The sequence below is a fragment of the Psittacula echo genome (genome assembly GCF_963264785.1).
Source record: "Psittacula echo genome assembly, chromosome: Z".
NCBI lineage: Eukaryota > Metazoa > Chordata > Aves > Psittaciformes > Psittacidae > Psittacula > Psittacula echo.
Genome location: NC_137742.1, coordinates 86,544,001 through 86,605,705, shown reverse-complemented (window position 1 = coordinate 86,605,705; position 61,705 = coordinate 86,544,001). Strand labels below are relative to the sequence as shown.

At 38.6% G+C, this 61,705-nt stretch overlaps 3 protein-coding genes across 6 annotated transcripts; 1 reads left to right on the top strand and 2 right to left on the bottom strand.

Annotated features, from left to right (window-relative positions):
- Positions 1 to 10,114: 10,114 nt before the first annotated feature.
- Positions 10,115 to 30,429, bottom strand: PRMT7 (protein arginine methyltransferase 7). Of its 3 annotated transcripts, none has more exons than XM_080638612.1 (18): positions 29,391 to 29,706; positions 28,520 to 28,556; positions 27,673 to 27,822; positions 26,698 to 26,806; positions 26,258 to 26,370; positions 24,813 to 25,054; positions 24,492 to 24,669; positions 21,954 to 22,081; positions 20,949 to 21,090; positions 20,373 to 20,456; positions 19,105 to 19,152; positions 17,910 to 17,999; positions 17,053 to 17,214; positions 14,924 to 14,998; positions 13,975 to 14,135; positions 12,762 to 12,858; positions 12,115 to 12,212; positions 10,115 to 10,923 (listed from the first exon to the last, which is right to left on the bottom strand). In XM_080638612.1, the coding sequence occupies exons 1-18, from the start codon at positions 29,483 to 29,485 to the stop codon at positions 10,893 to 10,895; spliced, it is 2,040 nt and encodes a 679-aa protein (XP_080494738.1). In that variant the 5' UTR covers positions 29,486 to 29,706; the 3' UTR covers positions 10,115 to 10,892. The 3 variants fall into 3 exon arrangements, with proteins under 3 accessions (XP_080494738.1, XP_080494737.1, XP_080494736.1); XM_080638611.1 differs by lacking the exon at positions 10,115 to 10,923 and adding an exon at positions 30,362 to 30,429 and having other exon boundaries at positions 11,732 to 12,212; positions 29,391 to 29,564; XM_080638610.1 differs by lacking the exon at positions 10,115 to 10,923 and adding an exon at positions 30,117 to 30,199 and having other exon boundaries at positions 11,732 to 12,212; positions 29,391 to 29,564.
- SLC7A6OS (solute carrier family 7 member 6 opposite strand) lies at positions 30,387 to 37,416 on the top strand. Of its 2 annotated transcripts, none has more exons than XM_080638614.1 (5): positions 30,387 to 30,639; positions 31,694 to 32,071; positions 33,891 to 34,088; positions 34,970 to 35,093; positions 35,563 to 37,416. In XM_080638614.1, the coding sequence occupies exons 1-5, from the start codon at positions 30,403 to 30,405 to the stop codon at positions 35,682 to 35,684; spliced, it is 1,059 nt and encodes a 352-aa protein (XP_080494740.1). In that variant the 5' UTR covers positions 30,387 to 30,402; the 3' UTR covers positions 35,685 to 37,416. The 2 variants fall into 2 exon arrangements, with proteins under 2 accessions (XP_080494740.1, XP_080494739.1); XM_080638613.1 differs by having other exon boundaries at positions 33,888 to 34,088.
- Positions 37,417 to 38,193: 777 nt separating this feature from the next.
- On the bottom strand, positions 38,194 to 60,133 carry SLC7A6 (solute carrier family 7 member 6; the record flags this gene model as incomplete). The annotated part of the gene is made up of 9 exons (XM_080638029.1): positions 38,194 to 38,538; positions 39,936 to 40,119; positions 40,854 to 41,003; positions 41,902 to 41,998; positions 42,756 to 42,859; positions 52,721 to 52,844; positions 54,536 to 54,680; positions 56,483 to 56,608; positions 59,602 to 60,133. 9 exons carry the CDS (start codon positions 60,131 to 60,133, stop codon positions 38,459 to 38,461), a joined length of 1,542 nt encoding a protein of 513 aa, XP_080494155.1. The 3' UTR covers positions 38,194 to 38,458.
- Positions 60,134 to 61,705: the final 1,572 nt, after the last annotated feature.

Here is a 61,705-nt window from a genome sequence, read left to right as displayed (position 1 = left end):
GACAAACATTCTGTACTACTGCAAATCACACTTGCTGCTGAGGTTGTGCTCAGCCCTACAGAAGCTGCAGCGCCTGTGCTGGTACCATTGCTTCTCACACTGACAGACACTTCTCCAACCTGTAAGCCCAGTTCACTCACCTTCACCATTTGGTTATGTCCTCTCACTCTCCTCCTGTCTGACCCACAGATGCATCACTGCAGAAGACCTGTAAATGCCCTGTCTTTTATACAGCACCCAGCATTACAACATCAAGGAAATTGTTCCCAGGCACCAGAACCATCTAAACAGTAAACTACTCAGAAAAGGAGATTCACTGTAGTAGAAAAATGCTATAGCCTTTCTGTGTGCTTTAAAGCATAATTGAATATAATCATATAAAATACAGGGACATTTTCCCCATGTTTCCCCACTACCTTACAGCTGGCTTTCCTGTCTGTAAATTGCGTAATTCCTAGAAAACAGTCTCTGCTTACTCTGCTCCTCTGGAAACATCCACCAACACGTGCTTGCACAGTTTCTATCACTGTCAAGCCCCCTCTTTCCCTCTTGTAAGTAAACCTTTGATGTCTCCAAGGCCAAATCAGCAGAAGAACTCCAAACGGCCCCGTGTGCCACAGTCCCCAGATGGTAAGCCACGTGTGCCAGAATATCTTTTATCTGTATAAACACTGCAACAAAATCCTAATGCGTCACAGTAGTTCTGTTATATTACATCTGTTCTTTTACAAAGCTCTGCTAAAGCTCCTCAACTCATGGCAGCATGTGTCCAAAGCAACCAGAAGGCTTAAAAGTCCCATTGCTATTCGCAAATGTTTTGACTCTTAAATCCCAGCAACAAGATGCGTCAGTCTGATGAGCTCAACAGAGACCTTAATGTGTTCCTGAATGCTGTCCTGTCATTAGTGTACTGAATATTGATATCTCTGACCGCTTTTCACCCTGCTAAAATGGATTTTGCCTCACAGATACATAAACACTGTATTAGCTAGTAACTGATATAAATCCTTCTGCCTTAACGATACAAAGTGGAGGATGATGGCAAAGACATTGCAGGGAAACAGAGCTGCCTGCAGAAAGGACTGCAGCATGCCTGTAAAGAGGGCACACGCGTCCTACACATTTATTTAACCTGTGAGCTGTAACTTCACAAATATCTGGCAGAACAACTCGCACGAGTTCAGGATGCACCTATGGTAAGAACTGCTCTATTCCACAATGGTGTTTCTGTAATTTAAGATTCTGTATGATACAGTAAAAACAACTGAAGGGATTTCCAATGCTGCTGCAGCATTGCATGCAACAGCACCTGCATGGGCAGGCTCTGAACACTTCGGTATTGGAGAAAAGCAAATGGGGAGTTCAGAACCTGAAATCACCCAATGGCAGTGTACTCTGAATGCATCCACAACAATGAATGGAAAGAGATGCGCATGACAAGGGGAAGATGACATCTTTCCACACCAAATGTAATTAGGTCTCTGTTCTCATTAAACAGGTTCATGAACTTAAAAATGAGATCATTAGTTTGAACACCCTGGCCCAGCTACAATTTGAGTAGCATCCTCACTACCTTTTCATATCTAACTAGGTATAATTATTACCATCTTTGTGTTTGGCTGCCACAAGTTCTTAAATACCTTCCAAATGCCAATCCAGAGCTTTGAATACCCAGCAAAATGCAGATGGATCTTCCTCTACAATTAAAACCTTCATGTGAAGTCAACTGCCACACCATCACCAGCTTCAGCAAAGCCAACACTGAATGTTTTATACTGCTTCATAAGGACCTTCAGGATATCAAGGAACAAATGGCAGCTGCAATGTCTGTAAGACATCAACTGAAAAAATATCCTGGGCCTAGCCTGGTGCCAAGCACTATGCTAAGTATACTTCTAATGAAAGGTGTATCACACAAGACAAACTATTTCTCAGTATGCAGCCTGGTCCATTATCTCAGCTCCAAAGTAAGACTGTTAGGAAACAGGTATTTAAACACTATTTTCTGTTACTCCTTGGTTACACATAATTTCTCTTTTCCACATTTGCTGAGAAAGCTATTCATAACCACAGCAAACTCAGACTTGAAATAAAACATGTCTTTTATCCCACAATATGCACATATGGAGGACTTCACACTGTAGCTACTTCATTAACAGACTGGTGTTCCTGGAACTCTGTGGCATTTTTGAACTAACGTGCTTACCCTGGTGAGACTCCTCTTGCCCACAGCTGACCTTGAGTGTCCTTCCACCTCACTGCAAAACACTATCCCTCACCACTCTGAAGCTACCTACGTGTTCCAATGTTAGCGCAAATTAGAAGCTGTAAATGTGGCACTTATTATACCCTGACAGAAAGAATCACTGAGTCTGGTTAAGTGCTGGGCAATGGTTCCAAACTTAGTGTAAAAGGTCCTTGTCCAGGCCTGCCTTCCCAGGGACTGACAATTAGAAGGTTTCTGACCACAAGACCAGACAAGTTCAAAACCAGCTTCCAACTGACCACAATGGAATGTAACACAAATTCCTCTCTGAAAATCCACTGCTTTTAGAACAGAGTTTGATGTATTTTTACAGAGAGATTATATGTGTGAGCCCTACTACAGGAAGAGACCATACAGAGCAACCCAAAAGGTCCCACTCAGTCCTGTGCTTGGTTTGAGGATGGAGAAAAAGTACAGAATTTTTTCTGCTTCTGGTTAATTATTATTTACAAGCACAAGTGACTACCTGTTTGGGACCTTCGGTTTCTTCTTTAAAAAAAAATAGGTATTTCTATTAACTTTTTAAACATGGACAGGGCTGGCACTTACTAGCAGAAACTAGCTACGAATAGCTCCCTGTCACGGTTCTGGGTAAGAAAACTGTACTTAAAGCGTGGGGGGCAAAGAGAAATGAAAAATAAATAAATGGAAGGAGGAGCTACCCAATCTGCAGACATACTATAAAGACACAAGAACATCAAAAAAGGACTAAAAAAGAAGTAAACTGTAATTTAAAAAAAGGTAGGAACATTAAGAAAGATTAAATGGCCCTTACGTAAACATTCCACAGTATGTACACTGCAGACTAGTTTTGTTGGTAACAAGCATAACTACACCTTGCCTTTAGTTTTAGAGATGCTTTTTTATTAAATCTTATTTCAAATGTAATTATTTGATTAGCTGTTGCCCAGCCAACCCAGGGAATGCAAATACAGACTGTCTCAGAGTCCCAGGTTTACGGGGAGGTGAACAATGGAGCAGTGTATCTAGCTCCCAGCTAGAGTCAGACACACAAGTGGAATATTCTGCTCATAAGCAAAGGGCTACGGGTGGCAGCATCCAAGAAAGCAGCAGGAAGCTGGGAGTGAATAGAAGGCATTGCATCGATCTGAACAGATAGATGATCTCCTGTGAGAAAATACCTTTATTTTTTCAGGCAGACTATACAGCCTGGCTGACTGGCACTGTGACTAATTACAGCATTCCACACAGGGACAAGCTCAGCCAACAAGGGAGACTTCAAAGAAAAAGGATGCACTAAACAGCAACTGAAAGGTCTACATCACATCCTTACCACAGAACTCTTGCTCATACCTAATGACTGCCACTGTGAAGCAAGGAACATGCTGCAATTACATGTGTATGTAAGTGTATCTGCAACAGATACCAGAGGAGTTCAACTCTCACAAAGCAACCCTGACACTAACACTGTTTAGGAAGAAGTGCTTAGATGATCCGAGGTGGAACAGAAATGCTACTTATACCTCCACCCTGCTGATGCATTCACATCACCTATAAACATCAAATAAACCCCACAGCCTGCCAGCACAGGCACTGCACAGGGATACAGTAAGAAACTGATCTTGAAGTGCTTATGGCCCATGACAAGCACAAAAGAAAACACAGAAATTATATGTTTTGCCAGTATATACCCATGAAACCTGAGCAGAGCACCCTGCTACAACAAAGTCCTGTGATTCTACGAAATATGAAGACATAGTCTTTCCTAGATTTTTCTCTGCCTTATTTTCTTTTTGGAGACTTTTTTTAAATATATATTGGATTGCACACGCCAAGATAATACAAGAAAAGGTGAAAATGTAACATCTGACATGGAAGTTGACCTTATGGCTCATTTATTCTGCTATGCAACACAGAGGGAACTCCTAGCTTTTGTTGAGCACTACTCAGTATTATGAAAAAACATAAAGGGTGGGATGGAGGGGGAAAGATCCAAACTCTTGAAATCTAAAGGAAAAAAATAATTTAATGAATGAAGGAGATGCAACTTCCCTAACAGTTTCATACAAAACAGAAACACATACTAAGCCATCAGAATGCAGTATATCAGCACAGCTTTCAACACAAGACCAATATGTATTAACATTCTGCCTCCATCAAGACCTTTCTCCTTTGGCTTGCTATGCCTAGAGACTCAGAATTAGTGCTCTCTGACACAAAGGCTGCACAAGAGAACTTTGTTGTAATCTTACCACACTTCCCCCATGCCTCATCAGTGCCTTCAGATAAAGTTTTGGGTTTATGCTTCAGTTCCAGAAGCATAAATGTCAGATGATACATTTTTGTAGGCAAAACCACCTTTTGCTAAAGAGAAGTTCAGGTCCCTGTGTAATCCTGGTACACTTCTGACTTACTTTTCAGTTAGCATCTGCAATCTCTGCTCTTAGGACAGACTGCCTGGTCAACAGGGCGCTAGGGAGGTTGGAGGAACAAAAGAGATGGCCACCGATTTAAAGCAATGCCAAGGCTTAATGAGGAGCGATGCCAACAGGGTTGCTTTATAGACCATCATTTAAATTCTCCTACTAGAATGAAACTATTAGATTTGGAGTCCAAAGACCATTTTAATCAGCCAGGCGAGAACACGTAGTAATGGAGACAGATGTATATATAGGCAGCTGGAGCTAATCTGTGTCACTTAACACAGAAGTATGTTAAAGCTGCTACAATAATTTTGTTTCTGGAGTGGAGGGAAAAAGTGTTTTAAAACAAACCAGGGCTGACCAGACTTTAGGATAAAGAGCCCTCCCCCCGAGTTTTCATGCTTGCATATACAGATTACAGAAGAATTAACACTAAATTTAACCCAAAACTGGGCTCTGCAACTTTCAACCCACTGCCCTCTCCCTTCTTCCCCTTAAGGGAAACAAAACTATGATATAAACACTAGCCGTAACACAGAAAGGTATCTAAAAGGGAAGCAGAATCCACAAAAAATCCTTTCATACTGTTTGCCTTGTCAGTCAGCATGGCTTGAAAACTGGCTCTTTAGACTTATTATTCATAAAGCCATATCTAAAAGAACCCTCTATGTTTAAAGCATTTTATACATAACAGCAACTAGAGTTCAGTGATATCAAACCAAACAAATTAAGCCTTTTGGTTTATCCCTCTAAAGAAAAAGGCCAGGCACATCCAAAACATTTTTTCCTCTTAATCAGTTTTCCACTAAAAGGCCCCAAGGACAGAGGCTCCACTCACAGGAACCAGGCTACGAGCAGCATTATGCAGAACTCTGATACCACATCACCTGAGGTGATGAGACCCTAAATGCTATTGCTCTTTCACAACATAAGGGCACGAACAGTCAATACTACAGCCCCTGCCTTGGATCTCAGCTTAATCACCACTTGGTACAATGTCCCATCACTCCAGGACACGCACATGGCAAAATAGCAAGCAAAATTATCTGATAATTTTTATTTAATTATTAATTTTATTTAATTATCTGAAAAAGAATATTCTTTTCATAAAAAGTCTATTACCTATGTGTGTGCTAGGTTTCCTCAGTTTGAAAGTCACACAGATACACTCAACACGAGAACTTCTGTTCATTAAGTCCAGAAGTTCTAAAACAAAATAGGCCTCTACGCCAAAGTTTCCTCCCTTATGTAAAACAGTGAGCTAGAAACACCTACTGACACAATTTTACATTAGAAACAACCAGGCTCGCTAGGAGGTGAAGACCCGCAGCCACGGCCCCGTAGGAAAGGCCACCGCAGTGAGTCAGGTGAGGGCCCACCCGGCTCCCCTCACAACAGCGGCCGCGCCATGACTGAAACCGCTGGAGCGCTTGACGCCCACAGCTGCCCGCCAAGAACAGCCCGGCTCCCCGCAGCAGCACCATGCCTCCCCGGCCCGGCTTACAGCGGCATTCCTTCGACAGAAGCACCAGCCGGGACTCCGTTACCGCCTCCTTCTCCGCTGCAGGGCCGCTGAGGACGAGAACATGCCTGCCCACCCTCCTGAGGCGGCAGAAGGACAAAACGGCCCCTCGCCGGGCGAGGAGGGGGCTCGGCCAATCAGGAGCGGACCCTGGTGCTCCCAGGAGAGGGGAGGCCTCGGCGGCCCTAGCTGTGGTGGGGTGGTGGCAGCCTTGGTGGCAGAGGTGGCCGAGCCATCACAGGGACCGAGAGCCCCAGGGCAAGGCAGTGCTGCGACAGTCGATGCACCGCGGGCCAGCGGCCTTCTAGCTGCGCTCCCTCACCTTGTGCAGCGGGGAAGAGCCCAGGAGAGTCAGTTGATTACTGATTAATTCAGGCCCTTTCCACCTCAAGTGAGGGACACGATCACCAGCCCTTCGTTACAAACGCGTTTGCAGTTGTCCCTGAGGTATGCATGAGATGATGTACGTAGACGTACAGTACAGCCACTTCAACCATTCCTAGAAACACTGCAGTCGAGAAGGAGGATGACATTTTCAAGTGCTGCAACATAGACTGACTCTCCCTCTCACCCATTTTGTTGCTGCAGCTTCATTTATTTGCTGACTCTCAGGGTTGTGAACAACTGGTTTCTTGGATACTCTAGCATAAAGCAGGCACTTTATGGATGTACAGATACAGCCAGATCCATCAGCATTGAGAAGCAGGAGTCCTTGAGAAGCAGTAAGCTGCAGCACCTGTGCTTTCTTCCAAAGCATGAGTGCAATACTCACTGAGTAATGTGCAAAGCAAGGAAGAGCAGAGGCTGAGGAAAATACCAGGAGAGACCAAACCCACAACAAACAGTATCTCACACAGCTGCACTTCAGAATCACCCTGAGGAAGCAGCAGATGTTATGTGGCCAGTCTCCTGTCTGTAACTCAGGAGCTAAGATACCCTGGGACTGTGCCCACGCCACTGCCAAGAGGACCAGCAGACCTGCAACTGCAGGTCTTTCCCTTTCACTTAGAAGAAGATAATCAGTGTCCACAAAAAAGGAATCTTCAGGGCTCTCAAATCCTAAACAGAATCCTCATGGGGGGGGGAAAAATGTGGGTCATCTTCACAACAGCCTTTCAAAACAAAACCAAAGCCCTATAGCCTTCTAACTATATTATTAAAAAACTATATATATCTATAAAAATACATATATATATATTATTTATTTTTAGATATGTTAAAAACCCCATGGTTTTAATTACTGAGGTATCCAAGGATTTGCTGTCTCTGAGCCTTTATCTGCTGTATCTTAGTCAAACCTCATAGGGCTGCATGTGAAATCACACTGCACTAAGAGAACAAATGATTAAAGCAGAGCAAGGGAGCCAGGGGATTAGTTTATTCTGCATGGCCTTGAACAAGTCATTTTTAGCTCTCAGGCCCTAATCTTATAGTGAGCCTGGGGCAGATGAAACACTTTAATAGCCACACAGCACACTTAGTTTTTTCTCATCTGAAAAATGGGGATAACAAGACACACCTCTGAGAAGCTTCTTAATCATTAATCTGCAGTAAATACTTGGAAATATGAAGTTTTAAAATTATTAAGTACCAAGCCAAATTAACATTTTGCAATGCCATCGGACTCAATAAGACTGACAACACAAGCACCCATTGTATTCAGCTAACAATCGTCACTGGAAAAATCTTAACACTAAGAAGCTGTAATAGTCTCTTCCCCTCTTAACAACCAGCTGTAACTACACACAGAATACAAAAGATGAGTGACTAAATGAATTAGTTTTGAACTGCATCCTCTATCTTGTTAAATGCAGGAAGCCAACACAATGCAGTTTTCAAAGGGGCTAATGAAGGAGAAAAGCAAGCTCCAGGATCTGTTTTTGAATTGCCCAGCCTTCAGACAAAAGCTATGAGTTCTACAAATAACAGCCAGCTGTCACGACTTAGACCCTTTAAAATGCAAGACTTGTCCTTCATTAGGACCATGACAATGTCACTGTCCCAAGAGTATTATTCATTTTGTGAATCAGCATGAGAGACTTTGTTGCCTGCCTGCCTACTTTTTATGATCAGTGCAAGTCCCTATTAGCCTTACTAGAGTTGTCACTTTTTGTACTAGTTTTCCACTTCAGTGCACACATGTACAGTGTACCTCATAACATCACAAGCATTTTATTTGCACGAGACAGCTGCATTGCAATCACTGCATTTTTCCTTATTAGAAGTAAACACGATTTGAAAACATGCTAGAAATGTAGACGTGGATTCTCAGCACCCTCTCGTGGATTTCAGCTGTGATAACTACCAAATATTAGTAAAACTTCCATTACAATTCAGAGCTACAGAAAAGTTATTTTTGCAGCGAAACTACAATAGGGAATTAAATGTGAATAGCAAAACATGGTGGTTTATGATTATTTTAATACCTGAATAAAACCTGCATCTTTAGTGCAAGCATCTCTTGTGCCACATAAAAAAATCTGCCAGTGGCACACTGGCTCTCAGGCAATATATGAACTGTAACACTGTTGGTTCAGTGGTGACATTCAGGGGATCCTGTTTCTATTAAAACACGTGCTATGCCTGCAGGCCCAGTCAGGATCAAAGCTGTTGCCATTAAGAAAAAAAACCCAACAACTGCCTATGATGGTTACACGGGGTAGGTTCCTTCCAAGAGAAAATAGGACTCTGGCTCTGCTTATTAAGATCCCAGTAGCCAGAAGCTCTTCCAAGTCAGCACATCATTGCAATGCTTCTGTCAGGTCTGGAAATAAACAGAAGGCTGAATACTGCTACTGGGCATATGTGCTTTTCTGATTAAGTGGCTTTCCTCCCCCATGTGTGTGCTGGCAGTAAAATGCCCTGTGGAAGAGGACAGAGATAGAAGTACTTGTTCTGGTTTGGTTTTGCATACATGTATCCAGAATGGCTGCTATCTCCCTATAAGCAGCTGTTTTCCACACAATTTACGGATCACACTAGGGTTTTAAGTCTGTGAAGAATTTACAGTAGCTAAGTAACACTTGATACATAAATACTCTTAATCATACGTGAACTAATCTTTCCCCAAGTCACCCAGATTTGTATCAACACAGCTATGTTTTGTATGTACCAGAATTTAATGAATGGTGTGACCTTTGTGAAAACATTCAACCCATACATATGGGTAAAGGTTTCTTCCAACATAACAGCTTCCAGCATGTTTTAACCAAATCCTCAAAGCAGTTTCAGTGCCTGTTAAAATGCCTAAGTATAACCAGCAAGGATTAGTAATGTTGATCACACAGTGAATTAAAACACACACACAAGGTTTCTTTAGCGCATCTATCAGATTTTGTTCCTGTGAGGAGCCCACAGGTGCTAAAATACCCTCAGTTTTACAGCTTTTCAGCCTTTTTTTTTTTTGAACAGCAATACAACTTCCACTCTAGGTATGTTGAAATTTAAGATGTTTTTCCTCACATGCAGATAGTATGATCCATATTAATTGCCACAGTTCAGTTCTGGAAGCATAGTTCTGCAGCTGTGCTAGCTACTACATTTAGCTTATGCCCTTCATTTTCACTACACCCCCCTCTGAGAATCTCAGTAGTCTCAAGTCTCACAATACCAAGATTGTTTAGAAAGCATACCTTTCCATTACCATGCCTAGTTTCTACTGCAGTACCCACACATCTTCAACATACTTAACACTGATAACAAAATAAGAATTCTCATCAATTTGGGATTCTTCTCCTCGGCATTTTAGCAAATTAACTGTTTTATTTTTAACTAGGAAGCACAATTCAGGCCCATACATACACAGCAATCTTTAAGAAAGTTAACAGTAGACATTAAAATACTGTAAATTCAGTTGTGGTTTTGTTCTTTATTTTTCAAACACCATAATTCTAATATATTGATGTCTATTAGTTCTGTGTTACCTTTGGAACACTGTATGCTTCTGTTAGGTCCAGAATAATTTGTGCAGTCATATGCAAAGCACCTTCAGAAGCTATTCCTGAAAAACAGCTTCTGAATACTGCAGAACAAGAACAGCAGCTCATGCTTTCTGTGTCAGACCATGCGCAACCACAAGAGGCAGCACCTGTGGTTTTTCTGCTGTTACCTCTTCCAGAAGAGAACTTATATAGTCCAAGCCTTACAACATTCACACTTGCACAACTGTCTGCCTTTTTTTTAATTATTAATAATTTATAAATTAAATTAAAAAAGCCTTTTCCCTTTAAAAGGCTTGGCCATATTATTGTTCCCTTTACAAATGCACAGCTTATGTTCCCAACATATAATAAACAGATCTGTGCCACCATACATTCTGTGGACTAGGTGCAGGGTAGCAAAATTAGAAACAATTGTTTAATGAACAGTAACCTACATATTCCAGCAAAGTCTGTAAGAAACAAGAGTCTGATGTTAAGCATCTTAAAAGTACAGTTTTGAAAAGTGAAATCCACAGGTCTCAATAGGAGCTGAAGGGTTCCTGTTCCAGTGAAAAACTTTAGTCATGTATTTCATTGCTTCCTTACATCTATTAAGCGTGAAGACCTTCATCAGAAAAATAGTTTTGAGATATTTAGGAATATTTCAGATGGCTTCCAGGTCTGTAAATGTGATCACACGCTTAGGAAGAGAAAAAGGAAAAATTCCTACTCACCAGAATTATGTATCATGGTGACCAGGAAAGCAAAGCAGAGTAAGCTCCCACTCCCTCATGGCTTCTTTATGGCATTCCTCTCACTTTGCTGAAGTTGCTGCTCATAGGAAACAGGAGTAGCTTTGGTAAGCAGAGCTATGCCTGTGGCTGGCTGACATAATTTAGGACAGCCAATACAATGATTTTCTATTTCTCTTAATAGGTCACACATACAAAACAGATCCACCAATTGATTGTTCATTTAAAGCAGAATTAATTGCACAAACATCATCACACATTACAACTTCTCCCAACCTGATTTGGAATACAACTAAGTAAAACTCAGCTGCAGACATGTGCTACTGCAGAACAACATACAACTCAGCTGAACTAGCAGGTATTATTTAGACCTCTAGTGGAATAAGTCCACATTTTTTACCAGATAATGCATATTAAGTATCTCCTAAAATTTGTATGTTTTTGCACACTATGGCTTTTTCTTTTGTTTCTGGCCAGACTACCATCAGTTTGTCAATTCCAATTAACCTGAATTTGTAGATTTTTTAATTTCTAGTTACACCTTTCCTGACTTTGGTCACTGTTTGGCAAATGTCTCTTCAGAAATGCAGCATCTCAGATTCCACAAGAACGTCAGTGCATCATACTTTAATTCACTGACCATTTCAGTTTAATACTAGCCAGAACTGACACAAGTCTGCAAGCAGCTAAACTGTTTCCTTCTCCCAATTAACAGCACTAATACACATATGTAGCTTGACCCCGCATCTCTTTTTGTGCACTCTGAAGATTATTTCCCATTTTACAGTGACAAGAGCAAAGCCTAGAAATAGACGTGTTTAACTCACTTTAATGTTAGTGTAAGGTTCAGAGTTCTCATGCACTGATATGCCATACAATAACCAGGAAGTAAGCTCTTTTGTAGCTCCATAACATTGTTCAAAACCCCAAAATACCAGTTTCACACTGAAGTATATGTAACAAGTATATGTATGTATGTATATAAACCCTGTCAGGAATTCCTGTCAGGAATACTTGTCCTTATGAAAAGGACATTATTATTTCACCAACTATCTACCTTGCAAACAACCCCAAAAAGGTTTAAAGTGTATTTCAGATCAGCTTGCTCTCTGAGCACAAGAAATAAAATCCCTCTGCCATACAAAAAAATCTATACAAGTTTATTACAATTTGGGAACATGAATAAAGTAATTAAAATCTTAAGCTATTTCACAACAGCTTAAAATCCATGGCAATCTCTCCTGTCTTTGTGTCGAAATTTATAGCATACGTGACAACACTAGGAAGCTCTGACAGAGTTTCTGATTCAATAACCGAACTGAAGAAATAGACAGCTTGCTTGCAGTGGGGATTCCACTCACAGTTTCCCTACAGAAGAGAGATACAAGTGAAAGCAATCAAAACCTGTGATATTATCACTAGACAGTAATATGCAGTAAGCATTCTTGTTCCCAGTCCACTATACAATGATCAGATAGTGATCACTTCCATTACCATCCATTCCATTATAGGAACACATAACATACGAACAGGGAAGTTGTAGAGTTAAAAATGGATCTGGTCAAAGAATATTTACAGAGAATACTAAAAATACTTACTCTTTTCTCTCAAAAATTCTGCTTTTGTCAGACTGAGAAAGAAGTATGAACAAATTCTACTTTGAGCTAGTTACCACATTCAAGTTCTGAATGTGGTTCCAAACTATGGGAGCATTTGGATTCAATCCACACTCTCCCATTTCAAGGTACATCTGCTTCCCCTAAATATATGACCAGGTAGCCCCAGTAGTTCTGTCTACATAGTATTCAAACAACATAACAAAGAGTACTACACAAACCAAGCATGGCCAAGAGAGACCCATTTTTCAGCACTGTAATCCTATGGACTTTGGCATAATAAATTAGATTGAAGAATTACCTTTTCATTTGAAATTTGCACCAGTCCTGTACTAACAGAGATATCAGCAGCAAGATAATATTCCATCCACAGAACTGCTCCATGGCTCTTTCCTTTCCTGGGGAAAGGTGGAGGATCACACCCTGTTAATTTATACTGACAGCTTAAATGCTGCACCCATTCCTCACATAGTTTAGGTGAGAGCTGTAAAAGCATGACTAACTTGTTCCCTTGAAAAAAAGTTCAACAGCTGAATAATTTGTTAAATGGGTAGCAATTTTTAAAGTGTTTGCAGATATAAAATCTAAAAAAGACAAAAGGAAAATATACCTAAATCTGCTCAAAATCACATTCCTTTAACAGGCATTTGATAACATGGCATAAATTATATGGCATATTTGGAGAATACTTCCTTTAGAGACCACAGCATGGTCTGAATTCTGAGGAAGTATTTGCCACAGACACCATCTCACTTCAAGTGTCTGCTCCACAAGGAGCAAAGGTCATGCTACTGTAATGTATTACTGTAATGTAACTTGTAGTACATGTTACTGCCTGTAACTATCAGTGCACAGGCACAGACCTGTAGATGGTTCTAGATTTCATGAAACCTTGAATTTTGCTTCACAAAGAGAAATTTATAATTACAGCAGTGTTTAAGTTACATAAGCTATACATAGTTAAAAATACCTTTCCCCTGGTTTTTAATTCTTAACAGCATTTCAAGTTTAAAGAGAATATAGTGAAAAATGTCTCAGAAGACATATGACAAATACGAAGATTGTCAGAATCATAGTTAAAAGGAAGAACAATGTACACTTTAAAGCTATTAAATAAGAATGATTTTGAAAGCTAAATAAGAGCTTTTTCTGCAAGAACTCAGCAGCAGGGAACAAACAGAAAGATTAAAAACATCCATAAAATGGTTTATTTTCTCTAAACTATAAATTAATCTATTTAAGTTTTAAATCATGGCAACATCTAGAAAAAATAATATTGTTGTATTTCAAAAATAACATCTAAGAAATTACCCTTATTATATAATATAGCCCATTGTGAACAGACACAGGAAATTCATGTAAGAGTAACTTTCAAAACTTTAGGTCACATTATTAAAAATATTGTCATACTGTCAACTATGTTGCCATTAGTTAACTGTAATACACTAAGAGCTTGAATACAAGGTAAAAAAATAGATGATGACAGGAATAGTATTTGCAATGAGAAAACTCACCGTAAAAGATCTACAGAACCCTTTGTGCTGAGACAGTGTTGTGGTACAGTCTTTCTGAAGTCAAATGTCAAAATTTCTTGGGGGTCAGAGAGTGACTTGCAAGGATATTCCCACAAAGGGTGAGGTTCTGCTTCCTTGGATTCCCTAAAATTCAGAGAATTCTGAAGAAAGAAAGTAACAAAACTATCTGAAACAAAAAACCAATCCAAAAGCAAACAGTCCTTGTTTTCAAGTTAATTATGTGTCCTGAACACAGAATATTTAAGCAATAAAACTGCCAGAGGACAGGACTGCACTTCTTAGGCGTAAGGGAAAACATGTACTACATGCATGAACTAATTGCTATGACTGCAGTCTTCAGTTGTGAAACAGAAACAGGCGCTTTCAAAATACAAAGCATTTAACTTTTCTTCTCCCTTGGGAAGAATTCCACTCTAGCACTGCCTGTACTCCTCCACAATGCTTAGAGTCATCTAAATGGCTAATTCAAACATGGATACTGGCAATACAGCTCCAGAAATTGATGCAAATAAATCTCACTTTCCATATCTATTAATAAAGTCAAAAAGCCTTTTTCTCTTTCAGAAGTACCTTCAAGGGCAAACAAGGGCAGCAGGATTAATCTATGAACAACTCCCACGGAATTTAATTTCAAGCTCAGAATAAAATTTTGAAAACAGTATTTTTCTTTTTGACTGAAGTATTTTCAAAACACTTCAAAGTACTGACGAGCTTCACAAACAAGAAGAAACACTCTACCTCAAAACCCATGCCACAGAAGTTAGTCTTTTGAAAGAACTAAATAGCCATCATATTTATGAGAAACTAATCCAATGGTGTTCTGACCAACATACAAGTTTTTCAACACTCACTAAATGCTGTTTTAAGTAAGTTGAGTTTAGTTCTGTTTTGTTGAGAATTGCACTGAAACTGTTTTCAGTTTACTTACGTTAATCATATCATCCATAGTCTGGACATCAAAACCTTCACAGGTGCCACATGGACTCCGGATCCTCCATAAGTCCTAAAAAAGAAATCAGGACTTTGTTTTGCTTTATTAAAGGAAATACGAAATCTCAAGATAATTTTAGCTGTAGGTAAGACATTTGATAACAAGCCAGATCAAGACTCTACTATCTTACACATTCCTGAACCATTAGGACTACTGCAAAAATTGGAAGATAGTATAATTCTGGGAAAATATTTTTCAAGTCACATAATTTTTTAGCCACTGTTTTCAACAGTTCCAAAGAATCTGCCACATTTCCTACCATCTCTATATACAGTTTACTTTACAGTAGGAATGGATCTGGTAAGATTAAACCCTTATAGCCCCTCCTCCCCTCTTCTACTACCCAGCACAGCTAAGTGCTCCCAGTTGCATGAAACATCCTACAGTCTATTCGACTACCATACTTTCCTTTAGCAGTCCAACGATTAGTAAACTAATTTTAGGCACTTCACGCCATGCCTCTCATTGACTTTAGCAATCCACTGGACAGACAAGGATTCAGTTCAGATTCAAATTTTGCCTTTTCTTCTACTGCACTAATGGCCTCCTAATAGAACATGAACATTCACTAGCTGTGGACATAAACGTTTCATTCCCTGTTCATTGTTGCACTTAGCAACCACAAATATTCCTGTGTTACAAGACAGCAGCAGGACCACTATAAATTTACATAAATACTGTTCTAATTTATGCCTGAATACAGCATGAACTAGAGTGACTATATAGAATCTCTGACTGGTATACCTGATAGAACTATCAGCATCCTGCTCCCAAAATGCAACCGTGGACTAAGTTAAGTTTATAACTGAAGTAATTTCAACAAATTCTTTCTCCTGAATCTGGCTTTTGCCAATTGCTTAATTGTAATGACATACCCCTATTCTGACAAGACAGAACAGCCTAGAGAACCGGTTCTGCAGAATACCTTACAACACCATGTCTGTCCCTTCTGCCTAACCAAAAACTGTTAAATGCAGAGGTTATTTAAAAAACCCCACAGATTCTAGTCTTCAAGTCCACAGTAACCACTGAACAAAGGGGAAAATGTATAATTAAACCAATAGCTTTTGGAGTAGCTTAATGGTACATAACACAAGTTAAATATTCTACCAAAACAGCTATGTGGAATCACCTCTGAACACAAACCCTGTACATAAAAAGTGTAAAATAGGAGGCATGAATGTTACTCTACATTCTGCTACTGGATTGCTGAATAATTTTCAGTCATCACTCTGCATGCTTCAGTTTCCTCATCCAGAACATGAACAGAATAATGCTTACTTCCTTAGAAAATGCTTTGAGTTCTAGGGAAGTAAAACTTCTAGATACTATTTCAATCTGATTACTGTTGATTCATCTGCTTCCTATTACCAGGTTCAGATTTATGTTATTTACTCAGTATATATTTAAACTCTCTGCATCTTTGCAGAAAACTGAAAGGTATGTAAAAACATGCAGTGTAGTTGACTAGTCTCAGAGGGAAAAAGAACACACATTTTCACAGATCAAAGGCAGAAGTAAAATTGCACAAGTCAAAGGCAGAAGTAAAATAAGGTTAAAGAGCATTCGAATAAGGAAACTGGTAGGGAGAGAAGGCTCAGACACAAAACTACACAGCTGGTGAGCCAGACAGAAGGAAGAAAAGAGAGAAAAAACTTACCAATTTTAACAGATAAACTGAAGGTTATGCTTATGTGAAAACTCATTAGATTATAGGAATTATTTTTACAGATACGGATAATTTAGTTACACAATTTTGGACTAAAGAGTTCCCTCACTTTAGCTACTGGAAAAAAAAGTTTGCATATTAATTATGAAAGTACTTAAGGTATTCATCCTTTTCATTTAAAATGGTAATATTACTTGAGATAGTTTTCTGATAAGAGATGGCTGAAATAGCAAAACTCATCTTCAAGATGTGAAATATTCCCTTCTCAGGTGGCAAGTGCAAAACCTATCGGACAGTATGAAGGTGAAATAAATTTGTCCCTAAAAAACCCTGGAAGGGTACTCAATTTTAAGTGGATTTGTATAAATATCAAGCAGATAGTTCTGAACAATCTCACCTGAAACTCCACAATCATCATGTGCAAAGAAGCAGACTGAGGTAGGATAGTGACGTCACTGGTAAGGTGACCGGTCACAGCTGTTCTGGCATACCAGAAATACAGGTTATGCCATGGCAACAGACTTGTAGTAAAAAACGGCTCTCCCACAAGAACAGAAATCTTGGCAAAGAAAGGAGGAGATAAAAAGCATTATCATAAAGAACAACAACTCAATAACACAGGCTGTATGTATCTTCAATAGCCAATAATGCAATATAGCCAGTGAAGTCATCTACATAAAACCTTTTACTGTTCTATAAGGATATAATTACTGCATACTGCATATACTGCACAACAGACATCTTTTTGTGGGTTTAGTTAGCAAATTTTAAGATGAATTTTCCTGAAACAGAGTTTGAGAGAAAATACTGCAGTTTTAGGTTGGAAGGCTTTGTAATGACAGCCGAAGAATTTTGAAATTTTTAATTTAAGAATGTTAGTACTTCCAAATAGATCGCAATCTTCTGAGTGGCTTGAGAAAAGAGAGCTGCAGCCCAGTAGCACATATGCAGTTAAACCAGTTTAACTGCCTTAACAGCTGGTGTAGTTTATGCAGTAAGGGGAACTCATACCCTTTCAAAACCAAGGAGAAACTTACCATAGTTTTTTAGTCTCATTTAGCTTTAGTGCGACAAGGTCTGAACCATTACTCATTATATTTATATATAATATATATACATTATATATTATACATATTAATTTATATGAACTGGGATATAATGGGATTCATTGTAGTTACACTAGTAAAGCAAGATTCATTTTCACCTTCTCCTCTCCTCCCCACTGAAATTCAGTATTGGAAAACTGTAACATACCTTTTTATCTTCTAAATGAGAAGATGTCAGCAACTCAGGACGTGCTTCTATTATTTTAATTTTATCTTCAAGATGATTTGCTTTAAAAAACTGAAGAAAAAAAGTACTGTATGTCTTTATCAAAAGCTGCAGTTGAGACTCAAGCTCCTAAAAATACTGCCTACCATAACTCACTAGGATGATACAAGTCTGTTCTTGAAGTGTGCATGTACTTAGAGCCAACATGTCACATCTAATGAACTAAAGCACATGCCCTATGCATTCCTTCAGTTAAGTACATAAAAAGGCAGATAACACATAAGTTGACTCACCTTCATTCGTTTGTACTTTGAAGCATATGGGAAGGACAGCCAATCACTTCACCTATGAATACACTGCATATTTGGCTTCTGTTTGAGATCAGGTTTGCAACTTAACTGGCCTACTGTTCATGTTTCTGTACCCCTAAGCCACAGGCTGTGATAGACCTCTTTGAAACATATAGTGCCAACTAAAACAGACACAGCTGAACACTGACCTCAAGAAGCTGCTTCCAGTCACTTCTTAGCCATTAGCTGCTTCTCCTGAGCAGCATCCAGGTCACTGGCAGGGCCTTCTGTGCTCTACCCCAAGGATAGCAGCTGAAACATTGCTTGTAGGTAAGACCCACTGCCTACTGTCTCCTAATATCCAGACAGCCAAGCAGGTGTTCTCAGCTTGTCTCAGCTGCAGGACCGTACTGCTAGATGCCACCTTTCTGGTAAAATGGGTATTCTCAAATTCCACTCTCAGAAGCCCTTGACTTTTATCACCAATATAATGAGGGCAGCAGAGCAGCAGCTCAAGCAGACAGGCCAACAGGCATCTGCAAGGAGAGATCAAGCACTAGAAACCGTTAATTCCCTCTGCCCAGCTCAACTTCCCCAGAGGCCTGTTCAGCTTATGGCTAAAGCTGTGAGACTGGATCTCTCTCCAACACGATGTATTTCTTGAAGTTTCTGCATAAAGCTCTGTACAAATACCAGCAAAAAATAAGAACTCCTCCTGTCCAACATATCCCACCTCCCACAGTGTTGTCAAACTGTATGATCAAATACATTCATTAAACTAATTTAACCCCCAAGCAGTTGATGCCAAGGACAATCAAAGGCATCAACTCTGGCCTTAGAAATGCCATAAGTTCATTTACTGCTTTAACAGAAAACTGAAGACTCACTTTTTCCATGACAGAACAGGATACAGCAGAGTTCTCTAGTGTAAATACCTAAAGAAAATACACAACAGTTAGTCAAACTAGCTTTATAATTTTTAATTAAAAGAATATGTAAATAAACAATGAAGGAACAATTTTGATGCCCTACTGAACACAGCTCATAAGAACTGTGAATCTAACCCAGGGTTATGCACCTTTTTAACAACAAAACCACCCCAAATAACTACACATTAAATCATGCTGTTTTCACAGCCATACACGAAAAACCTCAACAGAATGCAGATACTTATTTCCCATTTCTAAGATGCACACAGTATATTAACACTTGCTCTAGGCATATGTTTACTCCTGAACAAACACAAGCATATTGCTGACCCACCCTCCAGTAGTGCTTACTCCTTGTAAGCATTGTTTAACATGATCTGACTGAATCAGCCAGAAAGAGCTCAGATGTGCAGTGCAGCACATCAGCCATTCGAAGCAAGAAAAAAATTAGGTTTTATTCAAAACTGGTGAGAAGTTAGTCAATAGGCTGCTACAGGGCTAGGAGAGTATTATGTAATCTGTCTGCCCTGTTAATTTCCTCTTTCCTCAGTAGTTGTCTGTGACTAGCCACTGCTAAAGGCAGGAGCCATGGATCACTGGTTTAACTCATCATGGTTATTCATTTCTACAAATTGCCTAGCATCTTCCTCAGGATATTGCATTACACATTCCCAAATATTCTGTACAACTGTAATATATTTTACTTTCAAGAGCCCCATGATGGAACACATTAAGTAAAGTATATACCTAAGCAAGACAGCCAGGGAGCTCTCAGCTCTCATTTATACACAGACTCAGTAATCTTATTGCTTCATATCTTGCTGTTACAGACCTTCCACTTCAGACTAGATAATAAACATAATTATGGAATTGCAAACATAAAAGAAGAAAAAAACTGCAAAACATTTAGGTTGGTATAAAGAGTATTTCCAAAAGCACTGAGATACAAGATGGCAAGCAAAAAGAATCAGTGGGCAGTGGAGAACACCACTTGCATTCAGGGCTCCACAACAGTAAGCATCAGAACTGGTAATTATCTCCTCCTCGGACTTCAGCTTGATCAGGTATGAAGTAACCTACACTTGAACACAACAGAAGCCTCTTTCTCACTTATCACTGAAGAAGCACTGGAAATAATTAAATAATGGGCCAGAAATACCGAACTATGACAGAACTAAAAATATCAAGTGAAAACACAAAGATCAGAAAAACAGGAAGTACTGTACCTGCTTTGCTCCAAGATAGTGAGCCAGCACAGGCAGCAGACTGCCATCACTAATACAAAGGCAAACACTATCTGTTTTCAGAACCTACAGAAAATAAACAGTCATTGTTACTCCTACTCCAGATGAAAAAGTTTTCAAATTCTAGACATTTTGATGGGCTTTTTCCCACTTTATGCACTTCATATCAAATAAGGACTGGGAGAATCAGTGATTAACATAACCAGTTCAAGTACAAAAGAATACTGCAAGAAATGTTCATGTAATCCACTTATTTTTAGGTCAGAAAAAGTCTGCACAAAAATGTTCTGGGTTCCTTTATTCAACTACTAATACTTCTTCTAACAAATACACAGAGCTGTTACAGATTTCTATTGAAAAATGGCTGCTTACAATTAAAAAAAAGTAGTATGATTTTCATGACAAAATTTAACTTGCATCTGCTGATGTAAATAAAATATACTTTGTGAGTGAAGTCCTTCAGCAAGGGAGAAACAAATTCCATAAATAATTACAGCAAATAAACAATATATGCAGCTATCAGAGAAGCAAAAAAACCTAAGGGCAACATGCACTCACTTTCGTTAGAGACTTGATGTATTGGAGTGTTCGGTTCTTATCATTTAATTGCCCAAAGCGTGGTCTGTTCCAAAGAAGATGAGCCTGGCATCTACAAACAGGACTCTCAACAAGAACATCTGCTTTGCTCTCCTCTTCTCCTCTGGAAAAATAATTAAATGAAGTATTAATTATGGCATCAATAACATGTTTTTCCAAACCGATACATTTACGTGTTTTGTCCAGTATGCACATCAATGCATATGGACTCCACTGTTACTTGTTCAAATTTACTAGTTCTCTGGAGACACTTTTGTAGCTTTGCTTTTCTAAATGAAGTGAAAGGGCCAATTTACACCTTTTTTAACAGACGAAATCAAGAACCCCCCAAACTTTCCCATCAATTCTAATGGTTAGGTATTTTAGGCTTGGTTTGGATTCCTAGGTAAAAAAGGCACATAAAATTCAGACATTAACTTTTAAAGCTGTCACTGAATTTTAAAAATGCTAGCTGCTATTGTCATCACAACCAACATGATTAAGCTCTTTTTTGAGCAAAATGCATTAATCTCAAAAAGGCAGAGCTGACTAGGAAAATAAAAAACAGAGACAGACAGAATGGCAATTATTTTCCTCATTTACCCATATGCCATCTCAGCTGAGCTGTATTTTAGGGGAGCCAGGAACCAACCATGAGTGTTCTTTGTTTCTGTATCACAGAATGCTACCAGGTATAAAGCAGGAGCTTTTAAAAAACCTCAACTGTGATTTCATATATAATAAATATACATTATTTACAATAATAATATATATCATGTATAATAAATGTATAATAAATCATGTATAATAAATATACATGATACATAACATATAATAATTTTTCAGCTGCACACTGCCCATGAATTGACTGTTGGTAATTTTCTCATCTTTAGGTTCTTACCTTGCTCTTCTACAAAACAGCTGCTCTAAGAGCTGCAAATACTTCAGCTTCGAGTACTACCCTTTTTAACAAATGTGTATTGTTACCTGGCTTTCTGCAGCTTATACCACAAAGAGTACTCATCACGACTGGCAATCAGGTACAACTTCTCACCCTGGAGAACTGGCTCCTCATTTGGAAGAAAATATACACACTGCATCCAGTGATCTCGCCACTGAAAAGAATTGATAATCAAAACCTTAGAACTTTTTCACTTAGAAGTGAGACCACTGGCTTGCTTAACTAGCTAAGCCAGTATTTTAATCAAACAAAAAACAAATCCAAAATACACTTGGCGTTTATAAATGCTGTTTTCTGCACTGCAAATATTCCAAAGTCATTGGTCATTCCAGAGTTGACTGCATGCCCCAATGCTTGATAGTTTCAAATTTTATTCTCAAACACAGTAAGTGCAATCATTTTTTGCTTGCTTTTGACTAAATTCATCCTACTAGTAAATACATTAATAAAAACACAGTAGTCTAATAGTGATTTCCTCTTCCTCTAATTATCCAGTATCAAGCCAGCATTTTCCCACACCAGCCTTTTTCATGGGTGTGTATTACCATAAACTTAACACTTACTTGGAAATTTAATAGAACTACATGGAAGCAAACCATAGACTAATGTTTTGACCAGAAATAGAGACTAGATAAGGAAAAATACGTGGAAATATTTGATTTCTTCAAAGTCAAAAAAATATGAGAAAAATATATGGAGAACAAACTACAGGTTTTAAATGTAAGCTTTAATGTAAAGCTTAAGTTTTACATTAAAGAAAACCACTGAGAATGAAGACCCTTGCCCCACTGTAGGAGAGGATCTGGTTCGAGACCGTCTTAAAAACCTAAACGTACACAAGTCCATGGGACCTGACGGCATCTGTCCGCGGGTCCTGAAGGAGCTGGCGAATGAAGCTGCTAAGCCACTGGCCATCATATTTGAAAAATCATGGCAGTCATGTGAAGTTCCTGATGACTGGAAAAAGGGAAATATAACCCCCATTTTCAAGAAGGGGAAAATGGATGACCCGGGGAATTACTGACCAGTCAGTCTCACCTCTGTGCCTGGCAAAATCTTGGAGCAGATTCTCCTAGAAGGCATGCTTGGTCACAATGAAAACAACAAGGTACTTGGTGACAGCCAGCATGGCTTCACTAAGGGGAAATCCTGCCTGACCAATTTGGTGGCCTTCTATGATGGGGCTACGAAACTGATGGACCGGGGCACAGCAGCTGATGTCATCTATCTGGACTTGTGCAAAGCCTTTGACACTGTCTCACACGACATCCTTGTCTCTAAATTGGAGAGACATCAATTTGATGGGTGGACCACTCAGTGGATAAAGAACTGGCTGGATGGCCGCACGCAAAGAGTTGTGGTCAATGGCTCGATGTCCGGCTGGAGACCGGTAACGAGTGGTGTCCCTCAGGGATCGGTGTTGGGACCGGTCTTGTTCAACGTCTTTGTCGCTGACATGGACAGTGGGATTGAGTGCGCCCTCAGCAAGTTTGCCGATGACACCAAGCTGTGTGGTTCAGTTGATACACTGGAGGGAAGGGATGCCATCCACAGGGACTTCGACACACTTGTGAGGTGGGCTGATGCCAACCTTATGAAGTTTAACCATGCCAAGTGCAAGGTCCTACACCTGGGTCGGAGCAATCCCAGGCACAGCTACAGGTTGGGCAGAGAAGAGATTCAGAGCAGCCCTGCGGAGAAGGACTTGGGGGTGTTGGTGGATGAGAAAATGAACATGAGCCGGCTTCAGTGTGCACTCGCAGCCCAGAAAGCCAACTGTATCCTGGGCTGCATCAAGAGGAGCGTGACCAGCAGGTTGAAGGAGGTGATCCTGCCCCTCTGCTCTGCTCTCGTGAGACCTCACTTGGAGTATTGTGTGCAGTTCTGGTGTTCTCAACATAAAAAGGACACAGAACTGTTGGAGCAAATCCAGAGGAGGGCCACGAGGATGATCAGGGGACTGGAGCATCTCCTGTATGAAGACAGGCTGAGAAAGTTGGGGCTGTTCATCCTGGAGAAGAGAAGCCTGCGTGGAGACCTCATAGCAGCCTTCCAGTATCTGAAGGGGGCCTACAGGGATGCTGGGGATGGACTATTCATCAGGGACTGTAGTGACAGGACAAGGGGTAATGGGTTAAAACTTAAACAGGGGAAGTTTAGATCGGATATAAGGAAGAAGTTCTTTACTGTGAGGGTGGTGAGGAACTAGAATGGGGTGCCCATGGAGGCTGTGAGTGCTCCATCCTTGGCGGTGTTCAAGGCCAGGCTGGATGAGCCTGTGGGTGGCATGGTTTAGTGTGAGGTGTCCCTGCCCATGGCAGGGGGGTTGGAACTAGATGATCTTAAGGTCCTTTCCAACCCTAACTATTCTATGATTCTAAAATAGGTATATAATATAGTTAACATTTTTATGATTTGTTTATTTAGCACATTTCAATACATAAAACATTACCAAAGTTCCTATACAGTTTAAGAGACAGATGCGTAAAATACCCAGCATGGCCCTTACTTAGAATAATTACTCACAGTAGTCTGATGATAGTATCTGAGGGCTTGGTATTCACCTGGAAAGTGGAAGTGGGTTTTACCCAGTATGGAGCCATTGTGCAATTTATCATCCCAGAGGGGTCCATGTCAATATCCCACCACGAAAGTACAATTTGTGCCTTGCCAGATTTTACAGGCTCCAGCTGCACGCTATAGTAGGTAGGAGCACTCCTTACTGGCTTACTGAAATCCACACTGTGGAGAAGCAGGAAAATTGTAAAAACAAATAGTTCAGCATTCTTCAGAAGTTCTCACTAGCTTCCTAAGCTGAATAGAGAACTTATATAAAAGATATTAACAGGAAAATTTTGTTTTGAACAGAACAATGCCTACCTTACCTGAACATTGTTACCACATCACTAAGGACAGTGAAGTCACTTGAAGGCATTTGGTTCAGTTGGATATCACAAACAGAAGGAACACCTGGACAGTTCTCCATTTCTGAAGGGGACACAATAATCTTTTCACCATCCTCTGCTTCGACATGAACAGGAAACAGTTTGTTCCAGGCCCACATTCTTTTGGATTCCACTAATTGGACATACACTGTTGCCCTGTGAGGCACTGCCTCACATCCTTCCTGAGTATTTAAAACAAATGGTAAAAGCATTCAACAAGTCTGACTTATTAACATGCATGAGAATTAAATCAATTGGAATGTGAACTAATTTAAAGAAAAGCTGGCCTGGGAGCTTTGAAGTCTTATACACAAAAGATTTCAGAGACTTCTGTAACATCAGAGCATTTTCTCTTTGCCTCTGTATCTGTGAAGTATAATATATGTATCTATCCTATTCAGTATGACTCAGCAAAGCCAGGTTACTATTAAAACATGCAACATTATCATTTTCCTAGTCTCATTAAACTTGCATGTCCATTCTCATTCTGAAACAAGAGATCTATCTTGAACTTCTCAAGGCAGAAGAGTACTAAGCTATCAACATTAAAACAGTCTGTGATCATGGTGAGTAAATAGGAAAAATAATGGCTCAAATCTTTATGCAAAGAAAACTTTGTATTCGTATTTAAAGAGTAGAAAACATGTACATTGTTCTAAAACAAAGAGCTAAGAGTGAAGTCCAAAAACAATGCTTTTACAAAAAGACTAATTACTATTTAGAACTGTATATGCAGACCAGCAAAAAGTTATGGAATGTTATTGTCTTCATATGTAAACTGATGAAATGAAACCTGGAAATCTAAACAAAGTTTTGCCATCCACATTTTAATTAAAGGAAAAAATCAGAAAGGGTAAAAGAGGAAACACTAAAATTATACCAATAGATTATATGTCAAAAAAAAGGGTATTAATTTGATTACAGTGTTTAAAGTATTTCCATAGCCAAAAAGCATGTGGAGTAGCAAGGCCTCCTTAGTTAAAAAAAAAATAAAACTAGCCAAACATGAACCAATGCCAGAGAGGTGAAAGCCATCAAATTTAGAAGGGAAATTTCATTTTTATAGTAATTTGGAACAAACTACTAAGGAAAGCTCCAAATCAGAACTGGATGCCTTTCAGAAAGACATTTATTAACCAGAAAGTTAACGGTTCTAATACAAAGCAACTAAGTGTAATTTCACGGCCTGTGATTTACAATATGAACTCCAACAGCTAGGAATGAATGCAGTAACTTATTTACTGAATAAATAACTAACACACCTGATGGTGTATTCACAAAGGATACAGAAGCCTAATCAACTACAATCTCTACCCTACTCCAAAAAAGACAGAAGAGGTTCTCTAGGGATAAATGTGACATGCTATCAATAGCTATTTTCTTACCTGTACAAGATACTTGTGTGCATGCTCATAGGTTGGTAAAGCCCCTTCTCCGATCAGCTCTGTATCAAACAGTTCTGTTACCAGGATGTTTGCACGACATTCCATATCTCCATCTAAAGACAGAATTAAATATTTTAATATTAAGACTTATAGAAAAGTCTTTAAAGAAGATGCTATCGTGAAAACACAAGTAGTTAAAAAAATGTATTCCTGTAAGAGAACCTCCTGAGGACTACAGTCTGTTCTCCTTTAGAAGTTTACTATGAAATATAAATGACTACTGATACATAACACTCCCTTTTGAAGTAAATTTTCAATACTACTTTTTATAGAGTTAAGGATTAGATTGTTTTAATTAAAAGCACATATAAAATAAGACATATTCCTTCAAGGTTTTGAGCTACTTGCCAGTTTTTTTAACTCTAACCTATTTTTCTCACCTGGACCAACTGTGACTTCAGTGGAGTGCTTGTTGATTACCTTGATCTTATCAGAAAAACCATTTCTCTCCACTATCTTAACAGCAGCATTAGCCATGGGCTTGAAAACCTGTAAATAACAAGAGCATAACAAACTGGTAAGCTGTGATTAGCTTTCAGAAATGAAAGGACACAAACACAAAATGCAGTAACAGAAACTTCACATCTTCTGTATCTTTCCCTGTTTGAAGTTCATTACCGTGAAACAAGACAGCAACAATTCTCAATTAAAAAAACAAAATAAAACCAAACCAGTAGATGTCTGCTTGGACAAAAATCACACAGCACTCTTTCAACTATGACCTGCAAACAAGTGAACCTTCTCCTTGTTTCTTCAAATGTGTTAAAAAAAAAGCTGAAATGGCCAAAATGTTCCTGTTATTATCTTTAATATAAGTAATCACTACTAATAACCATCAGGATGTTTCTTAACTGCTAATAAAAAAAGGAGATGCTCCACCTAATCATGAAGATATGGAAAGTCAGTTGATGGGACAGTGTCTTTATTATGATGCGGGCCATGGTATGATTAAGTGGTTTAAGAACCCATCTCCAAGACTTGAAATTTATGAAGATCAGCAATATGGTTGGAGAATACATTTTTTAAAAGCTTGATTAAAAGTTTTCCATATTACACTTGAGTCTTGACAAGAAGCAGAGAAGACAATACTATAAAACTTCACTAATTTTAATCTGCACATTTACAGAAACTGTCCAAAAAATTAAAAGTGAGTTGTACCTTTTCAGCTACATTCTTTTAAGACCTAAGCTGTTTTGACACATAGAAGTATCAAGCTTTCACTTCAGAAGCCACAACACAAAACAGCAAGTGCATCTACTCCACTTATCATGCAGACAGAACAACTACACTGAAGCTCTAAAAAAAGGCTATGAACACACCAGCAGAAGTATGTGCAACCCACAACAAATGCTCACCTCAACTGCATAGCAGAAATCAGCACCTGCTGAAGCTGCCATCATAGACAGGAGTCCTGTGCCAGTCCCTATGTCCAGAACAATTGCTTTCTCACCTCTTTCTTTTACTCTGCTCACTGCAGCACGAATACCTTGGTAGTATTTCTCATTCTGTGGAGAATAAATAAAAAAAAATAAATAACCTTTTATTAATTTATACTTTTCACTCAGCTATTTACACCATATATATAAGTTACAAATGCTATATATTTTCTGGAACAAATAAGATCCATGTGAGATACTACTGTTTTTCTGATTACTCTTTCCCAGCAGTACCACTCAAATAGTGACTATACCAGCACAGAAGCTAAAGTGTCTTGGGTTTAGATTCCTCTCTAAATGGCTATAGAGCAGAAGGAACATTTAAACCATTCACTACAGACTTTATCATGCCCACAGATACGGTATCTGAATTTTCTTCTCAATCCTAAGCAGTAAATAAAAGCTAAAAATACCACAAAAGAATAAAAATACTTTATTTATACTACTATAAAAACTAAGAAGCCTAGATTCACATTTACAGCTTTTGAAATTTCATCTAGTGAGTGCTCTTCATCAAAAATGTCAAACAAAACCAGCAAAAATAGCTACTGAATGTACATATTACGTTCTGCAATAAACAACAGAGCACTAGAGTCAGATGTAAGAAGACATCTGTTGATCTAAAAGCAGGTCTGGTATCTTAAAGGGTACAAATTTGATCATCTCATCTTCCAGAGAAACCTGTGTAATCATGAAGAGACATCTATTCCAGTGAAATGAAGTGGACATTTCTAACTATTCAGAAGCGATTTGTTTCTATACTTACTCTGTCTTTATCATGAAGCATATCTGCATAGCGTGACCTACAGTAAAAAAAATCCAGTCAAAATACTACATACTGCAAAGCACAACAAAACTGATAGATCTTATATAGCTGCCTCAGTATCTCTTACTAAGGCAACTGGTCCTACATGCCCATAAATGCACAGATAACTGACATGTTCCTTGAGGATCTGAACTGTTTCTCAAATTTAAGGAATAATGTCATTTCAGTGATCTGTCATCACCATAAAAGTGAAATAATTATCAGCTGCCATGTATCCCCTCTTTAGCTGTGGACCCAATACATGGTCCCAGTTAACCTATGGACAAATAGCTGTGAAGTAACAGCTGGGACAAACAGAGGTTCATACAAAGCAATACCTAGCAATGAAAGACAGCCTACTAATGATCTACCATTTGTTACCAAGATGTGTATTTCTTTGGTTCCCATTTTTTCATGGGTCACTCTACTTAAAAACATCCCAAAATCTAATCTTCCCAACATCTACAACTGTTACATTAAGCTCTTACAAAGTTACTACAGGAACAGACAACTGGCAATTATTTATTGCACTGGGGATTTAAAAGAAATTTAGTGAATGCATTTTTCCACAACTCAGTACTAAGATCACCTCAGAAAAAATGTTTAAAATAATTTAGAGGGAAGCTACTTGATTACTTAACAAAATTCTACATATATAAATCTGTTCCTGAAAAACACAGGGCACTGTAACATTTAGACTACTCAACAGTCTGTTCATCTTATGCCATCATTATTTGTATAGAGGTAAACCCAAAAACTGCTATAAAATCAAGTTGCATTTGCTCTTTTTTGTAGCTTTAGTGGAACAACAGGATATTTTTTTCCAGTGTACCGTGCAATTTCCTGATGGTAATCATAGTTCTCATCCTCTTCTAACCACTCCATCGCACCAGTGGTTGGATTAGCTCTTCCACAAAAGGTCTTCATGATCAATCTCAATTTGTATTATTTATGTATTATGTGCAGTTTTCCCACTCTGGCTTCAGTAGAATACCCAAAATACTTGCTGTGGGGAAAGAGAAAAAAATAACAAAACACCACAAAACTTGCAATGAAAGCAACAGACACCACTTTATCTCTGGATACATAGATACACATACTCCATACTGGGCCACCAGCACTTGTGACTGCCTTACACTTCTACTGCACGGATATTTTAAGCCCACATCTGTCACCTAGTCCCGTGCAGGAATTCAGCCCAGAAAAAGAAAAAATCATGGGTAAATTGTCAAGGAAAGATGCCTCCCCCTGAGGGAAAGCACATGCGGCTGGCGGAGGCCAAGCACCCAATCTCTACAATCATCATCAACCAGGCTGGAAAAGGCCTTTAAGATCAAGTCCTACTGCCACCCCTGCACTGCCAAAACCACCACTAAGCCGTGTCACTGAAGGCCTCGTCTACACAGTGTGTGAACACTGCCAGGGACGGCGACTCCATCACTGCCCTGGGCAGCCTGTTCCAATGCCTGAGCACCCTTTTGGTTAAGAAATATTTCCTAATATCCATCTAAACCTCCCCTGATGCAGCTTTTTTTCCTCTTGTTCTATTACTTGATACCTGGGAGAGGAGACCAGCCACCTCCTGGCTCCATCCTCCCATCAGGTAGTTGTAGAAAGCGGTAAGGTCCTCCCTGAGCGTTCTCTCCTCCAGACTAAACAAAACTGTCCCCAACCCTGTCTGAGAAGGGACCTACAAACGCCGGGCAGCAGCAGCAGCGCCGACGGGATCGCGATCTCATTCCCCCTCAGGCCAGAAGCCGGCACAGCAACACCCCCACACCCGCCGCAGCCGCCATCACCTACCACTCACACCGCCTTCTCACGACAACCGTCACCTGCCCGGCATGCACCGCGCGGCGGGGAGGGCCGCGGAGAGCAGGGAGCAGCGGGTGCACTCCCACCGCTTCCCGTCGAGCGCCATGGAGGGGGCCGCGGTGCTGCGCGTCAAGCGGAAGCGCAGCGGGACGGAGCCGGCCGAGGCGCTGCTCCTCGCCTGCAAGCGGCTGCGCACGGAGGACGGCAGCGGTGCCCAGGCGGTAGAGAGGAACCTTTTCAAACTGGTGGCGACCGTGTCCTCTAAGGTACAGAGGCCCTACCGCCGGCGCCGATGTAGGCCGTGGCCGCGCCTCAGGCGGCCGGGGGCGGCTTAGTCCAGCCGGGGCGTTTCGTTGTGCTCCTGAAGGGACCTTTGAGCGGAGTAAGCTCAGGATCCCATGTGCAGGATCTCCGAAGTTCTGGCTGGTAGCCTGGGTAGCAGCGTCTCGGTGTCATTCTGTCCTCATAAACCGGCGGCCTTCTGTTCCCTGCCGCCGGGACCGCCGTACCTGCCTGCGAAACGAGCTGTTTGCTGGGTATTTGCTGGGTAAAGAACATAGCACAGAGTGACCAGCATGAAAAGCTCAGTTCAGCCCTGGCTCTTTTATACTTATGAACTGTTTTTCACATACAGACCACAGAGTACTCAGCAAATTGAGCCTAAATTTCTGCTGTTTGGGGTGCTGAAGCTAAATCCTGCAAGGCTTACAACTTCCACCCAGCATACAGCTTTTTATCTTGAAACTGGCCTTCATTGGGAACAGGTGTTTATAGGACCATCACAGACTGGACAACACCAGTCTTCCAAAGGCGTGTGGTTTTGTTTGGAGGGCTGTCCTTTACCACAAAATGCATTGTTTAAAAATCAGATTGTAGCAATTTTACTATTTATAGATACCTTATATGTTTTCCCTTCATATCGAGAGAATATTGCATCACAGAATTGTCTGAGTTGAAAGGGGCCTTAAGGCTCATCCAGTTCCAACCCCCTGCCACAGGCAGGGACACCTTCCACTAGACCAGGTTGCTCCAAGCCCCGTTCAACCTGGCCTTGAACACTGCCAGAGAGGAGGCAGCCACAGCTTCTCTGGGCAACCTGTGCCGGTGTCTCATGATGCTCATAGTAGAGAATTTCAAGAATTACGGTAGTTGTGTTGCTTAAAGCAGTAGAAGAGGTTACTTGAATATTGTTAGGAACACTGGCACTGCAGTGCTCAAATAGGAAGCACTGGTAATAGTTATTAATCACCTTTAGAACTTAAAACACTTATGTGTTGATGGTATCATTATATTCCTCCTCCGTTTTGCTCCTCTACTCAGAATGAACCAGTTCATAAATACGTTCAGGAAGTGATCACTCGAGACAAAGCAGCTCAAAGCCTGCGACCCTCTTTAGGAAGCAGTCAGCGAATCATTAAGGAACTCCGTTCTTCCAAACGAGAGACAAGGAAGGAAAACCGTTACCATGTAATAGCCAGCAATCGACCTAACTGTAGTCAAAACATTGAACCTGTGGTAAATGGTGAGGCATCGACTGGTGGCGACAGATCAGACTCTGAAGCAAGGGAAGATGCTTCACGAAAGAAGAGCAGTGCTGTTGATGAGAGTTTGGACTGCTGTGGGCAATTCCAGTTGTTTGATATTGTACAAGAAGAGGAGGTGGTGGGAGACTCCAGCGTAACTGCTGCAAACCTGCAGGTCAGCAAATGAACTTAGTGTACTTGAGGTGCTTTGATATCACTGTTGACTGGTAGATGTGGGCAGACTCACTGCTGTGGAAGGTTTTCTACTTTGTAAGTATTCCGGTGTTTACTGGGAGCTTGAACTAGGTATTTGCAACTTGGAATACTGTACAGGGAGGAACTGTCACGAGGATCCTTAAGTGCACTAATGTTGAGACAGAGAGCCGTGTGAAATTGTTTGCCACAGTAAGGGCTTGTACTGCCCTGTTTATTCTGTACCCTATTCTGATGTATAAACTCTCAGGTTCATCTGTTGGGTGGATTTCTGCGTTTTTTTAATTAACTTCTCCACCTAGAGAACCAAAAAATCCTAATTCAGTGTCGTCTATGCCCATGATTAGGAATGTCACTTGTAGGCAAGAGTCACTCCAGGAAAAGACATTTTTGAGCCTCCCCTTCTCATAATTTCAATATAAGGTTTTATCATACAGTTTTATTTTAGAATTCTAGGTGTTTGACACTTACTTAAGCCGCTACATCCTGTTTTCATGGGTATTATGAGTTAAGTATTTTTTCAGTTTGCAGAATATCTGCTTAATATCTAGCACAGCTTTAAGTATGAAAAAGCTCTGCATTCTGTGTAGGGTTGCCCTGTATACAGTGTTAAGAAGATTTTATATGTAAAAGGTCAGAGGCCTGTCTATGCTTTCTCTAGTGCCTTCACTGTATGTAAGTACATACGGATGCTTTACTTACGCAGCCCATGAGAGCGCCGAGGAAATCTGAAATGCTTGATGTTAAAAAAGATAACCTGGGTGAGGAAGAACCTAACCAGCTGTCACCCTTCAGCATTTCTGATAGGTTATTTCAGGGCTTTGCTACCAATCTTTAATACAAACTCTCACTTTCTATTAAGCAGGTAGTTCAAACAGACATTTATTAGTTAACTGTTATCAATCATTATGCTGATTAGAAAAAACAGAAATGGAACTGAGGTAGCATCAGAATTTTCCTTATACTCTTTTAGAGCTAGCAGTAGGTGTTGAAAGCACGAAGCAAGCTTTGCTTCCATTCTGTATTTAGGAGTGAATGGAAGGTTGGTCTGGTTCCTCAGAATTACTTAAGTAGTTCATGAGACAAAATGTGGATTGAACAAAATATTCTGAAAAGCTCTAGCAGATTAAAAGCAGCAAAAACCTGACCATGTAGACCTTCAAATGCAGGTCACTAAAGCAGATACACTGCAAATAATTTATTAGGAAGGAGAAAGCATGAAGAAATGCCTTCCGTTGTTAATACTGAAGTGAGGAAATAAAGGAAATAAAAAACTTATCTGTATAGCTGGTCAGCTTTTTCCTGTTGTCACATTTTCATTGTCTCTCCTCCACACTTTGTAATCTGTTTGCATATTATCCATGCTGCTGAATGCACATCTTTCCTGCAGTGTTTCAAGTGTAATGCTATACAAGCACAGGCTGGCTAAAGACTTGCCTTTTCAACCAACATGTAATTAGAAACAGATGAACAATTCTATGGGATTAGTTGTATCCCTTTCAGTAGTTTCTAAAGATTTGTTCCAGAAGTTTTCTGCTATTATCTGAGATAAGGCATGGCTGCTCAGTACTACAGTAATTGGAATTTTTTTGGTGTTTATATTTTAGCTTGCTAATGTTCTAAATATCAGCATTAAAATGAGAAAGTGTCTTGGTCTAAGATTTCAGACTGTCAGCTAGCTGCTTGTGGGCTACTGTCTACAATGAAAACTGTTGGTTGTAACTAAAACTTTGTCTGCGTGGCTTCAGTGGAAATAGCCATTTTTTATTTTTTCTTAGCAGAACACTGATCCAGATGTGATCCTCTGCAATGCAGTAGAGATGATCCGTGAGCGTTTAAATGTTTCTGAAGATAGTAAAAAGGAACACCACAAGAAAGAAGATGAGTATGTTTATGACATCTACTATATGGAATCATCAGCCCCTGGCTGGATCCAAAATATTCTTTCTGTACAGCCCTACAGAGAAGAATATGAACTGGTAAGGTTGTGGGAAAATGGCTTTCTTAAATAGACAGCTCACAAATAAACATTCTTGACATCCTACCATTAAAAGTTGCCATACCAAGAAAGATGCTTAGAGATACTACACATATGCTCAGGGACTTACGTGTTGGGCTTTTTCCAGCTGCCAGTTCTGTGTTCCTACAGGTTACTGTTGATTCCAGGAAATTATGTTATGAGAATGAAAACTAAAGGGATATCGCTCATGTACTCAGAAGAATGTGTCTGACTTCAAATTGCCAAATTTTGGCACACAGATGAAAACTTCAGTAATACATGTCTCATTTGTGGTTAAGAGGCAGCAATTAAAATGTAGCTGTAAATATGGTTATGTGAAAAAAGGAGCAAAGGAACATCCACTTTTTCCAGTACTTGAGGACTTGACTTTAATCTCAATATGAGATACTTTCTTGTAATAGAATTGTCCTTCAGTAGCTGTGGAGTTAGGAAGTTTAATGTAAGCTTTAGTCTTCCATTGTATAGATACTGTGATCAATAGATTAGCAGGTTGGGAACCTGAAGCTACTTTCTTTTCCTTGATGTATTACACTACTGCTGATGTGAGTAGGATTACTTTAGACATTAACCTTAGCATTTAAATGCTGAAGTAAATACATGACTTAACTGTTTTTTCACCTAAAGCAGATTTCTGTGTTATGACAACACAAATGTTGTCACATACTGACAACACAAACGTTTCTGCAGTGCCCTTCATGGAACTGCAGAATTACTTATGCATGCAGTAGATGAGTACCTCTTGGCTTTTTTATTATCTGTACAGGGTAGTACAGGTGAATGAAAATCAGCATAATGCTAAGTGTATTTATAGTGAATGTTATCTTTTGTGTTGATATGCAGGTAAATGATGATCATGTTCCAGAGGAAACAGATGAAGATGATGAAAATGACGAAAATAACTGGCGTAATGACTATCCTGATGAAGATGAATTTTTACCTGAGGAAGATAGTGATGGAGAAACAGGTGTGCCTGTTACAAACACTTGTTTGCTTTTAAATTGTGCACGTATAAATCTCATCCCTAAAAAAGCAAATGAGTAAGCACTGCTGGGGTAGTATTCTGCTCTTGTAATGGGTTAAATCTGCTTAGAGAAGGGTAATCTGTCTTGGAACTAGAAGAGCTCCTAATGTTTTTGCAAAGTCAGAATTGAGAACTTCACTTTGCAGGCTGCTGCAATTGCAAAGGATTACTTATTTTGAAAAGAAATCAATGACTTGCTTGAGACAGTGCCTCTGCTTTCTTAATTCCCTTTCCAGTACACGCCACACACAGTTCAAACCTCATCTAATACAGAAGTTGCTCAGACTTTGTTAATTACTGAAGAAGCTTAAAATAGTCTGATAAACCTAATTGTTTAACTAAGAAAAAATTAATTATCTAAAAATTTGATTTTTTTTTATTTTTTTTTTTTTTAATTTTTTTTTTTTTTTAGAGTCTGAGGACAGCCTCAGTGATGAGGACCAATGCTACAGGAGAAGAACATGGAACAAATACCAGCAAGAGGTTCTACAGGAATTCGGATATGAAGAGATCCAGGATTTGGAGTCTGACTAACAGCCCTTTTTCTGAAGATTAAATGCACACTGAAGATTAAATTCTACCTTTACAACAGAACTGAAAATCCAGACAGCTGCTGATAACTATTTGAAAGAATGCTGAACTAAACTTAGGAAAGAATAAAAGAAAAAAAAAACAACCCCCAAAAAAAACAACAACAAAACAAACCCTGGAACCCCCTTTTCCGTAAAAGTTGTGCTCACTGGGACAGTAGGAAACCAGTCTTCACATGTATGAGGTGTCTGACCTTCAGAAACTGTTGGTCATTAGCAGGTTTACCCTCACACTTACTGACTAGGCTTGAGATCAGATACAAGACTGGGACTCCAGTAAAAGCTAAAACTTTTTACCATCTGAGCAGCCAGCTTCAGCTGGTAGCTACTGAAATGTACTATGTGCACTTGACATGTTCAAAAACAAAAAAAAGTTTTGTTCCAAGCAAAAGATACTGTATACCTTAAAATGTTTTTCTGCCCATTCTGTGATGCTGTGGTTCTGAAGGAACGTTTTTGTTTTAAAGCATCCACATTATTAAGGTACGCTTGGGAGCAGCCTTTCTGGTCATGACTAATGTGCCAGGTTTCACATGAAGACCAACATGTCTTCCATGGCAGCAAGTGAAAGTCCTGGAAAAGGGTGCTCTGTCCTAGTACTTTCTACTAAGTTACTTCCCTTACAAGTATTTGAGCATGTGAAATGCCTTGACCTGTCCATTTATTGCTGATCTCCAGTAATTTTGCCATTGGAGTAGAACAATATATGTGCGCTTAAATTTTAAATAAAGAATTTTTGACTAAGTTTTCTTTACTGTTTCAAGATCATAGAAGCTGATACAGCTGAAGCCATGTCAGTATTTTACTTTACATTCATACATCTTTAAATTAATCTTACCTGTCTGGACATACTAACTATTTCAGCACTCTCCCACCTGAGTCTGTAAAAAACAGCTAACAGGATGTTAGATCAACACCATTCACGACCTGTACATTGTGGCAAAGTCTTTAGGTAAATTAGGTTTGGCTGGTGATGTTAAGGTAGTGGAGGCAAAATATTTTTCACTTGGTTTTAATACTGCTATTAACCTATGCCACAGCCCTAAGCCTGTTAAAGCTATTCTTGCTTACTGGACAGATGTCTCAACTTAAGATACTGAATTTATTCTAATCATATGCAAGATTAAAAGCTATATTATAATAACTAAATGCTAATTTTCATCAAATACTGAAAGAACCTACATGTTTACATGCCAACTGGGCACAAAGTTCCCCAGCTAGAATTTTCACTTCTCTTAAATCCTTATGCCGCTTCATGAAGACTGCCCAAAACCCTGTTTCACAGTAGTCCTCACCATCTACTACCATTTGCCATTATCTGTAGTTTTTTAAGATAACCTTAATCAGAGAGTTAGTGCAAGAATCCAAATACCCTATTACTCAAGTGGCTGATGCAAGTGTGGTACAGTGTCTGAAGCATTCATTGCTTCAACCATAATCTTGCAATTACAAGATTTAGTTAAATGCACAAAAAACTGCATATATGGACGAATTTGGGTAAACCGAGGTAAACATTCTGAACTAAGGTAAAAATTCTAGGCATAGTGTTAAAGTGTACCTCACTCTGCTAGCCAAACAGGCTGGCTTCATCTCTTCTGCTGCACCAAAATTAAGTATCAAATTGTCCTGATACTAGACTTAACAGCTTTGGAATTACAAATAAAAATCAGCATCAATCTGCATTGCCATAATAATTTTTATTTCTGTTTTTATTCCTGTTTTCTCTCCCTGCTATTTATCTTTCAAGATACTACCTTCCAGCTGATACAGAACTTTAGTTCTGATATAGAAGAGAAAAAGAAAGTGGTTTGTTCTGTGAGGTTTTGGATGGCCATTTTATAGTGAACAGACTGAAATTTAGAAAGGGAGCTTTGTGACTGCTGAGGCAACATGATGTGTGCTTACTGAAAAAGTTCAGAAACAAATGCTTACAAGCTTCAAACACCATTTTAATTTTGAAATTTTCATAAAGCCTAACAGAAGTTGACCATATGCTAACAAGCTAACAGGAAAGAATCATCAACCTTTAATCAAATCTTTAGTGCCAAGGTGCTTTCTTGATTAAATCCTTGCCACACTCAGACAGCACACTTCCACATAGCATATGGAATGAAATACCTATCTTTAAGGGAGAAAGTTGGTTCAGTCTTTAAATAATGTAGCACGACTTTAGCTCATTTTTCTGCTAATAGTGACTAATAAGGTAGTTTGTTGTGACCAGGTGTCTTCTGTGATGAAAACTGAGATAGCACAACAAATAATTTCATGCAAGCATCCATAGAATTAAGCTGGAAATGGCTTTTGGCGTTCTGAGTCAAAGTGGTTTTCAGTCTAAATTACAAATGCATTATTTCACCACCTGGTTCTGCAAAAAATCTAATTTGATCCATTAGCTCTTATCATTTGAATACCAATTCTGGAAAAGGAACAGTATTGACGCATAGCTTGTGTGCCTGAACTGAGCAGGTAATCAATATCCAATGAGAAAGAAAAAACATGCCCTGAAAATATGCCACAGTTCAGAAGGGTAAGGCAAGGATGCGATCTGTGTGGGAATCCAACTGCAAACAAGTACAGTTTCAGCATTTCTGAAAGATTACTGGAAACAGTGTTTCTGTTTTGGTTTTTTCAGTCCCACCTCTTCCCTTTTGTTGTCATAATTGCTTTAGCCTCCCTGCTGTTTCTTGTAATGGCTTTGAAATATTTGTTGGATTTGATTTATAACTTCTTTTCTTCACTTGGGTCCATCTCTGTTAGAACACAGTAACAGAGCAGCTGCATGTTTCGTGTGACTGCACCTGCATAGGAAATTGGAGATAAATCAGAACCGCCACCTATCTCAACTCTTGACTACACATTATGCATCTGACTAAGGAAAACTAGCTGTCAAGAATGCTGCCTCACTTCTTCAGGGAAACAAATTATAAAAGTTAATACAGAATATTGTCTTCCACTCATTTTTTTTTTTTTTTAACAGATGTTTAGAACTGTTTTGTTGATATCCTAGAGTATTTTTATTCTTAGCACCCTGCCAAATTGTTGTGGTTTAAGCCCAACTAGTAACTCACAACCACGCAGCCACTCGCTCACTCCCCCTTCTGCTCCCCTCCCAGCGGGATGGGGAGTAAAATCAAAAGAAGGTAAATCCCACAGGTTAAGGTAAGAACAGTCTGGTAACTAAGGTATAATATAAAATTACTACTACTACTAATAAGAGAAATAACAAGGGGAGAGAATATAAAGTACAAAGGAAAGGGAAAAAAAACAATAAATAAACACAAGTGACACCTGATACAAACTGCCCACACCACCCATCAACTGATACCCAGCCTGACCCAAGCAGTGATAAATCCCTTCTGGGTTAACTCCCCCCAGTTTATATACTGGGCATGATGTCCTGTGGCATGGAAAACCCCTTTGGCTAGTTTGGGTCAGGTGTCCTGTCTCTGCTTCCTCCCTGCTGCTTCTGCCGCTCACTGGCACAGCATGATAGATAGATAGATATATATATATAGATATATATATGAATCAGTACACCCCTTTAACTGGGTCTGGCTGGGATGCAGTTAACATTCTTCATAGTGGCCCATATGGTGCTGTGTTTTGGATCTGTGGCTCCAACAGAGTTGTAACACACCAATGTTTTGGCTGTGGCTAAACAATGCTTGCACAGTATCAAGGCTTTTTATTTTTTACCCCTTCCTTTCTGCCCTCCCTGCAAGCAGCAGAATGGGGATGGGTAAAAGCAGGAAGTTCAAAGGGGAGATGGCCAGAACAGCTGACCCAAACTATGCAAAGAGGTATTTCAGGCCATATATTTTCTAGTTCAGATATAAAAACAGGTAGAGGAAGAAGTGGGAGGGTGTTCCAAAAGGTGAACATTGCTTGGAATCTGGTTGCATACAGGCCTGCTTGTGGGAGGTGGTAAGTGATTATCGCCTTTGAAGCAGCAAGTTTTCTTCCCCTCTTTCCTTCACTTACTAAATTGTCATTATCTTGACCAACAAGTCTTCTCACCTTTATTCTTCCTATTCTTTCCCTCATCCTGCTGGGAGGGTTGGTGGTGAGAAAATGACTCTGTGGGTACTTAGCTGCCGGTTGGGGTCATTTGACCACAACATTATTCATCAACAAACTGAGATTCACTTACTTAATTTTCCTCTTTCCTAACACCTCCGTCTATAAAGAAACTTACCTAAAATCTTGTTGATAAACTGAGGTCTCCTTGATGCTGGTAAATAGATTCCCAAGAAAAAGACTGGAATTCCAGATAAAGCAATGGCAATTCCAATCAATGAATTTATAGTATCGCTATAGAGTGGCACTACCACCAGAAATACTGTACATATACAGAATATTATTGGGAAAGCCACACTCAGCTGGAGAGAGAAAAACAGAACAGAATGTTATTAAAATATCTGTGGTCTGCAGTTACATTTTGGTGACAGTTACAGACTTCTCTGTCTCTACCCTACTTTGTGAAACTACTTGCTCTTCCTTTTTCATATCTGGCTATTTGGAACCATAAGAGAATTGCAGAATTATTCTTGACCAGAATTGCTGCTAAAAATTGCAGCAGTAATCAAGTATGGTAACTCTGCTGTGTTGACAGAAACTGCATAGCAGCACAAAGTGGTGTTAGATAAATCCAATAAAACTGAGGAAACAAGAATGACTTTAAGCAGAGCATCAAGTTAAACTATGAGAAGATGGTTAAGAGGATCATATATTGAATTGAAACACCATCAGAATGAAATGTGTTCCACACTGACAGAATTAATTAACTTTAGCATTCCTAATTAGAGATTACTAATCCAAGAGAAAAGGCTTACTACTATGTTAACCTTTTGAGACATTCTCCAATTGACAAGAGAGAACGGCTACTGATCGAACTAATGGGCAATAAAAGAATACACTATTACAACAATCACTTATTCTTATCTAGCAGACAAGCCAGCTTTCACAGCACAATATAAAATGAAGTAATGTTTTATGTCCTGTTCAATTTGTAATCATCTTTAGACATAACATGTATGGTCCAGATTTTAGACAGTACTTTTACATTATGTGGAAGACAGGTATTTTAAACAATTCTGTAATAAATGAATACTACCTTAAGAGGCCTGGGTCGATCTGGTTCTTTCCAACGCAGATATAATTGCCCAGCAATAGAGAGACCAACAAAAAACCAGTAACTGAAACTGAAGTAATTAATAAGCTTGAAGACATCTTCCACAGCCAGGTATATAAGGGTCATAACACACTGTTAGAAAAAAACAAGAGTGAGCTGAACAATGGAAGTTTGAAACTTATTGTTTATGCTGCTTTTTGCCTTAAAGTACCATCTTACACTCTGGTATTTGGCACAATTTTATGCCTCAAAAATCACTCTCTCAGAAATCACCTTGATGACAGTACATTAGCCGGCAGGGTGCACTCGCAGCCCAGAAAGCCAACAGTATCCTGGGCTACATCAAAAGGAGCATGACCAGCAGGCTGAAGGAGGTGATCCTGCCCCTCTACTCTGCCCTCGTGAGACCTCACTTGGGAGTACTGTGTACAGTTCTGGTGTCCTCAACATAAAAAGGACATGGAACTGTTGGAACACGTCCAGAGGAGGCCACGAGGATGATCAGGGGAGTGGAGCACCTCCCGTATGAACACAGGCTGAGAAAGTTGGGGCTGTTCATCCTGGAGAAGAGAAGGCTGCGTGGAGACCTCATAGCAGCCTTCCAGTATCTGAAGGGGCCTACAAGGATGCTGGGGAGGGACTCTCTTCATTAGGGACTGTAGTGACAGGACAAGGGGTAACGGGTTCAAACTTAAACAGGGGAAGTTTAGACTGGATATAAGGAAGTTCTTTATTGTAAGGGTGGTGAGGCACTGGAATGGGTTGCCCAAGGAACTTGCGAATGCTCCATCCCTGGCGGTGTTCAAGGCCAGGCTGGACAGAGCCTTGGGTGACATGGTTTAGTGTGAGGTGTCCCTGCCCATGGCAAGGGGCTTGGAACTGGATGATCTTAAGGTCCTTTCCAACCCAAACTAGTCTATGATTCTATTCTACATCTGAAGTTCTCTCTTGTGATTTTTTTAAAGTTTTATTTTAAATAGTTCCTATAGTCACATCTGAACAGCTGAAAAGAAAAGCAATAGTAACTTACATTGAAGAGCAGTGCTGGCACAGGTGTGAACCTGCCTATGTGTATCATAGACAACAGATCAGGAAGGTGACCTTCTCGAGATCCTACAAAAAATAGCCTGAAAAAAAAAAACCCAACCCAAAACAGAAAACAGTTGTTGATGCCACAGATGAGAGACAATGTATTGCAGAAAATCTAAGGACAATACCAGTCAAAATAATTTATTAAATAAATAATAAATATTATCAACTGCAAATTGTTCTGTATTTACTACTTCACCACATCACGTTCATATTGTTCTCAGTACAGAGGCACTGCACATAGACTCAATGGACAGGAAGGATCTTAAAATGCCTGAATTAATCTATTTAAAACTCTCATTAGTCACATCCATAACCAGTGTTGAGAGGCAAGCTTCTGTACTGTATCATCAGCTTTTTGGCAGCAGCTTAATAGCAGCAGCAACTTTTAAAACTTTTTAATTGAAAAAAAACCTTAAAGACATTGATTTTAAAAGTAAATTTTAAGTAAATACATTTGAAAACAAGAAGTTGCAGGAATTACTGTATAAATTAAAATGGAAGATAGCTCAATTAAAAGAATCAGAAGGCCTGAGGACTCATCACACAGACAACATTCATTTGATCTTTAATTGTACTCTACATACACCTAGGAGTGCTTTGGGGAAGTAAAGCAGTGTTACGGGTGTATGTACATGTGCACAGAGGTTTATTTAGGTCTGTTATTTTGTTGTGGCTATTCATTCTAGTTTCAGTTACCACACTATTTTTGCTACTCTCATAAATAGATGTGCATAACAGTAACATATAAAAATACTTATGAACATTTGTCAAACAGAAAGAGGTATGCAGTACCTTGATGATGCTAGAATTGAAGCATTAAGTCCACCAAAACAAGAAAAGGCTACAGCAATGGGAATTGTCCAGCTGAAGATACCAAATACCTGGTCAGCAAATGTCTGATGAAAGGGAAAAGAGAAAGGAAGCATGAAAATATCTGCAACAAAGCATACATAAAATAATGACATCAGAGCTTTTGCAATAAGTTTGTATGGAAAAATAGTATTATTGTATGGAAAAATAGTATTATTGTAAGGACAATCCATAACACAGTACAAAGAAGCACACAGCTTATTTATTTTTTTATGGATTCTAAATAAGCACAAACTTCCTTCGCCAACCACCTGAACTCACATTTTCTGCTCACAAAGGAAAACAAAATGGTTTTATAATTTTCTCACCAAACCTAGTATGTTTTATTATCTAACTGAACTACCCATCTCAAGTGGGACATAGTGACTACAGAGAATAAAGAACAAAAATATTATTACATATACAAAAAGGGTAGTGCCACATTGCAGATTATAAACGTAGCCACCATCACACCTACTGTTTATTCCTGATGCAGACTCTATACTGTAGATTCCTAGATTCTAGGAATCTCTTTTATTTTCCTTCTTTCTCAATTCCCTAAGCAACATCTTTCCCTTTAGCGCCATCAGTAGGGCCTGTGTCTCCCAACATGGCAAATGACAAAGCAAGTATCTGAGTAGCAGTCATTTATTAGTGTTGCCTGACAATATTGCAGGCCAACTGCAGTGACCTTCCAACACAGAGCTCTGAAACCACGAAGCCAGGAGCATCAAAGTTTCACAGCAAATGGTAGGAGTCATCGATTGCCAGTGACCAGGGACCTATAATAAAAATGGGTACTAATTTGCAAGATATTGTCCTTGTTAATTCTGCTCAGCCTCCTGGGTGCAGAAAAAAGGGAGAGAGACTTAGAATATCAAAAATGTTTGAAAAAATCAAGAAATTTAATACATGAAGACTGGCAGCTATTCCAAATCCCATCTTGGTCTGAGCACTCTATGTATCTGAATATTAGCATGTTTGGAGTTAAGAAAAAACTGCTCATGCTGTGTCCAAAAGATGGTGGGTGGAAGCCTTCCTATCCCAATTCTACCTACCGATAGCTAAATTACTTCCATGCTTTCTTTTACAGAAACAAAGTAACAGCCATGGTACCAAAAGGTCTATGTCTACATTAGAAAGCATGAAATAACTATTTATAGAAACAGAAAGGTATATGCTTATGTATAAATGATACTCAAACAAACCCCAAAGACTCTGTGGGTATGAGAACATTTTACACCTCAGGAGGTAGTAGTAATCTATCTTTTTTATGAAACTTTCTCTAATCACTTTCTTAGCTTTCTCTTGCTTTATCAATTTCAGAACCTCAGATGCAAAATGTATATATTCTAGTTCAGCATTCTGCAGATCTGTCTTTTCTATTACAAAAATTTTCTTCAGGCTTTAATATTTTAGTATTTCAAAACATCTCCCCTTTGACCTCCCCTTTAGACTACTGGTCTTCCTCATAAGATTTATGAACTAAGGAGTTCAGTCAAAGTGGATTAACATTCAGAACTGGCCTCTGTTTGTAAAGTTTTCTGGATTTAACAGTTGTTCAAATTTTGATTTCATTACTCCAGGAACAAGATCACCAAGAGCAGTGCACTATGATCTGTTTTCTGAATGTTTCTGTACGTTAAAAAAGACAAAATGATTTAATAAAATGGGGTGATTTGTTTTGTGAAATGAGTGACTGATTTTCATGAAGCAACACCCTTCATATAATGTTAATCTTTAAACCATAAAATGCAGAAAAATTTACTGACATAAAACAAAGCTTGGCCAGCTGAAGTTTCTTGTTCTTTATCTGGGTTGACAAACTGCTTTGTTCATTACATTTGCATTTGTACATTATCCAGGTTAAGGTTCAGAATCCAACTCTGCTTAGTCATATACCATCATCTACACTAAAAAGCAAAACTTGTTCCGTCTTTATCAGCAAAGGCAGAAAGGATTTCCTGTTGCTAAAGGACAATGTAAAACCATATAATCACTTCAACGGAAACCCTGCCAAAGGTTCATCAAAACATCAATTTAGCAAGACAATGCCATAAGAAATGTGTTCTGTATACCATGAATTACCCATTTTCAGTCAATTGAAACTGAACAAGCAACTCATAAGTTTACATTATTGTATATAAAAGATTTCTGCTGCTCAAGAATAAATAATTACTAGAACCCACGGTACTTCTTTCAGATCCTTGCTGGATCTAAATACAGCTCTGAGAAACCTGGTCTCCCAAAGCAGAATGTAATTCATAATGATCCAGTGAATGAATGCAGACAACTTCTCCAGAACACAAATGAGGACAAGATGAAGATGTTAACATGCAGTTGTTGTGATACTTTAAAGGATGATTTAAACTTGGCCTCCTGATTTCCAAAGTCAAATAGTGACAACTAGACACCAAACTTCAAACTTCAGAGTTTTTTTAATATACAAAGTTAAGATGAATTCACTTAACAAGATGTTAGAGAATTAAGATGTTAGTAAAGTTGCCTAAAGGATAAGCATTTAGATAAGTAATATTAACAGCTAAATTTAAAGAAGAGAGAGAAAATGTATAAATGTAATCTTATGCTGCATGATGCAAATTAGCTAGTATGTCATTCAAAGAAACTTTTCTCCCAAAAGGCAGGTTGGCTTTTTCTTCGCAAGCATCTCCCATCTCCTTTTGCAACATCCAGTAACAGGCCACTGTGGAATGCCAGATGTGGGACTAACTCAAAGGCCACTTCCATGCTATAATGGATACCTAATCTTTCTAAGATATACTAATACTGTTACACACATCCTGGAAAGCAGCAATCATTCCCATGAGATGTTAAAACCACAAAGAGTTAAGACAAAGCTATGGTGTCACTGCCAGAAATTGTATACAGATCAAGATATTATAGATTCAGTGTATTCTGAATGCAAGCTATATGATGTATAACAACTGTTAACCCAGCTCAAAGTCTAAATAATTAATTTCCCTAGATCTATACAAGTCAGACGTATCAAAAAAGAGAATAACCTAGTGACAGTCTTTACCAAACACTCATTTCTGATGTACTTTCTAATGTTGTGGTTTGGCCACCTGACAGAGCAAGCGATGGAGCATTAACTTCAAGAGCTTAACTTTTCCCTAATTAGGTAATGCAAAAGAGTATTTTAATTGAGAATGTTCTAAAAAGTTCAGCTTGGTTTGCCAAGTAGATATGCCTGCAAAATGATTTTTCAGCAGAACAAAGTTGAAAGGTACTTAAGTTTAGCTAAACTTTCTGGTGATACTAACTAACTTAACATGACAAGTACAGACCCACCTGCCTTTATGCAGGTATTATCTGACACAGCTTTAGCCACACATCCAACATAAAAATCAGCCAAGTTCATGTATTACTACTCAGACAATAAACACATCTTTGTACTTCAGTGTACACATTTATAAATCCTTCAACACTCCCATTTTAACAGATGCCAAGAAATGTCTTCTCCAAAGCTGAGCTATACCCTCTACAGTGTTTCTTGCAGGAAGCGTTACTGAAGCGTAAGCAGAACTGGCCACAAGAAGCATTCAACTGTGTGAATATGTCAGAAGGTTATTCTGAATAAGAAGGAAGGTCAGAGGGAAGTACAAAAAGCAAATTATCAAGCACATACACCACATGCACTGTACCAAGAGAAAAAAAAAGGAGGGAGAAGAGTTAGTGGCTGCTTTCTGCTAAAACCACAATTGTACAATCACGGATCCTCCACAAATGAGGTAGACCTGGGCTCTGAACTGAGAACCTAACCAATTCCATTTTAACTACCACTACTTCTGGGAGTAGTGCATTTATAAAAACAAATGAGCTGGCAATAGGGAAAAGACTGGAGCATTTGCAAGGGTGTGCGGAGGATGACAGAGGAGCCTACCTGGAGGCAGCTATAGCAGAAGTATTTAGTCCACCATAACAGGAGAAAGCCACCGCTATGGGGATGGATTTCTTCTCAGGTTTCTTCTGAGAAAGTCTAAAGAGCAAGAAGGATTAAGAGATTAAATTGTCATCTCTGCTACAGTCTGACAAGTCCTGTAGTCCAGACCTGAACTATAATTGCTTCTAACAGCTAGGAAACAGAATTTAGTGGCTGATACAGCACCTGCAATTACAGATAAAGACCTTTTATGCCCTCCCATTCACTGGACATGTAAGATATACATATACATGCACACTGCAGAAATGCACCTGGAATTGTTCCCCTTTGTTCTGACTGGTTTGGGTTTTTTCCCAAGCCATCAACAGGGAATAATAATCAAGGAAGAAGCTTCCAGCTGTGCACTTCTCAGCTGAACTGCCCTTATTTCATCAAGACTAAAAAATTACATTACTCCCAGAAGAATGGTCAAAACTGAATTACAGCTTTGTTTCAAGATATGAATGACTGATTTGACATTTTATTTTTATCTTTGGTTAGTTTGATTTCATGATCATCCACTGGTAACTTGTGACTGGCTTGCAAGAACACTTTTTTGTCCTTTTAAAGGCCCACACAACTGTTCTATACAAACAGGTTAAACTAAAAGCAGTGGGAATTGCCCCGCATAAAGAGCTGCCACAACAAAACACACGATACTGCCTCACACCAGCAATTCAGGCACAGAGGTAATTAGAAAGACCCACAATTATGTTACGAATCACAAGATGAAAACCATTTCACCACTTAACTGCACACAAAAAGTGCTCTTACAGGCACACAAAAACTGTCAGACTACATTGAGAGGATATGGAGCTGTGAACACATGCTAGGCTGGCAAAGCACTAAACAGTACTGATCAGGTGTATAAATGCAGATGGAATGTAGACTAACAAGAATAAGAAGCTTACAGAAAACTATACCCCAAAATTATGAGATGTTTCTATTAGGCTTAAAAGGCAGCCACAAAGCCTCTTTTTGTAGCTCATTTCAAGATCCTATCACACGTGAGCTTTTCCAGGCTCAGTTCTGTAATACTCTGAAGCACTGAGGCCTGAACAATTGGCCTGGAAGCAAAGCTGACCTCTAGATGAATCCCACACCCTGACAATGCATACATCAAAAATGCACAGTACTAATTGTATATGCAATGTATTATCTATTTTAGTATGAATACACCAATCTATGAAAGCTTTACTGTAATGCTTATTGTGTAATAGTAACCAGCAGAATAATCCTTCTTTATTTAGAGACATACTGCAAGGCCATGAAATCAGGTGTCTGTCCTTGCTGAAAAAGTAGATAAGAGATACTCCTTTGTTGAGAAATATGAGGTCAAAGCTGAAATAAATGGCAATACTCCCTTGGGCTCCTCCTTAAGTCCTGGCCAGGCTTTGGGTGGAATTCAACAGGGAGGGTATTTCCACACTTGAAGTTTTGCCAGTGTTTATTCCACTATATAAAAGCTGGACCCTCTTGCAGCGACTCTGGAGACCTCATCTACAAGTGGAAGCACTATGTAGGACCTCCCAGTTGCCAGGACAGGTTCTCCAAATCCTCACTGCAACCGGGGCTCCCCAGTGACTGCAGATCTGGATGATAAGGGCAACTGGTGATGAATCTTTCTCACTATAATCAACCTTGTGTAGTAATGATTAGGTGCATTACCCTGCTTATTTGCTTTGATGCTTAAAACTAGAGTATAATAAGCTTATTGTTTTAGCGAAATGCATTACTTTACTTCTGTATTATCTTGACATAGACAGTAAAATAAGCCTACTCTTGTTGGTGTCAAGTGTCCTTTCTGTTGACCCCAGCAACTGGTAAAACATACTCTTACCCTGAAAGCTGCACAGAACAGTGAACATCTATAAGCAATCTGACTAGTATCTTGGAAGTGCAATGAATTCTGCTTTGACTTTTCTCTTGAGGCAGAGTATAAATACATTCCCACATAACAGTATGATTTGGCAGTAAAAACTACAGCCTGTTTTTTCAATTTTTAGCTTCTCAGGCCTTTAAGGAGCTACTTCCCAAAAGAAACGAAGCTGTGATTTATGGCAACCAGGAAACCACACATGCAAAAAAGTCACTGAGTAGCTGAAGTTTCTTTCCGCTGCCATAACTACATTTGTCAAGATACTGTATGACATCCGTTCAAGTTTGACCAAATTAGATTTAACATCATATATATGTTAAATAAAGGAAAGAGAGTGCACATCAACTGAAACAGAGTCAGAAGGTTGTAAAGGTGCAAAAGAAAGCAATTTAAACATTCAGGTTTCCTGGAATTCTTGTTTCAAGCACCATTCTGTTGATTGATTCTACTCAAACAGACATAATTGTCTCCTTGTATTGTTGGCAATGCCTTTTCTTGAAGAAAAAGGTACCAGTGCAGTGCAAGGGCCAGTATGAAATTCTCTCTTTGTCTTGAGGTCACTCAATAAAATCTTACGGTTCTTACTGAAAACAGCATTACTTTACTCCATTAATATACTGCATGTCCACTGCATATAACATGTCTCTTCTACATGGTCCACATTAAGATTATACATGCCAGCTCCAACAATAAAGCAGTTTCATTTATGTCTCCATGAAGGTCCTGAAGATCTAAACCTTCTCAGGTGTTCATGCTGTTCCTAGTATTTTCAATAGCTAGCTGTAGAATAAGAGTTCGGTGTTTTCCAAAGTCTCTTACCTTCCTCATAATGAAGATATTATGTAGCACTCAAAATTTTGAGTTCTAGCTCAGGTTTTCAGCTTTGCCTCCAAAGCCAGAGAACTTAACCTAAGTGGCAACAGAAGTGCTAGCTCCAAGAAAGCAAGTAAATTACTTGCTAACCAGCTCTCTTCTAAATGCAACTGGCTGGCCCAATGAAGATTTCTTCCATGATAAAGTTTAGAATGTGCATTTCATCCAAAGGAACCTTAGTGGAAGGTGGCAATGTAAGCAAACAAGGGGGACATGACACCAGCAGCCAAAGAGAAGCAGATTTTTCTCTTCAGAGAAGAAACCAGTGATTGGCCAAATGAAGGAAGAGAAGTAATACCCAAAAGGTGTTAAGAGTAACTTCAGAAATTCTGGCTGAATTCAGTTAGAAGAAAGACACTCATCATCTGCTAAGCTATATGCCAAAGAAGAATAAAACAGCTAAGACACAGTCTCCCACATTCCTTGTTTACTGAGCAAGAGGGCATGTTGAAGCACAGTAAGTCTGCTCTTCAATATGAGCACATCAGGGTAAATTGGACTGATCAAATGGCACTCAGAGATGCACTGAAGTAGTCACCTTTTTCCCAACTCTCCCAACAAATCTGTACAGCTCCAAGAGAGGTAACAGCCAGTTATTATGCAGTACAACCGTTCGCTTCAACCAGGAATCATTTTTAGGTTTTCCAAGTAAAACACTTGTTTCCTACTGTAACAGGCTAAACTGGAAGATGAACTTCGAGAGCGTGCCAACAGCACTCCCCTACTGCAATCCAACCACACATAAGCATTCAGTGCACAGAATCTCACTAAAGGTAGTACAAAGCAAAACACTGCTGAAGTATGTGCAGCACATGTGTTACATCCTGAGCATCAACTGTTCTGCTCTACAGACATCCTGTCAGAAGTCCACATTACTTGCTAATATACTAGTAGATAAAGCTTAAAGTTGGCTTCATAAAACTGGATAATTAAATTCACATCAACAATGGAAAAGAATCTTTAATGTGCCGCGTTAAATATTAAACTTAAGCTGCACTTTCACCTTATCATTCTAAAAGAAATATAAGTAGTGATAATCAGAAGACCATTGTTTGCCAGCTGATGAGACACCTCAGCAAAAATGCCTTTAGACAGAACAGTAGTGCAAGTATTTGGCAATCCTGAAATCTATTGAAAAAGCACAGTTCTAGAGTTTCAAAGCAATTCACGTGTTTAAGTTGCATTAAAACTAGTACAAGAAGCAAATCCCCTAATAACTTTAGAAAAAAAACCCGTATTTTTTTCATTCTTATCCTGATCACCAAATATCTCTGCATGTAATTAGACTGACTAAAGTCTTCATATAAATTCTTAAGTCTTCCTTTTTCCTCCTCAATATCTAGATGCATCCTGTACTAGAGAGGAAGACCTGACCTAACCAGTTCTGAGTATGACCATTTCATGTAAAATTACACAGCATGTGTCTATACATAAATGCATACACATGAACAAAAACAAATACATACTCACTTTTGGTCAAAATCAATGTCAAAAACCAACTAAATGAAGTGTACATAAAATAATAAACATTTAGGTCTGGGTTTCACATGTGTAGTAAGGTTCAGGCATCTGACATCCCTCCTTCATCTGGCCACCAATTGTTGCTGCAGTGCTACCACTTGCTGTGTACAATAACATAGATTGGACAGGCCCACAGTGAATCATTCCCCCCATCTCACAGGGTGGATCAGTTTTCCTGATCCCATTTGCCATATGGCTGTATAAACCTCTGTGATGACAAAAGGCAGGAGCAGTAGAGTAGGCATAGAATACTCTGAGGGGATAGGCTGGATAGAAGAATAATTTCATTGCTGCCAAAGGAATGTATTTTCCAAGTCTTTGTTAGCAAAAAGCAATAGCAGGTTGCTTTACAGAAGTCACTATGGACAGTGGATTGTGTATTGGCTTTTAGTTTTGTCTAGATTAATTAATTATAGACGAGAATGAAAAATTCCATTATCAGTCACTGGAAGGCACTTTATATGGGATACTGTAGCCAACAACAGAAATAAATATTCCTGGAGATTTTATTACCCCTTAGAGCATATGCTTATTCAAAATCAAATATTCTCTGTCCTTGTCTTGCTTTCTTTTCTTCTGAAGTGTTTTATCAAGTTTTTCACAATATATTTTATGACAACTTTGTATTTCCATATTCTAGCTAAAAAGAGGCAAAGAACTAAAGTTTACTTCAATACACTTTGAAATAAACATCTACATAATTATATTTGAAATAACAAGATATAGCCCACATTTACCATAAGCTATTTTGAAATCTTACATCAAATACAAATATTTGTCGAGTATGAAAGAAATTCAAATAAGTGCTTTTGCAGAATCATCTGCCTAAAATCTGCAACAAGAGTTTGCTGATTCCTAAGCCATGGCTTTCAATCATAATAATACTCTGTGGAAACAGACTGAATACTTCCTTTATTTGATGCATTTAAAACTCTCTGTCCATTGTCTAACTACTTATATTTTAGAAGCCAGTTAGGAATGTAAAATGGAGGAAAGCTATTTTTTTCCTCCAATTTAAATAACCAGGAGAAGATCAAATTTTCCAAGTCTAAACTCTAAAGGACACAATAATCAGAACCACCCAATTAATTCACTAGCTACAGGGCAATAAAACCTTTCACTTCTGTTTAATGATTAGCTTTAAGTTTAAAACATGTTTTGACCAGCTTTTACTTTAAGAAGCTTATATATTTGAACTGGATTCAGATTTCCATTCATATAATAATGACTCTTAATATTAAAAGTTGTTAGAATACATCATTAAGTAGACAGTGATTTAAGTTAAAAGGAGATAAACCTTGTCATAGCTGAGCTGTAACACATCCATGTGCAGATATGCATTGCACCAATTATTAGCTCAACAGAATTCAGCTCAGTGCAACTGCTCCAGCTTCCTAAACACTGCAGCATAAACAAAGACAATTATGTACTAATGAGTCTAACTTACAATCAGCTCAACATGCACAAGTTTAATTAGCATCTCTGCAAAATACACAAACAAGATGTATCTGTGCTTGTTTTACTAAATTTGTTAATATATTATTGTTATATGTGATTTCATTAGCTGCTTTTCTATGAAAGATTGTATTATTCATGATGAGTTGTTTTGTCCTCCTGTAATCAGGAAACTAGGGATTTTTCCTTGTTTGTTCCTCAAAATAAAATGCATCCCTGAAAAGCAAAAAGTCTTACCACTGCCACAGCATCACTTGAAAGAACAGCTTCAACATCCAGAACTGTATAGTAAGCTATATTGGTCATAATGTAGATAACAGTCACAATTGGCATAGACACTGCAATAGCCAGTGGCAGGTTCCTGTAAGATAAAAACAAAACCAAACCAACAACCCACAGGAAAAAAAATCCATTAGTAACAGAATAAATTTACTTATTTGCATTCTTTACCTTAGAGATTAAAAAAAATAAATAAATAAAGACGGAATAAAGATTTCAAAATAGCTGTCTCTGGCAGTGTTTTATTTCTTTTAAAACTAGAAATTCTAATGTATAATACTGGGAAAGAAATCTAATATTTTGCAGTAACTTAAAACCTAAATTAAGCCTAAAAAGGGATTATGTGCAAGTGCTCTTCAAGCACCCTAGCCTCAGAGTTTCCAGACCCATAACAGCCTTCAAATTTACATGCTTTAAATTATTTCTTACTGGCCATGTTAACTACCACAACTAGAACACGAAGGGCAGAGCTCTGAGCCTCTGCATTTATTCTCCTTAAGGAATGCTGCTGTTCTTCTAGCACCTACTTCTACAAATGATGCAGGGAGATCAACTAAACCAAACCAAAATCCCAGCCTTCTCCTCTATACTCACTGCAGAAAACTAACTGGGTGGTGCAACTGCAGAAAACAGAGATGCAGAGGGCAGATCCAAAATTGCTACACAGCTGTGAATCTCAAGATGTGGTGTTCCTTACTAGCAAAGGCATCTAGAAAGTAACACAAAAGAAGTCTAGGGTAACATGAAAATCTCTAGATCTAAACAGGTAAGATTTAATTCAAAACTGAGATAAACTCACAGCCCTGAGCCTACAGCTACACAGGGATAAACTGCAGAGCAGAAGCAAACTTGCAATTTTAGGCTTTGGCTTTTCTCAGCCTTATTTTTCCCCAAAGCTCACAGGGATATTCAAATGTCCCAAAAGTGGAAGCAGAACTGAGAGTGTTACTCTCACATTTGCCCAGTTTGAAATCAAACACAGGATGGTGACATGGATGAGCATTTGCCATGAACATGGTTTTCAGTAACAATAAAAAAACAAAAAACACAAAGCAGAAAAATGAAATGCACTTTGGAAGTTTCCTCAAAAATTTCAAGAGACCCAAAACTCCAGCTGAGGCTATCTGATGCTGCAGAAGCTGAAAAACAAACACATGCAACAACCCCTCATATAAATCAGTAAATTAGTAACTGGGAGTTCTGACTTTGCTTCCAGTTTGTACACTCACAGTAAGAGACCTGTGAACCTCAGTGAACAGAAAAAATGGAATTAGAAAAGCACTTAGAAATTAACTCAGAAATGTTACATAATGTAACAAAAAGCTGAAATGGCATTTTAAGGACTCTGCATCACCCAAGATTAAAGCCAAGGGCCTCTTTCAAATTTGATTTGTGCACTGTAACTTTTGACTGGACAAGCATGAGGGTACTATGAATCAAGTGAATATGAAAAACATTTAATTCTTGGAGTAATTTTATGTAAGTCTGGAACATCTCATTATTCCCAAGAACAGACAACATAGCTGAAATCTGAAGTTCACTTCATCAGCTCCAACTGTTACAAGAACGATGCCTATAAACAGCAGATGTTCTTACCTTCGCCCTGCCCCTGCCTTCTTTTTAACGGCATTTAAAACTAATGAATCTTCACTAGTAGCTTTTCACAGCCTTATCAAGTACAGAGCAGTTCTACTCACTTCTGCATAAGCTCAGAACAGCCACAAAACGAGCAACTTGGGAACTATTCAGGTTTAGAAAGCTCAAATAGCTTACCTTTCTGGGTTTTTTATTTCCTCCGTTACAAAATTGAGTGTATCCCAACCAGAGTAAGAGAACAAGGCAGAGTAGAGAGCAAGGGAAATGTCTCCAATATCAAAAGAGGATCCCTCAAAAGAGTTCTCAAAGTGCGATGAATGTCCTGTGTGGGAAAGATGCAGTGAGGTACAGGACAATAAAATAAGCTAGTAATGTTTTTCTTCATTTTGGCACACAAATATAAGAAACCTTAGAAATACTGATTCCTTCAAAGTGCTTATTAAACTCTTTTTCCAGTTCTACACTGTGTGTCAGCCATGACAATAAGCATGGCATTTAAACTACTAAAAATTATGCTCTGTGGATGATACTGTTCTATAATTAAACACTTTGTCCATAATGGCACAATAAGTTCACGAACATTAAGTACAGACTAAGCTAAAAACAACCGGCAATGACTCAAGCTAAGGGTATTTTATATAACATATATATTTACAATCTACTCTGTCCTTCTACATACTTCTAAGTTTTCATTTAGCCTGTTCAGAAAGCAAATATTACAGTTAATTCTGGATAACAGCAAAAACAACAAAAAAACCCAGTAACTAAATAGATTTTTAAGTTTCACCTTTGAAAAATAGAAACCCAAGAGCAATTAACAGAATATAAAATATTATTATTACATGATAAAATTTTCCCAAGCTAAAAGAAAAAGTGTGTGGGTCTTTCGCACCAGCATTTGTGAGAAGTTGTGCCATCTTTTGACTTTAAGCAAATCAAGACAAACTCATCAACGGCATTCTTTATGTATTCAGACTAACTTACATATACAGGCACACGTGAACAAAACCACCCAATAGAGAAAGGTGAGGTACTATGTAATTCCAAAACATGCCCTGTACTGTACATCCTGAAATATTTAGACTTCATCAGAATGAGCCAGGGAAGTATTTCAGGCCTCTAGAATATTTTCACTTATTTCTCTTCCCCACTTTTTATCCTCATTAGACATGTGCTATTGCACAGCCATAGGTACAGTAACTGCCGAGTTAAAAAGCAGAGAAGGGAGACAATGTCAAGGAAATTACCAGTGAACAAGCTCAGTATCCACAAAACAAGGGATGGACAGATGTGCTAAGGATTAAGCACCCTAGCATGCTGCTGACATATTCTTGTTCCATTCAGAATAATTATCTTGCTCATGGACTTTCAACAATAACTGGTTAGAACAAAGGACACAAACTGCCAGGAAAGACCTTTATGGCAGCTTTGAAAGCAGGAGAATTTTTTTTAAGCTAACACACCAATAAATTCTCCCTAAAGCAAGGGCTAAGAACAAAACTAAATTCAGACTTCCACTAACTTCAATGCTTATTGCCAACACACACAAAAATTAAAAATAAAATAAATTTTAAAAAATCCAAAACCCCAGCAAGTTTCTAATTTTCAACAGCTATAAGAGAACTTGGGATATGATCAAAAAAGAGCTGAGGTTTCACAGACCTATTGGAATGTTCTTACAAATTTATTTTTGCTTTAATTTAGTCACTTTCAGACTTGCACAAAATTCATTTGGGGTGGGGGGAGGAAATCAGTTGATCTTATTGTAAAGCGCTATGTTCCCTACAGAAATCTACAGCTTTCTCTGCTCCCACTGTATTTTGCTAGCTCTGTATTTTGCTGTTTTCATTTCCTTTATTATTCTATACTGCAGGCTGTAAATTCCACAACACTGCTGAGCAATCAGTTACCTTCTTTTACCCAGTTCAAAGTCAACTGAGATAGGATAGCTTCTCATGATATAATATCATGATAATGCCTAACATTGGTATTACTGGTGTTTTCAAAGTGGCTATATTATGCTCTACCAAGGCATTTAAGAACACATACAGAGGTATTTTACAGTCTTTAGCTACCCAGTTAAACTGATAAATACAAACCTTTGCTTTAATTTTATAAGCTTACCCTGGCATATTTTAACAAGTCCAGTTACGATGATGACAATAAGAGCAGTAACTTTAGCATAAGTAAATATATCCTGTACTCGTGTTCCCCATTTAACGTAGGCACAATTTATAAATGTTAGAAGACCTGTGAAGGGGAAGGGGGGAAAAAAAAAGAAAAAGAGAAATGAAAATACTATTTGGTTTAATTCATTATTCAAAGATTTTAAATTGCAACCTAAACATGCACTTACATGTTATACTAACAATTAGGTTAAACTCAGCAAAATACACACTGGTATTGAAAACACTTTTTTAAACAAAAACAGCAGGAAACACATGTTCTAAACCTAATGTTTCAAAAGATGAAGGAAAGAACTTCCCCTTCTCTGATTATATGCCCATTTTCTTAACACTACCCCTCATCAGCTGCACCCTGCAACTATCTTGAAGCTAAAGAAACCACTAAATGAAATAATTAATATTTATATATCAATATTGTTCTGATAAATGAAAGATTACCTAGAAATTCCTTGAGGAAAGCAGAATAGTGTTTAAGAAAGATTTTTATCCTCCCTTGTTAGGCTGAGTTCAACATCCATGGAGTTTTTGCAATACTGAATTTGGTCACAGGCAATTCAATAATCTTTTCCAGTTGTATTAAACTGCATTACTAAGTGAAGTTAAAACAGATCTGACCAAATAACATTACAGCTAATGCGATATTAATCTGTATTTTTAAGAACTGATAGTAAGTAACGACTATCCTGAGTGTATTTCTCCCTCTATCCCAAAATAGTGTTAAGACCTATTTCACAAGATTGTAATGGAACTTGAAATTAGACTCATTTCAACAGATTTCACAAATATTTTAGTAACAGTGGCTGACTAAACTTACTCACATGATCAACTTCCCCAATAAACACTTTTCAAACTATTGTTTAAATATGTTGTTCTCATGGCTTTCAACATTTTTCTTCTGGATTTATTATTTTTAACTCTAATGGAGAGCCAGCCAACCTCTGCCTGAACTCAAATGCTAAATACTGAATATGATTCACTATCTTCAGTTTTCTTTACTGAATATATGTATTTGTTATCCAGATTATAATTACATTATTCATTCTTACCAGGAAGTTTAAGTATTACCCCCAAATCTCAGGCTTTTCTCTCGCTACTAAAACAGCGGTTATTTTCTACTGTACTTTTTATCTCCAGTTTTCTTGCACTATGCATTTTAAATATGCATCTAAATGAAAACTACACTTGATTGTTTAAGGCGTAAAGGAAGCAGCAATCAAGAGTAAATGAAAAGATGTGATAAATCATTTCCTTTCCCATAATCCGAGATTAATGTGATACTATTAAGATAAAAATGTACTTAGCACAGTTACCAAATAGAAAAGTAATAATTTATAAAAGATAACAAAAGAAAGGTAATGATCTCAAAAGTATGGCACTGTTATACCAGACAGTCCGTCCAAGTGGAATAGCTGAATGAGATTCCATTGAGCTTGGCATGATGAGGGGAAAAAAACAGTTGCATCAAATTTCAAGTCAGGACTGCTGCGGCTGCCAAACAGCTCTCAGGAAAAACAACAACTCTACTTGGTCTCTGCTATTCGGTTTTCATGATCAGTAATATCTATGGCGTATTTGCTCACAGGGTTTATTTCAGCCTTTTTTTTTTTTTTTCTTAAAGCAGCTTTCATTAGAAGTAACACTATTAACTCCTTATTTTAGTGAGTTAGGGCTTGGTCTGTCTCTTCTTCAGATGAAATGCTACTTTGTCCCTGGTATATAAAAAAACCTTATAATTAAGAAATGGAATAAGCCACATCTCCTCCGTCTTTCATTACAATTATTCTCTCTTGTTTTCCTCAATTATTGTTTAGCTACTAAAAGTCCCTGAGAACTTTAGTAAACTGCCAAGCTTAGTTCCTTAGCACCAGATGCCACCCCCATTGCCAAAATGAGTCTTATACAGCATTACTTATCAGTAACACTGATCTCACACTAGATCTAGTACTGTTATTGCTACAGTTTAAAAAAGAACAAAAACCAACCCCACAACAAACCCACCAATTCTCACATACAATCTGTAACTTAACCAGTGTTCAGCCTTCCACTCCCAGCAACTTAATAAATTACTAATCATATCTAGAGCTAAAGATTTGACACACAAATACTGTCAGGCCAGGGAGAAGCACAGTCCTTAACAGAACAGCTAAATGAAGTTGTAGAGTAGGGGTGAGTTTCAGCACTAACACCTACAGCAGGACAGAACAAGCAGTTAAACCGTAAAACGGACTGTTAAAGAAAATTGTTCCACCTATATGATAGTAATCTTGCCATCACATGTCTCCACTGAAGAGAATGGTGCTAAATCCCCTCTCTGAGCAGCATGTGTAGAGGACATCACATTGTCTTTCTACATCTACACTGGAAACGTAAAATATGTACATACATACTGTTAACAGGAAATACCTAAAATTAAATAAGACACACACAGTGCAATAATACAGTTTCATGCTTTTGATACAGCAGAACAGTCCTCATTTGAAGCAGGTGGACATTGTTCCCCTATACTGACTAACAGAGCTGGCTGATTATAAACATTTCAATGTTTTATGTGCACACAAAATGCTGCTTTTCAAAACATCTTTACAACAGGTACAGTTAATCATGAGCATAAAGAATAATCCTGAATAAATCTTTTGAAATCCTACCACATTAAGTATTTACATATGTCTATATTGAGAGGCTACTGTAAAATATTTTACACCAGAATTTATAGCACAAGAGCTATTCTACAGCAACTCTTAGACCAGACCAAGAGGACCTTCAGGTTTGACTGAATATACCTTTAAGAGAAAACAAACTTTTTCCCCCATTTTTGCCATGTAAGTAAACTTGAAAGAGTTAAATACCTTGTTCCGCTTCTGAATGAGAAAATGATAATTCATTGACTGAATACTTGCAAGTAATTAATGTGTTGGGAATTCTTCTTTTCCCACTGTAACTCAAATCATTGTAGGTTCAGTATGCAGCTGTATCTCAACTCTGAGACTGGGTAGGATTTGCTTTAAAACTTAACCCTGAATAAAAAAGTTACCATAGTAAATTTCAGGAAATACTTACATTCACAAGCAGCTGCTATGAGCCGGCAAGCCAAATACGGAGGATCACAAGAAGGGAAGAAAGGTTGAACTACGTAGTTAGCAAAGGTGATGGCAATAATTGCCTGGCTAGTTGGTTCAACAATTAGGAGTGAGGTCCATAAACGAATAAAAGCAATGAAGCTCCCAAAAGATTCCAAGATATATGCATAGCTGGCTCCAGACTTTGTAATAGTGGTTCCAAGTTCAGCATAGCACAGAGCTCCAAAGACTGAAAAAATCCCTCCAATTGCCCAAATTACTAGAGACAATCCATAAGATTTGCTGTAGATGAGAACTCCTTTGGGAGAGACAAAGATACCTGAACCAATCATGTTGCCTACTATAAGGCTTATCCCATTTATCAAAGATATTTCTTTCTTTAGTTGCATTGTATTTTGGTTTCCATCCTGCATTTCACAGCAGTCACCTGGATCTGTCCTGTCTGATTTATTTACTGGGCTGTATTCAGCCAGTGAACTACGCGACTTTGTACAATCTGTCCTTTCTCCCATTCTGGAAAAACGGTGAATTCTCCACGACTCCAAATCACAATCTAAAACAAAACACAGACAGCTAAATGGTAACTTTTTTTATCCCAGGATGTTCTTGCCAAGTCTTCTTTACACCTCTTTACCCTACAGTTTACAAAAGTTGTTTCATATATGTTCTTACACAATGGTAAATTCACACATAGTTAAACAGAAAAACCAGCACATACCACGCAAGAGACAAATTCCAATGTAACTTAAACTCAGAAAGGAACTTGTACCTTTAGGGAAAAAACAAAATTAAACAAACCACCTGGACAACCAAAACCGTAGGGAGGGCAGTATTAAGGGATTCAGTGTTGAAAGGGAAGAAAGAATAGATGGAAGCAAAGAGAGGTGATACAGAAAAGCAAGCACTGTAAAACCAAGTTGGAAGTTCTAAGCATGACCATAGATTTACTGCAGTACTAAAAGAGTAATCAAATTATTGTACTTATACATGTTAGTTATGAGTGATCTAATAACAAGGTTGTGCATGTTATTAATGCAGTGTAGGCTCTCACTAAGGGCAATGTGAAGAGATACACCAGAATCCCCTTGATTCAGCTCTTGACTTTTAACTGATTCTATAGTTCACTCCCTCCCCAAAACTGTTCCCAGTTCTCACTGCCTCATTTACTGGATTTATCTAAGAGTGCAGGCTGCATGTAAAAAGAACCCACAGTAGTTTAAATCCAAATTCCTCTGTTAGCAACTGTATTTAACAGTATTTAAGAACAAAGAAATTAAATTAACTTTTTCCTCATCTTCAGAATTGATCATTTAGAGAAGAGCCAGGAAATTCTCCCATGCCTTCCAAAAGCAAGTTAACTGCTTAATGATATTTATTAGCATAAAAATATACTGACAATTATCTGCAATCCTGAATAAGGCCCATTTTATATACATTCAAGTAAGAAATAATCAATTCAAGGAACAGCCTTGCATGGGAACCAGCTTAAATTGCAGCTGTACCTTTGCTTACTATGAGCTGCATAAAGAACAGGGCCAACATAATTACCAGGATGCAGTACAACTCATTTGCCCTGCCCCTCACTAAACCCTCAGTGTATTCTTCAGCCATTTACTATAGACAGAAATATCAGTTAAAATAAAGCAGCTGATTGGGAGGGAGGAGGGGGGGAGGAAGGGGAAAAAAAAATAGTTTTTGCAGCTTTTTTGGAGTAGCACTAATTTTACAAAAGGTCTTGTTATTCCAACAACAAATTTATCAACTAAGGGAACAGCAACCCTGAGTATGGGGACTTTGAAAGGGCAGTACAGAATCAGCCAAGATGTATCAATGCATCTAGTAATATATGAATAGACAAAATTTTGCTCATGCAGAGGCACTCCTTTCCACAGGGAACTCTTTGTAATCATACTTTTCCTTTACCATAAAGCAACATCTTATAGTGCAGTACAGAAAATCTGACCTGACACCCCTGAACCTTTGAAGAGATGAAAATACTAAAGATTATTTTTGAGCTATAAAAAAGTAACTTACATGGAAATAGAGTACACACCATTTACTGAAACACATTACATCATTCATTT

Coding starts and splice junctions, on each gene's coding strand:
- PRMT7 (XM_080638611.1), bottom strand. CDS start 29,485: ATGAAGACCTTTTGTGGAAGAGCTAATCCAACCACTGGTGCGATGGAG. Junction 27,823..28,519: donor TGCTTCATGATAAAGACAGA/GTAAGTATAGAA, acceptor TATTCTCCACAG/AATGAGAAATACTACCAAGG. Junction 12,213..12,761: donor TGCAAATTTCAAATGAAAAG/GTAATTCTTCAA, acceptor TCTCTTCTGTAG/GGAAACTGTGAGTGGAATCC.
- SLC7A6OS (XM_080638613.1), top strand. CDS start 30,403: ATGCACCGCGCGGCGGGGAGGGCCGCGGAGAGCAGGGAGCAGCGGGTG. Junction 30,640..31,693: donor TGGCGACCGTGTCCTCTAAG/GTACAGAGGCCC, acceptor TCCTCTACTCAG/AATGAACCAGTTCATAAATA. Junction 32,072..33,887: donor TAACTGCTGCAAACCTGCAG/GTCAGCAAATGA, acceptor ATTTTTTCTTAG/CAGAACACTGATCCAGATGT.